We start from the raw sequence: 51,438 nt of genomic DNA, 5'->3' as shown, positions 1-51,438 counted from the left end.
TTAACACTCAATCTCATAAACCTTTCATTTCTTCGCCCATACCTAACGTTATCAGAAAAAGGAAACTACTTACCAGTGAATTTAACGGCTATCTGTCCCTGATCTGGAACAGCCTGGAAATCAAAGTACACAGAAACCGGAGAAATCAACCGAGTAGATCAGATTAAAAAAAATGCTGCAGATTCGATAGCTTCTCTCCAAAACAAACAAACAAAAGAAATTACAAGAAAGCTAAAGAGGCGAGAAGCTTACGGGCACAGATCCTGAAACATTTTGGTTATCGATAGTCGTGTAGTTACCACCGGACATCATCTTCTGCGTATTCTTGCTTCTTCCTCTCCCTTCTCAGAGAAGTATCTCCATGTTTTGTAGATTTATTTGCTTGTTAGATGATTTTCTTGGTCTGAGATCTGTACGTTTCATTACGACCCGGACCTTCCTGGAGACGATTCTTCCGGAGAATGTGTTATTGTTAGTTAGTTTGGTGGGTGAATTTGGATGTCATGTGCGGGCCTTCTCTCTTCCTATTCCCGCCTCCTAATTTATTTTTTATTTCTTTAAAATATTTTATATATTTTTGCCCATTAATTTCTTACGCTTCAAACCTCGGATCCCGGATCGGGACTAAAAATTCATTACAACGAGAAAATGGGTTCGAGAAACAATTACAACACAAAATACAATGACTCAGATTATAAAAAATGGACTAACTATCGGAACAACGCGTCTCTGATTGCACAGAATTCGAACGCTCCTCTACCTCGACCGGCAATCATTGAACACCTGAAAAGCAAACAACCTATTTGTAGGCTTGCATCACATCCTAAACCTAGTAAATATCACGGGGTTTATTCTAAGGTTTAGGAAGTTGGGGCTTATGCTCTACTTCGTCTGAGCGTCTGAGGAAGTCTAAGAGTTCTGTATGCTCTTCTTTAGTTCCTCGCGAACCCATTTTGGGTTCGAAGGTCCGGTTTCATCCTTTTCTGGAGTTGCAGATCTGTCAAGCAACAAATCCCATCTCTAGGGTGGATTATTATTCTGTTCTTTGATTTAGGTAGCTTGTTTTGCTTACGAAGTGAATGTTTAGTGTCTATGATTAAGGTGTTGTCTCATAGAAATGTTGGGGGAGAGTATAGTGTGAGCTAATATGAACACTTTCCATAGAAGGTTAGCTCGCAGACCCTCCCACGTAACCATAAAGTCAACAAAGTGTGGGCGATGCGATCCTCTATGTGTCGCCAACTATTGGGTCAACCTATCTGGTCTCACGCTCCCCTCTCAAGAATGGGTTTACAACATACTGGCCTGTTCAGGAGACCACTAGCTATTTTTCCATAAGGATGAGCCACGCACTACTAGGGGTGTACATGGTCTGGGTTGGGTTGGGTTGACGGATTTTTTTTACCCAACCCAAAATTTCGAGTTGGTTAGATTGGTAACCCAACCCAACCCAAAACTTTTCACAACCCAACCCTCTATTTTCGGGTTTGGTCCACGTTGGGTTGTAAAAAAAAATTTAACTTTTATTTATCCATAATTTATAATTATTCGGATACAATGTTAGATAAAATATATTAAAAGTTCACATACAAACACAAATCAATCCATAATTATTCCAAAAAAAAAAAATCAAGTTAAACATTGTTATTAAATACTATTAAAGGCTCACATTTCTTGAAAATTGGTTAATTTAAAAAATATATATATAAAAATATATCATGAAATTAAATAAACAATAAAAATAATTAGTTTAAAGATATGGTATATAACAAATATATATATATATTAATCTATATATATATATAAAATAGTTCAACATTATCATAAAATTTAAGACCGCTAAATGTTAACATTTTTTGAAAATTGGTTAAAGTAAGAAAAATATTGAAATAAAAATATATAAAGATATGTATATAAAATATATATATATATATATATATACGTCATACAATTAAAGACAGCTAAATGTTAACCTTTCTTGAAATATATATATATACGTAAAATTTAAGACAGTTTAAAAAAATATATAAAGATATGTATAAAATANGAAAGGGAGGTCATTTTATAGGAGGGGATTTCATTGATTCCGAGAGTTGGTTGGGATTTTTGTGGATGAAATTGAATTCACCTCCTCCTTCTCCGTAGTAACTAATGTCAAATTACTATTATTAGCTTCAACAAAAACACCATGTATAATGCCGCCTTATCCTTTGATCGCAATTCTTTTAACGCCTTGTTTTGTGCCGCCGTGTAACCCGTGGTATCCTTTGGTTCTTCGAAACCTTCTTCGACCACCTCCCATGCATCTTGAGAACCAAGAAAAGCTTTCATTTGGATGCTCCAATTCTCGTAGTTTGTCTTCGTTAGTCGCGGTAGAGGCATTTGACCCATCACATTCGCCATCGGCTTTGATACCAATTTGTTAAAATAAAACTCACTAATTTGTGAAGTAAATTTCACACATACTAACGATAGAACGCTCCGATGCCGCTTTGTGAAAATACTACTCGCGTACTTGTGAAGGAGATGTCGAGAGAGGAGAGACAAGGAGACAAAGAACATTGATTTTTATAAAAAATCCTTCTCTATTGCTCTGTATTTTTTTCTCTCTGTTTTGCTCTGACTTTACAATAGAAGAATTACGCATTTATAGGTTTTCTAACTCTAATAATAGGTATGAGAGAGACACCCATAAGCCTACCATCATTCCTACAAAGGCTCTCGGCCTTTTCTTTCACTTGACTTTTCAAATTAACTTTTCTAACAAATTTACTAGAGTTAACATTTAACATTTTTAAGTTTATTTCAACAAAATCTAGCACTCGTGACACACTTGCAAAGTTTTCATTCGACCTTCGGGTTCTCTATCTTATCCGACTAGACACACAAAGTGTAGCTCTAATACCAATTGTCACAGTCGTACTTTTTCAATCGTACGATGTTGTGATCTTGACACGCTCACGACCAGTCTTGAGGAAAACTGAAGCCCTATATATTTTTCACCTGACTTTGTGGCTTCGATCGAACCTTAGACGAGGTTTGTCTTCGCCAATCGAACATCACTTGTGTAGAATCCAAGTATTTTGGCCACACACTCCACCTACGAGTGCATGCTCAATCATCTGCGACACAACAATGTCGCATCTCATCGTTATCTCGGTTCTCAACAACATGACCCATGCATCGTGATGTCATCACATGTCTCAGAAAATCTCTACCATCTTGGCTTGCTCAGACACATATGTTGAGAACTGACCCATGTGTCAATCATCTCATCGGGACATCCTGAACATCCATCTATGTGGGTTATCTCAAGCATTGGCCTCTCCCATGTCCATGCTAAACCATTTACGACAAGCGTTTTAGATAACAAGTGCATAATCTAACCTCCGACACATGGGCTGTGGCATAATACCGGCATACCCATGCCATCGGTACTGTCCTTAAAAGATTCTTTTCAAAGGAAGACACTCGAGATGCTTGCCCACGTTGTGACACACGTATGTGCCATATGGTAGCTCGAGTAGATGTCATTTTGAGGGGTTGTGGAGAGCTGACACCACGCCCCCCCTATAGTACATTTTGAGGCATTGCCAATCCTTCTCAAGTAGACGTCATTTTGACGAGCGGACATACGACCTCGTGCATAGTCTGTTGAGTATCATATTGACACTAAATTTGGTAGCTTTCATCTTTCATACAGAGAGACTCAATTCCTTTACTGCATGCTAAAACTCATAACAAAATCCCAACTTTTGAGGTTATGGCTTGGGGCCTACCTGACCCTCTTCGAGCTTGTCTTCGACACTCGTGTCGCTTCGTTCTCTCGAACCTTGTGTATGCCTCGACTTAACTTGAATGCACACTCTTGGTGTGTTGGATGATGCACCATCCTCCTCGGTCGCATCAAGACACTTCTTAATCTTGGCCCTCACATGGTCAGATGGGCGGCACTTGTGGGTCGCCCTTTGTTTATCTTGCATGTTGGGGTCACAACCTACTTTCTCTCAGCGAGACTGGGACACTCAGCAGTCACAAAGGAATGTCAGCTTGGGTTGTCTATAGAGTCCATGAGTTTACTAGTTCACATTTCTTTATAGACAATATATCCCTACCTCGTTCCCCATTTTTTGAAATGTACATGTCATATATACTTGATTTGTTTTTCCCACTATAGTATAATAGGAGTGAAATTTTATGGCATTTTTCCACTATCTTCTCATACTTTCATCATGCACTACATAGTTGGTGAGTCACAACTAGTATTTTGACGCCTCGAAATTTAGGGTGTGACAGTTCAACGCTTTGCCATAAGTCTTACTCTGAAGATCTATATATTCTTATCTATACATAATTTTCCTTTTATAGATACATTCACTTATTCGATTTTATGACTTTCACTTATTTATCCTTTGTCATCATGCCTCGTACCTATTTGAAGGTAATAAGCCTTGAACTTTGTCATCTAGCATGACAACTTGACTTCAATTAAGTCCTTGTATAGATTGAGTCATCTCATAACTCTTCCACTACGATGAGACTTATCCAATTCATGACTAGAATCTACTTGACTCTCAAATGTCACTTAGAACTATCTAATTAATACTATTTCACCTCAGTACACAGTAACCTCAATCACGGGAGTGTTCTAAACTAACTTTACTACTCTTCCATAATCCTACAATTGTCTCATAGACAGTTTTGAAGGCAGAGACTAATTATGCAATCTCCATTGCATATCCAAACAAGATGTCATCAAATTTTCTAAATACCCGTACTCTAAATAAATATCCCATGAAAAAATTGAGGATAAAAGATTATGGCCGTTAGATGAAAGTCCCACATCCGCTAATTTAGGGAATGATCATGAGTTTATAATCAAAGAATATTATCTCCAGTGTGACAAGACTTTTTAGGGAAGCCCAAAGCATAAGCTCAAGCAAAGCCATGAGAGCTTATGCTCAAAGTGGACAATATCATACCACTGTGGAGAGTCGTGTTCATCTAACATGGATCAGACTCATGCCCTAAACTTAGCCATGTCAATAGAATTCTCAAATGTCGAACAAAGAACTCCAAAAGAAAAAGGAGTCGAACCTCCCGCCTCGAAGGCATAGTAAAAAAATGATTAAGACTCCAAAACAAAAAGAAGTCGAGCCTCAATTAAGGGGGCGCCCACATGGGCTAATTTAGGGGATGATCATGAGTTTATAATCAAAGAATACTCTCTCTATTGCATTTAGTAAACTTTTATTAAATAGAAAATTTTATTCTCTAATAAATTAATAATTATTTAAAAAATTTATTCTATGTGAATTTGTTGGATACAAAATAAAAAAATTAATGATTTATAAATATTTTTAAATTAATAAACATAAAAAAAATTCTAAATACTTTTTAAATTTTATTATACAAAAATTGATATATTGTTAGCTTTTGGAGGTCAATAAAAGCTTTGTTTCTCGTAAAAAAAAAAAAAAAAAAAAAAAAAAAAAATTAAAGAAAACATGTTAGTTTTGTAAATTTGCTAAAGAATAAGGGTATTTTAGGTAATACGCCGAATTGTCGGTCATTTACTCAAAAAACCGATTTCCTCTTCCCTTGAACGCGTCTATCCCACCTTTAATCCCGCATTCATCCTCTCCGACACCGGCGTGCCCCTCTCCCCGCCGTTGGTAGCAGTTTAGCGGCGCGGCTCTTCCGTCAAGATCCACGACACGGCAGCGCAACCTACTCCGGTGTGCAAAGTGGCGGCACGACCACCTCTTGCGCAATTTCTCTGACGCGTGCAAACTCCCCTTGGCAATCTCTCTCTCTTGCGAATCTGTCCTTCTGGTGACCTGCACTTAGAGCTAACGCAGCTTCCAACCTCGTCAGGTTTGTGCACAAACTAGCCAAGACTCACTCGGTTTTAGCGGTAAAATCTTTATTATTCACTTATTAGGGTTGACTGGGTTGGTCTACTTTAGAAATTTGTTTATTTAGTTGTTAATTCTTGGAAATCATGCTCTTGAATTGAATTAGGCTGCGGCAGAACTTTGGATCAGTAGAATCTTAGTTCGTGAAAGGATTAAGGTTAGTGGGTCATACACTGTACGATTTTGTTCTCTGCTTATTTGATGCCTTTGATTGTTTGAATGTTCTGAAATAGTTAGTTGTGTTTGCTATTGTTGATTTTAGAGATTAATGTGATGTATGCTGGATTTCTTAGCTAAATGAATGCTGAGTGTTGTTTACTCTTGTCCAGAAAGCATGCTGAAAATTTGTTTGGGAAATATGTATCTGAGTATGCGTTATTGATTATGTCAAAAACTTGATGTCTTAGCTGAGAAAGGGAAGAAGCATTATTTTACATTTTGAGGAGTTAAGTATGAGGGCCTAAGGTATAAATAGTAAGGGCCAATACTCCACATTGTGAGTTGCTTAGTATCCAGGACGTAGTTTTATACGGTGAAAAGTACCAATGCAAGGAGACAACACGAAAATTATTGATAGAGATACCACTAAAGACCAGTCCTTCTTTCATTTCAATCCATTGGTCATTGTTAAAATGGATTGCAGATGTCATCTATAACTTTCTCTGCTCCCTTCAACGAAAATTTCTTTAAAGAATTAATGTTTGATGACTAGACCTTATGGATAAAGAAGAGATCCAAGCTTGACAACAGTGGGGATCCAGCAAGCTTTTGATACCAACTGGTGATGAAAGTAAGGGCTGGAGTTCTTTTTATAGCCTAATACTCAACCACCTACTGCCGAAGCTATTCTGATATAAAGAACCCTCCCAACCACCCTGCCCATAGTCTTGAAGACCCATCTAACTCTTATAAAACTTTAGTGCGATTTCCCCACATTCATCTTCTACTCATATGAAGAGTCAAAAGACACAGCCTTGACTGTGATTGCGCCTCATTCATCTTCGGCTCAACTGAACACATTCTTCATTGCCTAGGGAAGATACTTCCATATAAGATAATGCGGAACTTGGAAGAACATATCTTTTGAAAGGAAATTTAAATAGCGATAGTTTTCACCTTGCCAAATGGGAAAATGTTCTCCTCCCTCATAAGTAAGGTGGCCTTGATACTTGCAGCATGAAGAGAAAGAGGTCCTTTTAGCCATATGGAATAACGTTATCAGAAGATAAAAGATGCTGTTGGCAGGAAGATAATTGATGCCATCTGCGAGCCTCTCTGATGGAATTTGAAACTTGGAAGGAGATCCCTAGCCAGTGTCCAGGACCCTTGGAGAAATATTTTAAACCATCAAGACCTAATATATGATCACATGAGCTGCGAGTGGGAAATGGACATTTTACATCTTTTTTGCTGATTGGTTGCTGCTAGAAGTTCCCGTCTTCCTGTTTTCCCCTTCTCTGAATAAACATGCCTCAAATTTTTGTCTACGGCAGGCAGAGGATGGCTATTGGGATTTGTTTCTGTGAAGAAACCTTAAAGAGGTTGATATTTTGGAATGGGCTGTCCTCACACACTTACTTTCAAACACTCTTCTCTCTCATTCAGATAATCGTTGGTGCTTGAAGCTAAAAGGACCAAGGTTTTTTCCTACCACATCTTTTACTCCTTGATATGGGCTCTAGATGTGATTCAACACACTCATTATATGATTCTATATGGAAAGACCAATACCCAAAATAGATTAAATTCTTTCTTTGGGAATTGAGTCCTTGGGTCAACAACACTTTAGGCAAGCCTTAACACTGTATACCCTATAAGTTCATCTCCCCTCAATCATTCTCACTATGTATGAAGTAAATGAAAACACGAAGCCATCTCTTTCTCTCTTGTAGTTATGCAGCAAGGAATTAGGTGACTGAGATCCGATGGTTTTTTCGCCACCTTTTGGTAATCAGTATTATGTAGTTTTTTCTCTTTTTTTTTTTTTTTTTTTTTTTTTTTTTTTTTTTTTTTTTTTTTTTTTTTTTTTTNATTGTGTTTGCTGCGCACTTATGGAATTTAAGTTTTTACATTTGAAAATGTTAATTGGATTGATTCTTGTATATGCATCTTTGGGACTTTTAATTTGGATAGATCTTAATATTAGCTTGTTTCTTGAATTTCGCACCTCAATCTCTCATGGTTGTTCCATTTTTTTTCTTGTTTATTTTGGAAAGCTGGTTGTTGCTTATTATTATTATTGTTATTTCATATTTGAGAGGATTCGGGAGGACTTGAGATTAAAGGCTTAATTATGAAAACTAAACTAGAAACAAATTGGTTTCCATCAATTGTACCTGGTGATTTCTATTTGAGAGGTTGTCGTGATGTCAGCTAGTTTTTTCCTTAATCCACAGGTTCGATGATTTACACGGCCATCGACACATTTTATCTAAGTGATGAGCAGTTGAAGGACTCACCTTCGAGAAAGGATGGGATTGATGAAGTCACTGAAACCACCCTGAGAATCTACGGTTGTGATCTCATCCAGGAAGCTGGCATATTGCTTAAATTGTAATGTCATGCATTAAACTATTTCATGGTTTTTCTTTATGGCATGGGAACAAGTGTGTGTATATACTACTTGAGTAGTATTACATTTTTTAAAACATTGCTTCTTTCAGGCCTCAGGCAGTCATGGCTACTGGACAAGTTCTGTTCCATCGATTCTATTGCAAGAAATCATTTGCCCGCTTCCATGTCAAGGTTATTTTGTTTCAATTATTAATTTTTATGTGTTTGTATATATATAAAAAAAATTGGGCTAGTTAAGTTCTACTTTCTTAATTGAATTCAACGCCCCAAAGAAGAAAACTTATTTAATGGAATGAAAAGAAAATACTATTTAAATTCTACTTGGACTAGTCTCTTCTAATTATTTGTTTTTCTCCATTTGTCTATTATGACCTGCTAGATGTCTTTTCTATATTCGTTTGACTCCTGCCTTCTTAGATCTCTCTTCCCCTCTCTCTAAACCGTCCATTCTTTTAAGAATTGGTTGATCATCCAAAACAAATGATTTTTTTTGTGCTTGTTTATGGTCTTCCATTTTTCAGAAGACTTCACATCTGCTTACACTTAAGTTGTTGTATTGAGCTCATTAAAGAGCTCATTAAAGAAGTCAAGGTTGTACATTTTGATTCCTTTTTCTTTTAAAGTTATTTTTAATTCTTATGATATGTTTCATATAAAAAAAAATTCTGATGTGATGCTTTATTGTTTTATGATACTTTCTTGCAGAAAGTTGCTTCTAGTTGTGTGTGGCTTGCTTCAAAGTTGGAGGAAAACCCTAGGAAAGCCAGACAAGTAATTATTGTTTTTCACAGAATGGAATGTAGGAGAGAGAACTTATCGATAGAGTTCTTGGACCCTACTCTCAAGGTCTCAATTTGATCTTTTTATCCTCAGTTTCCATTTTTGAATCTTAGGATCAGTATTTTCTTCTTTTTTAATCGAAGTGTTCGTCGTTCATTGCACAAAAAAGTAAAAAAAAAAAAAGGTTTGAAATCATTGTTTTTTTTTTGTCCTATAAAATCATCTGGAATCTAGCTTTGCTATTATATTCACATATTATTGATTCTGTCCTCTTCTTGGCTAGTACTTTTTAAAATTTTCACTTAACTAACCTCCTAGTTTTTTTATTTATTTTATAATGTTATTCAACATTTTAATTATTTTGTTTTGTTTCATACAGAAATACGCAGACTTGAAGATGGAGTTGAGCAGAACTGAGAGGCATATATTGAAAGAGATGGGTTTCATTTGTCACGTTGAACATCCGCATAAATTCATATCTAACTACCTTGCAACCCTTGGAACACCTCCAGAACTGAGGCAAGAAGCTTGGAATCTAGCCAACGACAGGTATAATAATAGTCAGAAGTTAATCAAAAGTTTCATTTCCATGTTAATTTTCATTCAATTGCTTTCGAGTTAGTTAACACAATTAATCCTATTGTAGAGTTTGTCAATATTTGAAGTCACTTCAATTCAGGTTTTCTGTTTTAAAAAATTCTCTTTATAACTAGGATCAGTAATTGACAAGGAAATAAAAGTAGCCCATGTTAAAATGGTTATTTTTAAGAACATAGAGCTAAATCATCGAAATTGATTGGAAATTTAGATTATGTCGTAATGGCTGCCTTGTTTATTTTGCATGTGTTGTGTGCATGTATGCATTGCATCTCTACATGGATACATTATATTGGGAGATTGTTATTTTGTGAATTGAAATATAAGTTACAAGTTTAGTTCTTCAACTTTTTAGTTGTTTCTATTTAGGTCCTTAACTTCAAAAATGTCTAATAAGTTTTTAAACTTTTAATTTTGTGTTTAACAATTCTAATTTTGTGTCTAATAGGTCATTGACTTATTCATCATTTCTTAAATTTCACAGACCTCCTAGTCAACAAAATAGAAAGTTTAAGCATAAAATTCATTTTTTATAAGAGACACTTCCATAGAGGTTTGAAATTTACGTAAAGGACGTGGTATCCATGACGATTCAAAGTACCTTCCCAATTTACAATGGGGGAGGTACGACTATAGGAAGCAAAAGTATCAGACACTTTATACCAAGATATAGGGTTTGAATGCTCCTTGATTTCTTTCTTTCCATATAGTTTTTTTATAAAAAGCTATAATGAGGTTTTTCCATAGCTGGGCATTTGCACTCTTGAAGGGGTGGTATGTTGAAGGCTACGTCCAATAACTCTTTGACCTCCTTAGGAAAAGTGAGATGCCATCCAAAGACATTAAGAATTCTTATCCGCAAATTATGAGCGTGTTCCCTTCATAAATAAGTAGTTTTGTGATTCATTGTCTTTCTTGCATATTGAGCACCAACTTGGAAATAGAGTTATGTGGAGCATTTTGTTTTTGTAGATTTTTACTTGTGCTAATGGCTTTATGCACTATTTCCCATTGGAAAAATTTCACCTTTTTGGGGTGATTTCCTTTTCATTTTGTCTTGGCTGGTGTGAGGTTTATTGCTTCTACCTTTTCTCCTATGTCAATCATAAAATTTTTTGTAGGGAAGACCCGGTTAATGTTAGGAAGCCATTTCAATGAGTTTGCTTCTTTAGACAATACAATTCGGGCAAGATCAAGGCTTTAATTCAGCCCATTATGCAGCTTCTTTATTCTTTAGGTTCCTAGCAAGCTTCAGGGTCTAGAATTTGTTAGCATCTTTCCACGTTTCTTTGATCGTGATCATTTTGCTATGTGAGAGTCTATACAAAAGAGGACATTGCAAGGCTAGATTGGTATTGCCAATCAAAGGGTTAGTCCTGAAAGATGCGCTTCCTCGATCACCCACCCTATGGCAAATGTGGTTGGTGATGAGGTTTTGGTGCTTTTTTATATACTTCCTTGGCACTTTGCAGAAGGTGGAGGGGTCTTTAGCCTTCATAAGATTTCTCCACAAGGCGTTGTCTTTGTGATAATATCTCCATATCCATTTGGCGAGACAAGCTTTGTTCTTCTCCTTTATTGAATGTAGACCAAGTCCTCCCTTTTCTACCAGGAGGCTTATGGTATTTCATTTGACGAGATGTTGTCCATCTTTCCACAAATAGTTTAGGAATAGAATAACCTTTCTATTTTTGTAGCTACTTTTTGTGACATTTCAAATAGAGACATGTTGTAAGTGGGTAGGTTGGACAATTTGGCTTGTATTAGGACAAGCCTTTTGCCTTTAGAAGTGTAATTTAGAAGTGTAACATGATGACCAAGTTGACAACCTTCTTTCTATTTTTCCAATAATGGTCTTCTAGAAGGACTTGTGGTTCCCATTTAAGGGCGATCTTAGGTACATATTCAACCATTCACCCTTTTTACAACTGTATCTACTAAATTAATGACCATAATCACTATTTTTTAGAAGTTAGTGCTTTATCCCGAGAAACTTTTACCCTTGAATAATGTGAGAGAGGGGGAACTGAGCCACACGCCGGAACAATGCGATTTCACTGAGCAACAACTCACAAAGGGCCCATCGTCGTCACACAAAGGTTAATGTCAGAGGTTTTTGCATGTTGGCAGAGTGTCGCAGTCGAAGGAGAGGACTTCATTTGTAAAGTTTGGTCTGCGCTTAAATCGCATCATGGAGGGATCTAGTCATGCGAGCACGAGCAATCATTCAGTGCGTCATTTGGCATGGGTGCTTCGCCGACAATGTGATGATGCCAAGGGAGAAAAATGAGACCCACAACGAACTATAATCATAAAATTCAATTTTATATCTAATACATCAATTAATTTTTTTTGAATATGTTACGGACCTATTAGAAACTTAACAAAAAAAAGTGTATTAGAAACTTAACCAAAAAAAAAAGTGTAGGGACTTTTAGATATTATTAAAGTTTAGGGATTTGTTAGGCATAAAAAAAAAGTTCAAGGACCTTGTTGCCGAAATTCTTAGGAGGTCTTGCGTGTGGTCATGGTGTTTGAATTTACTTCTAATCTACTGGCCAACTTTGCTTTTAACCTCAATAGTTAAACTTGTTTTCATTGAGTATTATTTTGTTTTTTAAATATAAAACAGAGAAACATATATTCATACCCACAAAAGGAAACCTAAGAGCAAGGCATAGTGAAACCCCTTCCCAGAAAGAAATATTACAAAAAACCCTTTCAGTTTCTAATAATCAAGGCAAGGCTATAAAAACACCACCAAGATGGAAAATAGGGCGTTTGATAGACTATGAGCTACTTGGCTGGAGTTTGGTCATTTGTGTGGGAGCCTTTTAGAATAGTAAGACTTAAGAGATTGGACTGAATTAGACTTGGCATTTGTATATTTGTGTCAACGAACCTTTGGGCTCCCTTAAAGTCTCTCTCGTGCTTGCATTTGTGTGAAAGAAGCTTGAGTTTCATCTGAGTCAACTGAGAAAAAAAGTTAAAATATTCTTATCCTAGCTGTGAAGCGAGGTGTGACACCTAATTTAGTTTTATTTGGCTTGCTTCTATCCGTTTTTTGTGTGTTTATATGGTCCATTTAAGCGTTAATGGAAATAACCTAGCTTTGGGAATATGGCATACGTGTACCTCATGTACCTGACGGTGTTAACCAGGATAAAACTGGCAATAAAATGTTTAGAATTTATGTAGATATTTTATATATCCTATGAGAAAATTTGTTAATTTAATTTTTTATTATATGGAACAGTTTGCGTACAACCTTGTGCGTTCGATTCAAGAGCGAGGTTGTGGCTTGTGGGGTTGTATATGCTGCTGCTCGTAGATTTCAAGTACCTCTTCCTGAAAATCCACCTTGGTGGAAGGCATTTGATGCAGACAAGTCGGGAATTGATGAAGTCTGTCGAGTTTTGGCACACTTGTATACCCTTCCTAAGGCACAATATATTCCAGTCTGCAAGGATGGAGACTCATTTACATTTTCTAACAAGTCATGGGATTCACAATCTCTTCCCGTGACCAAGGTGTTTTAATTTTTTTGCTATGCTTATTATATATATATTTATACTTTTTTATTGTTTCTTCACCCCAAAAAAAAAAAAAAAAAAAAAAAAAAAAAAAAAAAAAAAAAAAANAGAAAAAACTGTTCTGCCTAGTTTTGCCTGATCTTTTAGTAGCTGCATAAGTTGAATTTCACATCCTTCATTTTTTAGGAAGTTCCACAAAGCAGCCCAACAGCCAACGATGACGCTGTAAAAGCCACCTCAGGAAATAATCACGAATCAGGTGGGTCCAAAGATGAGTTGCTTAAATTAGCCTTAAACAAGCTCAAGGAATCTAAGAAGAGTGATGACGAATCCAAGAGCATTCTGCTTGAAGCGACTACTAGGGAGGAAGTTTTGCCAAAATCAAAATCCGATCGCAGGGCTGAGACTGGTGAAAGGAACAAGGAGAGAGAAAGGGACAGGGATAGGGAAAGAGCGAGGGAGAGAGACAGAACCAAGTCTCGAGATCGGGATAGAGGTCGAGATTCTGACAGGGAACGTGAGAGGGAGGATGCAGACAGAGACAAAGTCAAGGATCGAGCTCATCGCTCAAATGATAGGAGCAAGGAATTAGGTTAACTTCTGAATATGATTATTTCCTGCACTTTGAGACAATAGAATGCACGAAGTTGAATTTGAATAATAATATTTGCAATAATAATCGCAGGAGGACACTTGGAAAAATCGAGACGTCACTCATCGCGAGGTATTGGTCTGTGTTTTGTTTTTCCCTGACACATAGTTAGGGAGCTTCCTCCTACTTCTCTTCTTTCCACGTTTAAGCTAAATTTACTGCTGTGAGTAAGAGTGAAAGAAAAGAAAAGATACTTGGTTCCTCTAGTCTCTGTGGTCTTTAATATGAATATGACGGCAACCTTTTGCTCCTTTTCAGATCGGGATTACCATGGCTCATCTTATTCTTCACGTGATAAAGATCGCCATAGGCATCATTGACGACATGGAATCAGATCGATCTTCTATGGTGGGCGGCATTGACATGTACGTGCAGTTGAATAGTCGGTATCGCCTTCTCGATTTGTACCAATTTCAAGTACACTAGTAGATGCGTTGATATTATCTGTCAAGACTGTACAAACGGTGGAAGCTTGCTTGCATTGATGAAATGAGAATCCTTATTTTCGGTGACTTAATAATTATCTGTTCACCATTTTAGATGACTAATTTGCAGGTTTAGAGTAGCCACTCTATTCTTACTTCCTAACTCGCTGATGCTTTCTAAAATATTTCGCCTCTTCGAATGGTGGCGGGCTGGAGTCTATGAAGAAGCAAGGTGCTAGGCCTATAATTGATAGATACTCTTGCATCTACCTCTCCAGTTATCATTCTCGTCCTTCATTTTTTTTGTTTGCTACCACTTCTCTGGTTTTCTGGAATTGATTATGCTTAGAAATTGAAATGAAAGTGATTCATATGAATATGAAGGATGTTGAATGGATGTATTGGTGTCTGCAGCTTTTCCTCATTGAAATTGAGTAGCTGTGCCAGAATGTTAACAATGTGTTGGACCTCTGGGCCAAACAGCGCTCTTCATCTTCAAGCCGTTTGTCAATTGCTCATAAGTTGTTGAGCATTTCAAGTACTTTGACCTTTAATTCTTGAAATGGTATTATTTAGTTGCGACCTTAAATGTATATATTTGTTCCCTATCCGTGTTATTTAGTTTTGGTTGTTAAATAACTTATTTTAGTTTTGGTTGTTAAATAACTTATTTGATTCTATTTGATTGTGTGATAAGAATAATTTAAGATGAAAATTATAGAGATGTCATGCATATTATTAGGTCATATATATCGGTTACTTTCTTATTTATGATGATGAGTACAGCCGAGTATACGATGTGATGATGCAAGGCATTCGAGAGTTTGCCGACCTCTGGATGTCTAGTTAGGGATGACTAGCTTGACTATGATGGGTCGAGGGGGGTGCGAACTGTCATGCATGTGTGGGTCGTGTGGAGAGAGATTTATATGGAGCTTGAAAATGTACGACCGTGACATCCTACACGATAGAAACGCACAAAATTTATATGGAGCTTGGATTTTTTGGCTTGTCGTGAGCATGTCACGATTACGACACCCACGATTGAAAATGTACGACCGTGACATCCTACACGATATTATGATGGGCCTCATGTTTTCCTCACCCAATTGAGATGCCTTGCATCATGTATCTAGTAGGATCTCATGATCATGTTTTGCACCAATCATGTGACTATATTGGTCTTGCACGTGGAGTGATCTAAGAGCCACTTTAAGGGGTAGCTTCAAAGTCGACCACATGTCATGAACCAAGCTAAGCTATGTGTGTCAGGTCCCTAGTTACTCAAGAAGTTGTAGTACCTTAACATAAGAACACGGTTAAGAGCCTACAAGTAGGTTATTTACTGAGTTTTTATACTCATTCCATGTTTTTCATATTTTTTCAGGTAACTAGGAGCTGGTCGAGGATGAAAGCAAACTTTAGAATGAGAGCCCTAGATCAACCACGTAGCCTCCATATTTTTCTACGAGTCATGGTTTGTGCTTCAGAGGATTCAGGAATCAAGTCGTGTCACTCATGCCACAAAGTACCCATGCCTAAGGTACCCGACCATACCTTAAGGACACGATTAAGAGCCTACAAGTAGGCTATTTATCGAGTCTTTCTACTCGCTCCATATTTTTCATGTTTTTTAGGTAACTAGGAATTAGTGGAGGTAAAGGAGCGGACTCTCGAGCAGATGCCATGACAAGCCTTACCTATCATTCCAGCCCTGTTTTGTTTTAAATATTTTGTGTATGTTTCTTATTTTGTATTTGAACTAGTTATGAAAATGTCTTTTTACACCATCGAGTTAATTTTGTGCAAACTCGAAACTAAGGTCGTGACATTCTACCATCGTGACGTGTACATGGTGCGCTGAATATGAATCGATTGACTTGAATCTCTACCTTTCGACTTTTTAAATGTAATTAAAATCTTCTTTGTGAAAATAAAAAATTAATTTTGGTTCCATTTCGTTATCCACGATATATTTATCTTTTGAAATATTCACGAAGTCACAGTGATTTTACCATTATGACCTTGCGAACATTTTAAGATAGTAAGACTATTTCTCCTTATTCCACAGAGAAAAAGTAGGAACTTATTTTACGCTCTAAATTTAACAAATAATATCCCTATAAATTCCTTCTCTTTTTCAAACAATCATCCAAAAAAAATTTATAAAACGTACAAAAAGGTTGAAAATTGCTCGATAAGTCGAGAAAAAATTAAGAATATAATGGCTAAGAAGATGATCGTGGTGTTTTTAGTATGTGTTGTGGTGGTATCCGTACTACAATTCTCCACGGCTGACAATACAGCCGAAATGGAAGAAAATTTCAAGTCGTTTTTCGGTAACTTGGACGGTGTGAAAGAAAAATTCAAGTCGTGTGTTGAAACGTGCAGCAAGGGATGTAATAACCAAGCTTCGTGTCATACCGAGTGTGAGACAAATTGTGGCAAAAAAGAAGTTGCTGGTACATTTTTCGATCTCTTTCAATAGTTTAAAAAATTATTTCCAATAAGTTTGTATTAATTTTATTTTTGTACTTCTTTTGCAGATAAGCTTCACATCAATGTGCCGGCACGTTGATTATTGAGGATAGAATGAATAATTTATTTAAATAACGTTCGTGAGAGGAATTCTTAAACTCTTTTATCCTCTTTCATTTTTGTAATGTAATTTATTTATTTCATTATAAAGTATTTCTTTGATATTGTCGTGTTTTGTTGACCGACAAACCTCCAATATTCAATAGATATATGGTTTATATTCACAAAATTATTTAAGAATTGGCTAAATCTCATGAAACCATTTTATAGAAGTTCATTGATATCGGTAGGTAGGGGCTTATCTATGTGATTCGCTACGCTTGCTTGCGGCTATTGGCGGATTGACTCTATTGCCTGCCGGTTACCGAAACTTGTTCGGTAGTATGAATCGCTATGCTTCGCTTGTTTCTATTCTATATGATAATATGCACCTTGGTTGGTTGTTGTGCTCCTTGCGGGTAATAGCAACAAGAGAGTGAAGAACGAATGATCCTCCAAACAAAAAGAGTGATTTCGTTCGACTCAAGCGAGTAATTCGATACTGGGTCATTCATAGCATTACTATACCTTCTCTATTCATTGCAGGTTGGTTATTCGTCAGCACGGGTTTAGCTTACGATGTTTTTGGAAGCCCTCGTCCAAATGAGTATTTTACAGAGAGCCGACAAGGAATTCCATTAATAACTGGCCGTTTTGATTCTTTGGAACAACTCGATGAATTTAGTCGATCTTTTTAGGAGGAACAAATGACTATCGATAAAACTTATCCTATTTTTACAGTGCGATGGTTGGCTGTTCACGGACTAGCTGTACCTACCGTTTCTTTTTTAGGGTCAATATCAGCAATGCAGTTCATCCAACGATAAACCTAATCCGAATTATAGAGCTATGACACAATCAAATCCGAACGAACAAAATGTTGAATTGAATCGTACCAGTCTTTACTGGGGGTTATTACTCATTTTTGTACTTGCTGTTTTATTTTCCAATTATTTCTTCAATTAAATAAAAGAAAATACTAAATAATAGTACGAATTATCTTATCCCATTCGGAAGGATATCATCTCATAATTATCTATGACTGTTTCTGTCTCTAGCACGACCACTTGATGAAATGGGGAGGGAAGTGGGACAAATGGCCGAGACTACTGGAAGGATTCCTCTTTGGATAATAGGTACTGTAACTGGTATTCCTGTGATCGGTTTAGTCGGTATTTTCTTTTATGGTTCATATTCTGGATTAGGTTCATCTCTGTAATAATCGGATGAACTGAGTTGTAGACATGAAAGCGTAAGAACTCAACAGGATCCCCCTCGAATCAGAAAAAAAGAGGGGGTAGGTCCCGTTGAGCTCTTACTAATTAGAATAATTTATTCATATAAATGACAAAATGGATCTTTCCGATGTTTCACAAAACTTATTTCTTTCTGATTCTGAATTGCTTCAAAAAATTGATTCAGACCATCTCTTTCGCGATAGTATCGGTCGATACTTTCAAAGCGAAAAAAAAAGAAAGAGAGAATCACTCGATTCCCTCTTTCTGGATGACACAATCCCAATATAACAATAATATATTTCTATCGATCAGATATCACAAACCCTTTAATATAGTAAAATATACTAATAGAATTTTCTCTAGTTATTTTAATATAAAATAGAATTTATAAATTCATTGAATTTGTTCACTACTTATGTAATAAATCAAAAAACGGTTCTGATAAACCGGGAAAAATTGAAACCAAGAATAGGGATCTTTGACGAACGGGATCAAGAATTATTAATTATTTTATTATTTCGACACAAGAACAAGAAAAGGAATTTTTCTGGTATCAAAGACTAGGAAGATGAATAATCCCTTCTAGAATCCTTTGTTCCCTTCATTTTTTTTTCTATTCTCCATTTACTTATCTTATTTTTAATATCTAATCAAATTTCATTCTATTAGAATAAAAATGGATACATTCAATGACATTTCAATCTGGCACCAGTGACATAATAATACCGCTCCTATTTGCATTGTAAAAAACAAAGAAATAAAGAAGAGGTAAAATAGTCTTCCTCACAATATCCATACTATGACTAGTAATGCGGTACAAGTCATTCCCGAAATACGGTAGAAAAAGAATATAAACAAAAACAAGGAAAAAGTTTTTCATAATTTTGTGATCATACATAATTAAATTAGAGAATTGCCAACAAAAATTTGGTTTTTTTTACGAACTTGATGTTGATAAATACGCAGATTTAGAAATTCATTTCGGACAATTGAACCTTCTCAAACTGTTTCTTTTTAAGAACTAAAAAGATTTGTGCCAAAATAACAGATCCAAAAAAGAACAAAAGGCCTTGGACACGTAATGGATCTTGAAGGACTATTTCCGCATCTCCCTGACCAAATCCTCCCACATTAGGATTACTCGTTAATGGTTGATCCAGTTTGATAGATTCGCCCTCTGAAACAAGAAGTTCTGGTCCTGGAGGGATAATATCAACCACTTGACGCTCATTCGATGCATCCACTATGGTTATTTCATATCCTCCTTTTTCTTTTCGTATTATTTTGCTTACTATACCTGCTGCTGTAGCATTATAAACATTATTATTACTCTTACTCCCGTCGGGATAAATCTGACCCCTTCCCCTGTTCCCGCCTACGTATATGGGATATTTTAAGAAGTGAACATCTTTCTTAGTCGCAGGGTCCGGGGAAAGAATAGGAAAGGTGATTTCACTATATTTCTGACCAGGAACGGGCCCTATCACAAGAATATTTTTTTTAGTGGGACGATAGCTCTGAAAAGACAGATTGCCCATCTTTTCTTTAATCTCGGGAGAAATACGATCGGGGGGGGCTAATTCAAACCCTTCGGGTAAAATAAGAACAGCCCCCACATTCAAACCGCCCCTTTTCCCATTCGCAAGAACTTGTTTCAGTTGCATATCATAAGGAATTCGAACAACTGCTTCAAATACAGTATCAGGAAGTACCGCTTGTGGAACCTCGATATCCACGGGCTTATTAGCTAAATGGCAGTTGGCGCAGACAATACGGCCGGTTGCTTCTCGTGGATTTTCATAACCCTGCTGTGCAAAAATGGGATATGCATTTGAAACGGGTGCCCAAGTTATTATATATATCATGAGTGATACGGAAATAGATCGAGTAATCTCTTCCTTTATCGAAGAAAAGGTATTTCTAGTTTGCATGGTCCAATCATTGAGCCCCAAAATTTCTACAATAAAATTAGGTAGGTCCCTAGTATAGTTCCCTATNTCGCGAATGATCAGCAAGTGAAGGACTGATCCTTTAGCGCGAGCTATGACACAATCAAATCCGAACGAGGCAAGAGAGCGAGTTTGACTTGTGAATGATCAGCAAGTGAAGGACGGATCCTTTTGCGCCAGTACTGTTGTGAATGCTCACAAGCAACATATAGACGGATGGTTGCCCATCACTTACTCGCTTTTGTGGGTGAGATTTCTTTATCGGTTTGACCTCCATTAAGTTATATGTAACGATGCATGATAGTACATACATACATTAATGTTAAATGTAATCTCACCGCTTACCAAATATTTTTATACTCTCTCATGCAACTTTTATTTTTCCGATGATCTTAACATGTGGGGTTATATATGGTTTAAAGTACGATGCATATAGTGATACTTTTTTTTTTGGGAACGTTTTCGTTTTCGCATTTCTTTATTTGAAACTTTTTGGATGTACAAATTTCTAAATATGTTATATAGAAATCTCCTATTGACAATAAGTCTAAGTTCACACAATCATTCAATAGGAGTTTATGTATGATTAACAATGCATTCAATCATACAAGCTCAACGGGACTGTAACATTCATCAACACTCGAAGCGCAGATACACAAACTCTCCCGTCCGACAACATAGTATGAACAGATAAAAGCAGTAGTAAGATACACCAGCAAGCATACCAACATTGAGTACGAAATCTCATCAAGGCAGCAAGTCCAACAGACATATTTTTAATTGTAGAGAGGATCATTAGATCTAGCCACCCAAAGATAATTTGCTCTAGCATTCATGCAAAACCAAGCGCACCCTACAAATATTACTTCCTAAATCTGTGTGGTTACTTACAGTATGTTGCGTGCCTTTCCGAGCTTGATTACAGTCGTATGGAGTCCAAAAATTACTATTTATCTATACAGAGACCTAGTTCACAGTAAAATAGGGCACTCACGTGCTCACAGGGGACTCCCACGCGCCTGCACATTTCCCTACGTGCGGGTTCCACGCGCGGTCAACGCATGGGCAGAGGCGTGTTTCAAACCCCAGCGGACGTAGACTTACTCTCGAATTTTTTGGGCTTGACACGTGTCGTATAGGGATTGGCGGAAGGTTTTCGATGTCGAGTTGCTTCATCGAGCGCGGGTCGGGTTGGGTCAACCGTCGAACGCGTGTCAGGGTTAAATTCTATATCAACCTATTTATTTTGAATTTTTCTATCTTCCAAACCGTAACTTGAATTAAATCGATTCCTTCACAAGAATTCAAGATATCAAGTCCACCTATCCAGATATATTTTTATTGTATTTTTTTTTTATACTCACGACACTTAATAAATGGAGTCGAAGAACGAGAAAAATTCAGTTTCTTACCGAAGTAGGATAGTTTCTCAATTTTGTTTTCCGACGCAATTTTTGGCCGCGTTTCCTCTTAAAACTTGCAAGACTCCTCACCTAAAGTATTGCAACTATATTATTAAGGTCTAAATCATCTAAAACTCTCTCGCTCAAAAAGATATTAGGAGAAGTTTAGCCTATTCTACAATGTCTCAATTGGGTTATATGATGTTAGCTTTGGGTATAGGGTCTTATCGAGCTGCTTTATTTCATTTGATTACGCATGCTTATTCAAAAGCTTTGTTGTTTTTAGGATCTGGGTCCATTATTCACTCAATGGAATCGGTTGTTGGATATTCTCCAGATAAAAGTCAGAATATGGTTCTTATGGGGGGTTTAACAAAGCATGTGCCAATTACAAAAAATGCTTTTTTATTAGGTACCCTTTCTCTTTGTGGTATTCCACCCCTTGCCTGCTTTTGGTCCAAAGATGAAATTCTTAATGATAGTTGGCTGTATTCACCGATTTTTGCAATAATAGCCCGTTCCACAGCAGGATTAACAGCATTTTATATATTTCGTATCTACTTACTTACTTTTGAGGGACATTTGAACCTTTATTTTAAAAAATACAGTGGAATCTATGGTGAAATCTTGAAACAAGAGAGGTCGTAGACTTACCTCGCGTTTTTGTCCGTTTCTTGCCGGAAACGAACGATCCAACGCTCAGACCACTCCTCTTGATACTCTGATTAGGTCTAGTAGGAGACCTAAGATTGAGGGTGCTTCAATTCGGGTTTGGGCATTTCTCCCTCCTTCTTCTTCCTCTTCTTAAAAAAAACCCTAACTCTTCCTTTCTCTTTCTCTCTCTATTATTTATTATTATTTTCTTTTCTTTTCTTTCCCTTTTCTTTTCCTTTCTTCTAGGTCCGTTTAGACCCCCCTCAAGGGTGGTATGTGTAGAGCAAAATTACCTTTTTGCCCCCGATTAACTTTGACCCAAATTTCGATTACATTATCCTTTTTTATTTTATTTTTTTCCTAAGTTCCTTGATGCATTCCGAGCATTTCTTTCTTCTGGACCGATATGAAAATCACACTCTAAGTCCTCCAATAAAATCTAGAAACTCACAATGGATAAGAAGGTGCTAGTCACAAGGATAGAGCAAATTGTACCTATTGGGCTCGGGGTGTTACAAATTCTCCCCTCCTTAGGAACTTTCGTCCCCGAAAGTTGGTTGTTCCTGAAAAAGTTTAGGATAAGACTTCCTAACGTCATTCTCACGTTCCCAGGTAGCCTCGCTATCCAAGTGATTATCCTACAAGACTTTGTCGAGGGGAAACTCCATGTTTCGCAATCGCTTGACATCTCAGGCTATAATTCATATTGGGGCTTCTTCGTATGATAGGTCCTCTCGAAGCGCAAGTGCTTCGTGTTCAATGTTGTGTTTGTCTGGGGGGGGTATAATGTGTATATTCTCAACATGGATACATGAAAAATATTGTGCATAACAGCGAGAGCGGGTGGCAACACCAACCTGTACGCCACGACACCAATTCTCTCTAGGATTTGAAAGGTACCTATGAACCTGGGGCTAATCTTACCCCTTTTTTTCCGAACCTTAACACCTCTCTCATGGGCATTACCTACAGGAAAACATGTTTGCCCACCGCAAACTCGAGATCCTTTCTTCGAGTGTCAGCGTAATCTCTTTTGCCGGATCTGTGCAGTAAGTATTCATGATCCGATTTTCTGGACTGCCGCGTTGGTGACCTGAACTAATTTCGGTCCCATAAGTTGTTGGGTTCCATCCTCTTCCCAAAATACTGGTGTCCGACACCTCTTCCCATATAGAACCTCATCGGAGCCATATGAATTTTTGCTTGATAACTGTTGCTATAAGCAACCTGCATAAGGGATAGGTGGCCATCCCAACAACCAGCAAAATCCATCAGACATGCCTTGAGCATGCCCTATAATACCTGATTCAACCTTTCCATCTGTCCATCTGTATGATGATGGAAGGCTATACTGAAACGAAGTTGGGTGCCTAAGGATTTTTGAAAACCCTTCCAAAAATGAGAGGTAAACCTAGCATCGCGATCAGACACAATGGAAGTGGGCACCCATGCAAACATACTATTTCTCGAACGTATAACTGAGCCCATCGATCCCTCGAAACTTGCTTTTACCCGGGATGAAGTGAGTTGTTTTTGTGAGTCTATCAATAATGACCTAGATCACATTAATACCTCGTCGAGTCTTAGGCAGTTATGATATGAAATCCATACTCACTTCCTCCCACTTCCACTGGGTTATGTTTAAAGGTTGCAGCAACCCTGCTGGACGTTGTCTTGGGGTTTTCACCTGTTGACATGTTAGGCAACGTCCCACAAAGTCGGCAATGTCCTTTTTCATTCCTGGCCACGACTAACTTTTCCTCAGGTCCTGATACATTTTCGTACTACCAGGGTGAAATGTGTAGGATGTGTCATGTGCTTCAGACATAATCTCCTTAAGGATTTCCTTATACCTAGGTACACACCAGCGTCCCTACCACAAAAGCCTGCCTTCAGATGAAGCTGGGCAACAATAGACTTTGGATCAATGATGCATTTACGACGTGTGGACTGTACTGTCAACTGATCTAGTTGTGCAGTGATGTTCTCAACTACTATATCAATCCCAGCTCTTCGGATCTCATCTTAGCTTGCTCTGTTGAGCGACCAACACAGAGGTGTGGCCTGTCTTCCTACTCAATGTATCAGCTACCACATTTGCCTTGCTAGGATGATATAGGATCTTAACATCGTAGTCTTTCACTAGCTCGAGCCACCTCCTTTGTCTCATATTCAACTCCTTCTGGGTGAAAAGAAAATATTTAAGGTTCTTGTGGTCAGTGTACACTTAGATTCTCTCACCATACCGATAATGCCGCCATGTCTTCAGTGCAAACACCACGACAACTAGCTCCAAGTCAACGGTAGGATAATTCCACTCATATTCCTTTAACTGGCTAGAGAAACGAACGCAATTAATTTTCTCATTCTGCATAAGCACACAACTCAAACCCTTAGCTGAGGTGTCACTGAACACAACGAGGTTGCCTATTCCATAGGGCACTGTGAAGACTCATGCAGTCACCAACCTCCTATTCAAATCTTGGAAGCTCTCTTCACAAGCTAGAGTCCACACAAGGGGCTTCCCCTTTTTGGTAGACTGAGTCATCACTTTCGATATTTTTGGGAAGTCTTGGACAAATCTCTTGTAGTAGCTAGCCAAGCACAAAAGGCCTCTAACCTCTATCATAGCTGTCAGCCTTGGCCACCACATGACAGCTTCAACCTTAGCTGGATCCACAACAATTTCCCCTCTTGAGACCACATGTCATAAAAATGCTACTTCTCACAGCCAGAATTCACACTTAGAAAACTTAGATACAACAGGGGCATTCTCAACACAGTTAAAACCATTTGGAGGTGATCTTCATGCTCTGCCTTGGTCTTAGTAGGGTCCATAGTTATTCCTTGACTGGATACTACATGTCCAAGGAAGGCCACCTCTTGCAGTCATAATTCGCACTTCGTGAATCTAGCACATAACAGGTAGGTTCTTAGTAGAATTAAAACTTTCCTCAGGTGTTCCTCGTGCCCCACTTCAGACTTAGAACACTCCAGGATGTCGTTAATGAACATAATCCAAAATTACTCATTTGTTCATCAATTCCATGAATACTACGAAAGCGTTAATTAAACCCAAAGACATGACTATGAACTCATAATGTTCATAGCGGCTTCTAAAGATTGCTTTAGGTATGTATTTCTCTCTAATTCTCGTCTGGTGATATCCTTACCTTATCAAGACGGTCTTTACTACTTCTCCAAAATAGCCTCGTTGTTTCCTCTCATTTGCCCAACTTTCTTCTCAGCGAGACGTCTTGTTACGTAACTCGCTTGAGTACTAATACTCATATGGGCCAAGTACAGGCTCTTTGGGAGTAAAGGATCCGTGCATAAGTTCTCTATGTTCACCTAGGCTAGCCCCTGTAGTATCTTTTATGACTAAGCTAGTCACATTTTCCCTCATAGTGATATCTCATCATTGGCTCTTTTCGAGCACGTGAACCTTTCAAGTTCTTGTACAAGATCCTAGGGAACTTTCTGAAAACTCTTGTTTGGTAGCTAGCTTTCTTTGAACTTCGAGGGTGCTACGTCTAGTGTCTTCTCTAAGACATATCATGTCTCTGCTAGTCTTACCTGTTTACAAGTCACCATCTTACTATCCTTCAGGTAATTTCCAAAATCACGTTGTTTGGAGGTTCTACCTTTACCTGAGAATGCTTCACAAGTTTGGCATTACACTCGTGTATGAAACTGGAGTTCTTGTTGTTTGGAGGTTCTACCTCTACCTGAGAATGCTTCACAAGTTTGGCATTACACTCGTGTATGAAACTGGAGTTCTACTCTTTGTAGTCCGGATCACCTACACAAGGGTTGGTTCTTATTAACGCCCATCTGTACTTTCTTCCTTCAGATGGCGAAGGCATGACCATAGCTTGACCTCTTTTTTGCTGTTCTCAACCCTAAGGTTCGCTGGACTACCTTGACAGTTCCACGTCCTTCACCTTGTGAGCATACATGCCCTGACCAAAGGATAGGTTATAACCCAATTTTATGGTCCTGATAACCACGTGTTGCTTTTGAATTTGGTCCTCTCCACCAAGGTTCAAAGCGACTTGTCATCCATTAGGTGATCCTTTAGTAGGAATATCCTACACCCCATGACTCATTAGTGGCATAAAGCGCACATCTCACTTATGGAAGTCCATAAACCTGAACTTATATCATGAAGACTCCAACCAACCTTGAAGCCATGGCTTCCATAGCTTCACTCTCTGTGTTGGTGAATCTTATCTCTCGACTTCCAACTTAACCAAACTCACTCGTGAAAATGGTTTGCTTGAGGGGTGCTTAATTCCTACAGTGACCAGCCTTACTTGTAAGAACGATATTGTCTGGGTCAACTATATGGTTTGTACCAAGGCAACTCTATATTGTCTACGCCTACTACGTGGTCTCTACGGAGGCATGCTTGACATCTAGAATTATGGTCATGGGAGGCTGGGTCATAGGTATATCATCTCATACTGGGTCTTAAAAAGTCTCATGTACATTTCTATGGATTGGATGTCACGCACTCTGCGGAGTCACCTTTCTGTCTTTCTAAAGCCAGTAAACTGAAACATGACCCCTCTCGGCCTCCTCACAATAACTCGAATCTAGCATCATCATATAGAGGGAATGTTCACTTTTAACACCCTAAAGCGTTAACCCAAAACATACATCAAGTTCTTACTGGCGTTACATCATATCATAACCTACTAAACAAGGTTAGATTGCGTACCTGATCGCGGTGAGGCATGTCGTCGAGCTGAGTCACAGAGGTGTACGACTCTCTTTCCTAGGAAAAAGTCTACAGAATCAAAAACCCGACTGCTCTGATACCAATCTGCCACGACCTGGTTTTCGAGGCTTCGAAAATCAAACCGTGACTAAAAAGACGAAATCGAAAACAAGTAAAAAGAAAAGAAAAGAAAAGAAAAGTAAAGTAAAAGGTAAAAATACCATTTAATTAAAAAAAAATAGAGAAAAGTTTTGTTTCAAATAAATAAAAAGGAATTACACGTATAAAATGAAATACAAAAGACTCTATAAGACCTGTCACATAGTATGAACAGATAAAAGCAGTAGTAAGATAGACTAGCAAGCATACCAACATCGAGTATGAAATCTCATCAAGGCAGCAAGTCCAACAGACATATTTTTAATTCCCTAAGTATAGAGGATCATTAGATCTAGCCACCCAGGGATAATTTGCTCTAGCATGCATGCAAAACCAAGCGCACCCTACAAGTATTACTTCCTAAATCCGTGTGGTTACTTACCGTGAGGATGACGTTAGGAAGTCTTACCCTGAACTTTTTCGGGAACAACCAACTTTTGGGGACGAAAGTTCCTAAGGAGCGGAGAATTTGTAACACCCCGAGCCCAACAGGTACAATTCGTTCCATCCTTGTGACTAGCACCTTCTTAACTATTGTGAGTTTCTAATTTTATTGGAGGATTTAGAGTGTGATTTCAAATCGGTGCAGAAGAAAGAAATGTTCGGGATGCATCAAGGAACTTAGAAAAAAAATTGTGATGTAATCGAAATTTAGGTCAAAGTCAACTAGGGCAAAAAGGTAATTTTGCCCTCGCACCTACCACCTTGAGGGAGGTCTGTAGTTTTGCAAGTTTTCAGAGGAAACGCGGCAAAAAATCGCGTCGGAAAATAAAATCGAGAGACCGTCCTACTTCGGTAAGAAATTGAATTTTTCTCAGTTTTCGACTCCATTTATTAAGGGCAGTGAGTAATCCTCCTATTTACAGGGGTTTTCACCAAACCTTAAGTTCTGCTTTGAATCGCCACGCTGTATCTTTTCAATCTTCTGCAACAACCAGAAGCTCAGAGATGATGACAATGGAGAACTACTTTGGGGTCAATAACGCGTTGGACATAATGTTTTCGGGGAATTCGAACAATGTCAACAATAACAATCATCCTGTTATTAGCCAAGCTACCAATTCATCTGGTTCTCTGCTTCTTGATACTGTGCCAGGGCTCAAGAATGATGCTGGTGAACAAGAATTCATGGTCCAGTTATAGTTCTGGTAGGCTATGTTGACAGCACCTCCACCCCCAAAAGGTGCGTCTAAAGGCCTGCTTTTTTGGCATCCAAGAACCTCATTATCTACCTCAAAATCTCCTTCTCTGCTCCCAAGTCCACACTCAACCTGCAACAACCAAACCCAACCCACCACATTTTCCATCAAAAGTTCATCGTTTTTCATGTTCTTCATCATCAAATATCAAACGAAGAACTCCAAAAGAAAAGGAGTCAAGCCTCCTCGAAGGCAGTAAAAAATGATTAATATTCCAAAGGAGTCGAGCCTCGATTAAGGGGAGGTGTTGGATGATGAAAGTCCCACATCATCATATCGTGGCAAAAAAGACGGAAGAAGAAAGAAAGAAAATAAATAAAAATGTAATATGGTTAACTTTTACAAAATTTGAAACAAACAACACTACATTACAAAAAAAAAAAAAAAAAAAAAAATTGAAATCCAATACCAGCAGAAGTTGTTCAAGTTTGTTTACAAATAAGAAATGAGTTCGAAAAACAAATTCAAATAAAAATATAAAAAATCCCAAAACACATAGACTGGACCTCTCTGTGACCGCACAACTTTCGAATATGCCCCCCACGTTGATCGATATCATTGAACACCCAAACATGAATTATAGAATGGGGGAAAGTATGAAAATACTTAGTAAACAACCTACATGAAAATACTCACGATTGTGCCCATGGATGTAGTGGCAGAGGAGGTTGTCATAATACCTTATAAATATATGACAATGTCAACCCCTAAAAGGATAATAGTGTGAATAAGTTTTATGTTTGTAAAAGTACGAGTATTATGCGGTAGAGTGTCGCAACAAGAAGTGTGATAAGGAGGTAAACTCACATTCACGGATGACAAAGAGCATATATTGGTGTTGGGTGTGAAAATTGTTGATGCTCAATGAAGAGAAGGTTATGACGAATCTATGGCAGATGAAGAAGACCAAATGGAGATCAACATGTGGTACCTAGACAACATAACGACAACCACATGATAGGAGATCTAGCAAATTTCTAGCAAACTTCAATGTGAAGTTTTGTGAGAGATTTATTGTTAAGGATATTTAGTAATAAATTATAGTTTACATATATATTATATTTGATGTTTTATTATAAGTCAAATATATACCTTCTCAACAGAGGTATCTTTTCCTTCATTGTTATTTATTTGATTATAAATAAGATAACTTCCACACCATTTAGGTGTGGTGGATTAATCAAACATTCACATGGTATCAGAGCCCTTTCGATTTAGCAACCCCGATCCTTTATTTTCAATGGCTTATGAATCCCCTACTATCTTCTCCTCCACCACCCCTGCTAGCTTTGATGCTGCAGGCGCAGTCTCCATGGCTGCCGCATGCGGAGCCGATTGATTACTCTTCGGCTCCGCTCTTTTGACCTCCAAATCACCCTTCGCCATAGTCTGTATATACAACCTCATTTTTTCCAAACATAGCCTTTTTCATTTTCTTCCCAATTTTTCCTTCATCCTTCACAAAAACCCTAATCTTAGGATCTTCATCAGCGTTCTCTTCGAAAATATACAGAATCTCGATAAGCCCATCGACCTTCTGCAGAGATTTACCTTTGGAATTTGGGCGCCGCACTGGCCTCTTCGCCAACCAAGTTGCCGCCGCCCTTTTCGCCAAAATTGGCTCCTTCGCCCAATATGGCGACTCTTCCGGCTTCAACATTGTCTTTATCCCTTGCTCTAGGTTTCTCCTTCTACTTCTTAGGGTTAACATATTCCCACCAGAGCCAAGGCATCATCGTCGCTAAGCGACAATCCCTCTTCATGGGTTAGACATATTCTCGCCGAAGCGAAGGTAGCATCGCCCTCGAGCGGCGATCCCTCTGCAATTTTCGATGGCCAAGAAAGTGTTTCTCTACGCCTCCTCTAAACCAGGTTGTTGACTTCTTCACGAAAAGTGTTTCTCAACCTCTTTGAATTTTTCAGATCCAAGCCTCACGTTCGTTCAAATATATTTGTCTTATTAACATAGGTATCTTTCCCTTTATTGTTATTTCCATTTATTACTATTTCCATATCCTTGTAATTTATTTGATTATAAATAAGATAACTTCCACACCATTTAGGTGTGGTGGATTAATCAAACATTCACATGGTATCAGAGCCCTTTCGATTTAGCAACCCCGATCCTTTATTTTCAATGGCTTATGAATCCCCTACTATCTTCTCCTCCACCACCCCTGCTAGCTTTGATGCTGCAGGCGCAGTCTCCATGGCTGCCGCATGCGGAGCCGATTGATTACTCTTCGGCTCCGCTCTTTTGACCTCCAAATCACCCTTCGCCATAGTCTGTATATACAACCTCATTTTTTCCAAACATAGCCTTTTTCATTTTCTTCCCAATTTTTCCTTCATCCTTCACAAAAACCCTAATCTTAGGATCTTCATCAGCGTTCTCTTCGAAAATATACAGAATCTCGATAAGCCCATCGACCTTCTGCAGAGATTTACCTTTGGAATTTGGGCGCCGCACTGGCCTCTTCGCCAACCAAGTTGCCGCCGCCCTTTTCGCCAAAATTGGCTCCTTCGCCCAATATGGCGACTCTTCCGGCTTCAACATTGTCTTTATCCCTTGCTCTAGGTTTCTCCTTCTACTTCTTAGGGTTAACATATTCCCACCAGAGCCAAGGCATCATCGTCGCTAAGCGACAATCCCTCTTCATGGGTTAGACATATTCTCGCCGAAGCGAAGGTAGCATCGCCCTCGAGCGGCGATCCCTCTGCAATTTTCGATGGCCAAGAAAGTGTTTCTCTACGCCTCCTCTAAACCAGGTTGTTGACTTCTTCACGAAAAGTGTTTCTCAACCTCTTTGAATTTTTCAGATCCAAGCCTCACGTTCGTTCAAATATATTTGTCTTATTAACATAGGTATCTTTCCCTTTATTGTTATTTCCATTTATTACTATTTCCATATCCTTGTAATTTATTTGATTATAAATAAGATAACTTTCACACCATTTAGGTGTGATGGATTAATCAAACATTCACATTAATTGTACTGATCCAAGGCAAAGGATACATCTTGTTCCAATGTAAGAACGAAGATCAACGTTTATTGACAAAGGTGTATTACATCCTGAGTTTGAAGAGTAATATTATTTTTCATGGTCAAATGACAGAAGGTAGTAGAAAGGAGTTAGTCAACTCGACAGAGATTTGTTGTATGAGATACTAATGAAAGATCACTAACTTCTTCTCTAAGTATTCATTNAACATAGCCTTTTTCATTTTCTTCCCAATTTTTCCTTCATCCTTCACAAAAACCCTAATCTTAGGATCTTCATCAGCGTTCTCTTCGAAAATATACAGAATCTCGATAAGCCCATCGACCTTCTGCAGAGATTTACCTTTGGAATTTGGGCGCCGCACTGGCCTCTTCGCCAACCAAGTTGCCGCCGCCCTTTTCGCCAAAATTGGCTCCTTCGCCCAATATGGCGACTCTTCCGGCTTCAACATTGTCTTTATCCCTTGCTCTAGGTTTCTCCTTCTACTTCTTAGGGTTAACATATTCCCACCAGAGCCAAGGCATCATCGTCGCTAAGCGACAATCCCTCTTCATGGGTTAGACATATTCTCGCCGAAGCGAAGGTAGCATCGCCCTCGAGCGGCGATCCCTCTGCAATTTTCGATGGCCAAGAAAGTGTTTCTCTACGCCTCCTCTAAACCAGGTTGTTGACTTCTTCACGAAAAGTGTTTCTCAACCTCTTTGAATTTTTCAGATCCAAGCCTCACGTTCGTTCAAATATATTTGTCTTATTAACATAGGTATCTTTCCCTTTATTGTTATTTCCATTTATTACTATTTCCATATCCTTGTAATTTATTTGATTATAAATAAGATAACTTTCACACCATTTAGGTGTGATGGATTAATCAAACATTCACATTAATTGTACTGATCCAAGGCAAAGGATACATCTTGTTCCAATGTAAGAACGAAGATCAACGTTTATTGACAAAGGTGTATTACATCCTGAGTTTGAAGAGTAATATTATTTTTCATGGTCAAATGACAGAAGGTAGTAGAAAGGAGTTAGTCAACTCGACAGAGATTTGTTGTATGAGATACTAATGAAAGATCACTAACTTCTTCTCTAAGTATTCATTAGCATTAGTGACAAAAAAAGTGAAGGACCAACCAATGGATTTAGAGAAAAGGAACCGAAGAATAGAGCCAAGAAGAAATCATAAACTACATCAATCTGCGTAGAGTAACCTATAAGTCAATGTGTTTCATCATACTCATCATCTCAACCAAGGAGGCTTAGAGGAAGACCAACTGGGCCTAAGNCTCCTTCTACTTCTTAGGGTTAACATATTCCCACCAGAGCCAAGGCATCATCGTCGCTAAGCGACAATCCCTCTTCATGGGTTAGACATATTCTCGCCGAAGCGAAGGTAGCATCGCCCTCGAGCGGCGATCCCTCTGCAATTTTCGATGGCCAAGAAAGTGTTTCTCTACGCCTCCTCTAAACCAGGTTGTTGACTTCTTCACGAAAAGTGTTTCTCAACCTCTTTGAATTTTTCAGATCCAAGCCTCACGTTCGTTCAAATATATTTGTCTTATTAACATAGGTATCTTTCCCTTTATTGTTATTTCCATTTATTACTATTTCCATATCCTTGTAATTTATTTGATTATAAATAAGATAACTTTCACACCATTTAGGTGTGATGGATTAATCAAACATTCACATTAATTGTACTGATCCAAGGCAAAGGATACATCTTGTTCCAATGTAAGAACGAAGATCAACGTTTATTGACAAAGGTGTATTACATCCTGAGTTTGAAGAGTAATATTATTTTTCATGGTCAAATGACAGAAGGTAGTAGAAAGGAGTTAGTCAACTCGACAGAGATTTGTTGTATGAGATACTAATGAAAGATCACTAACTTCTTCTCTAAGTATTCATTAGCATTAGTGACAAAAAAAGTGAAGGACCAACCAATGGATTTAGAGAAAAGGAACCGAAGAATAGAGCCAAGAAGAAATCATAAACTACATCAATCTGCGTAGAGTAACCTATAAGTCAATGTGTTTCATCATACTCATCATCTCAACCAAGGAGGCTTAGAGGAAGACCAACTGGGCCTAAGAGAAATGGGACATCAAATTTTTCATCTCAATCAAAGAAGCCTAGAGTTTGGCCTAAAAAAATAGTTGAAAATGATTACATTACAAAAAATTTCTACAAGTCTAGTGATGAATTTTCTGCATAAAAGAGAAAGGTGGAAGAAATTGCATGTTCTAGAATTCGAATTACTTCGAAAGATGACATAGTTGATCAGACACAAAGCAAAGTTGACACTAGAGATTAACGTACAGGCATTCTATGTTTTATTTACAACAACACAGAGAATTTTAAAAGCATAGTGCTTAAGTTTCTTCTTTTTTCAAGAAACTGTCCTCTCGATTTGTTCTTTCTACTTCATTTATTTGTTCTGATATATTTCGATCACAAGTCCAAAACAACATTATTTTTTTGCTCAAATTTTACCAAGAATTCTTGAGGCAAAACTCACCGAAAGATAGCGATCCGACAACGCCTCAATAACAGTAAGTTATAAATTTCTTTGCTAACTTTAAACGCATATATTTCTCTCAATCGTTAATGAACTTAATGAAATTAATTTTTTTTAGAAATTTGGATTCAAGCTCTTAAACTTTTGTAAAGGAATCGAGTTAAACTCGAGTAACATTGAAAAGATCAAATATGGAAATTTGATCATAAATTGAAATGTAGGCAACACTAGTAAAGCTGCGATGGGAAATGTCGGCAATACTAGAAGTTGGAGGCGGTCAAGCTCTTATGAGATTATTCACGATACTAGAGACCTTCTACGTTTTCTTATATTTCCGTGGGTGTTATATGGAGGTTTACTAGATTCTTAAGGCATATAGGTAATTTAAATCTCAAATGCATTGGGGACTAGTTCATCAAGGCTAATCTATTTTGTGGGTGCACTGTGGTCTCAACCACTAATCACCGCTCACGATCTAGGGTGACCAGTCTACTGCAAATGTATTGACCTAGGTCATATTGATACCGCATTAGCTCTAACACCCTAATTTTAACTTGATGTGTTCATGCACGCTTTGTTAGGGAGAAAACAATATCAATAACCTAAAGTTTATAGTACATTAACTAAAGATTCATGTAAGTTTAATGAAGAGATAACATCCATCAATCACCTGGAGCACCGACCATAAAATCTTGTCGTCCTTTCTATCACTGCGGGAAGTACTGAAAACAACATGCATTTTAAATCTTCATCGTAGGGGCATGTCGATAATTTTTTATATCATACATCGATTGTTATCTAAATGTTCCTTTTCAAAGTCGTAATCATGCATATTCTAACCACCTAAGACAAGATATGATCGCATAATGACATGTCTTAACAATCCCTACATGTACTTTTTGAAGAAAATTGAGATGGCTGCTTACTTGGGTGATGCATGCCTTCTCGAACTTACGTTTCCACTTGCTAGGAGCTTTAAATTTTCTAAAATATTTTTGATAAGTTCGAGTGCAAGTAAAATTTAGGTTAGTATCGAAATATAGAGTAAAAAATAGTAAAAAAGAGGCTAAATGGGCAAAAAAAAAAAAAAAAAAAAAAAAACTTTCACGAGGCTTCATGCTTCACGTGTCACTCTTGGATTGGTAAAATTAACTCATGGGTGTGTGTTGAGTCTCGTAGATGTATGTTTTTTTCACCAATTTTTTCCTCCTTAGAAACTTTCGTCTTCAAAAGTTGTTTTATTCGCAAATTCTTGGGGAGAATATTCTTATGTCTTCTTTAGTTTCATAAATTTCCATGTTGTCCTTATGGTTCTCCATCGGACCGCATCTAAGATAATTTGTGGATGAAGTTCATACAAAACCTGAGTGGTGTACCCAACGTCTTTCCTAGACCTTGCAACCCTTCTCGATACACTTCAAGAACTTGGGGTACAACTGGTATGCTCATAACACCATCAGAACCTACATTAGGAGATCCTTGTGATCCACCCCATCTAAGAATGTGTATGTATGTTGTCAGTGATGATAGTGATGACCGGACCGAGAAAGTCATGTGAACACTTTGTTTGTCATTTCCTTAACTTTATAGGGCTTTATTCAAGCGGAAGGACATAAAGGTAGTTTCTTAATTCTCATAACATCTTCTAAAAGAAATCTTCAGGTCCTTTGCTTTAATCCTCTTTTAAAAGTAACCCGACCTTAACATGATCCTTGTGGTCCTTACTGTCTCCCCCAAAGATAGCCTCATAGTTCCTTCTAATGTGTCCAACTCGAGACCTCCTCATAACTTAACACCCTGGATGTTGCTCGCTAGAGCATAGATATTCATTTGAGTTCTATACGAGCTATTTAAAAGTAAATAATCCTTTATTGAGTCTCCTACTCTTCACTTAGGCTAGTTCTGCTGGTAGTGATATCTCATCATGGACTCATTTGAGCCCACCAACCTCTCGGGTTTCTGTATGAGATCCTAGGAAAGTCTCTACAAGCTCTAGTGTCGTGGCTAGTTTGTCCCTAAGGTCTTCAACACATCCTCTGTAGGTGTGTAACATTTTATGTCCATATTTTAGATTAGAATTCAAAATTCGAATTCAACACCTAATAGCCCAACAATTCCCAGTATCCCCTACGACATATTATGTCACTTGCTAATCTTAACCTATTTACGAGTCACTAAAACTACCACAGGTTATTCATAGGCTCTTCCTCAATAGGAGCATGCCTCATATGTATCTTATACGCAATTGTGTGCATGAAAATGGAGTTCAACTTGTCTTAATCTAAACAAGGGTAGGTGCATGATCTTTCCTTTCTTCAGGCGATGAAAGAGTGGGCCAATACTTGACCCGGTTACTATTACCCTCCACTCCATGGCTTACTTGCATACCATGACCGTTCCACTAGTTTCAATTTATGAGCATGTTATTCCAATCATGAAGACTGCCATAACATTTGTTTAGTTTATAGCCCATTTAGATCACTGTCTTAATATTTCATTTAAAACCTTTATTTTTGTCACAACACGAATTTTGAGGCTTCAAAACTCACATTAGGATGGAAAAGACGAAAGCAAAAAATAAATATAAACAAATTAAAATAATATAAATGATGAAAATCCAAAAAATATAAATAAATAAAAAGTCAACAATAACAAAAATAAATATAAAATAAAATCAATTTATAAGTTGGTAGTCATTATCGTATGTTAAGGTCATTGGATATGATTATATAGCTAATCCAAGTAACGGTGTAAAATGACCATAATACCCTTTTCCCTTATTTACCCCATTTTACGACCTATTTACATGATCTTATAATATTGTTATCAAGGCATTAGTAAGTTTTCGTACTCTCAAATCTCAAAATTTGGTTGTTGGATCTCCTCTAAAATTGCACACAATCTAGAAAGTTCATAGATGATCTCATCCATTGGCTAGAAATCAAAACTAAGATGGACAAGTAAAAATGTTTGATTAATCCACCCACATAAATGGTGGTGAGAGTTCTCTTATTTATAATCATTTACAGAATACAGAATATGATAAATTACAAATAATATGGAAATAATAATAAAAGGAAAGAATAATAAAGGAATACAATATATTTGCCTTTGATAAAAGGGCAAATATGGTAAGCTGTAATGTAAGGCAAATATTAATGAACGTTAACTATCCTTAACACTCCCCCCCCCTGCAAGCTGAGCGTCGGATTTGAACGAACGTGAAGCTTGGATCTGAAAAATTCAAAGAGAGGCCGAGAAATACTTTTTGTGAAGATGTCAGCAACTTGGAGATGAGAGGGTACATATAGTGTGCGAAGTTTGCCAGTGATAACAAGTTCTCGAAGGAAATGATAATCTAGTTCAACATGTTTGGCCCGCTTGTGAGAAATGGGGTTAGAGCTAAAAAAATAGCACTTTTGTTGTCACATAAGAGTAAGGGTTGCTGTGAAATAGGGACCTTGAGGTCATGCAAAAGATGCGTAACCCAAAGAAGTTCAGCAGCAGTTGTGGCAAGAGCACGATACTCAGATTCACAGCTGGAGCGTGAGACAGTAGGTTGCTTTTTGGCACTCCAAGAAACCAGATTGTTACCAAGATAAATAGAATAGCCGGATGTAGAACGACGAGTATCGGGACAACCAGCCCAGTCAGCATCCGAATAAGCGACTAGCGTACTAGGAACAGTGGATGGACGAAAGGTAAGACCAAAGTGGAGTGTTCCTTTGACATAGCGAAGAATACGTTTGACAGCAAGAAAGTGATCTGCAGTAGGGGCATGCAAGAATTGACTGACAGAATTGACAGCATAGGCAATATCTGGACGCGTAATAGTCAAGTACTGAAGGGCGCCAACAAGAGATCTGTAGAGAGTAGGATCAGAGAAAGGAGAACCATCAGCAGTCAGGTGTTGAGAAACAACCATGGGAGTGTGAACTGGTTTGCTATCGAGCAACTGAGCACGAGTAAGAATATCTCGAGCATATTTTAACTGACTAATAAAGAGACCATCAGGAGTGGGTGAAGCTTCAAGACCAAGAAAGTAACTGAGAGAACCCAAATCTTTGGTAGCAAACTCAGAATGAAGCTTGCGAGTAAAGCTGTCAATAAGAGATGAGTTGTTGCCGGTAACAATAATGTCATCAACATAAAGAAGCAAATAGATAATGTTAGATTGCTGATGAAAGACAAAAAGGGACGTGTCAGCGCGACTGCAAGAAAACCCAAGTGTGAGAAGAAATGAGCTAAAACGCTGAAACCAAGCACGAGGAGCTTGCTTTAAGCCATAGAGGGCTTTCTTTAATAGACAAACATGAGTGGGAAATCGAGGATCAATATACCCAGGAGGTTGTTCCATATGAACTCGTTCAATAAGAGTTCTATTGAGAAAAGCATTCTTGACATCAAGTTGTCGAAGAGGCCATTTATTTGTGACTGCAATGGAAAGCACAACACGGAGAGTGGTAGCTTTGACAATCGGACTAAAAGTGTCAGTGTAGTCAAGACCAGGAACCTGAGTATAACCTTTGGCAACAAGACAAGCCTTGAAACGCTCGACAGATCCATCAGACAAATATTTAATACGAAACACCAATTAAGAGCCCACGATGTTTGTGTTGGCAAGGTGAGGAACCAAAGTCCANTTCATGGCAGCCACCCAAGCAAAATTCTTAGCCGCAGATTTGAATCCTTTTGGCTCAGTGGATACAAGAAGAGCAGAAAGAAGTCCAGATGAGCCCAAAATACCAAGATTTGCTGGATGATGAGTCTTGATACTAGCTTTGGCTCATGTGATCATAGGATGAGTGNTCCAATAGAGGTCAAATTAGAAGTGGAGGGTGGCAAAGTGGAACCTGCAAGAGAAGTGTCAACCTGCACAGACTCATCCACAAGGTCAGAACAAATATCACACGGGGATGAACTGGATCGAGGAATGTGCAGTGATGAAGTGGTAGGGGGATGAATTAATATGATAAAGATGTGGTTCCAAGAAATTTGAAATAAGAAGAGAGGAAAGAGATTGGGCCTGGGAGCTAGGGATAGGAGGAAAGTGAGTTTCATCAAATTGAGCATGGCTTAATCTTTGAGACAAGCAACCCTTTCGAGTCTTCTTATGGTATCAGAACAACAAGGCTCTAATTGAAGAAGGGCTTTGTGGTGGAAGATCCAAAAAAATCAAAGAGTGAAATTATGACAATTCTAGACGTTTTAATGGCCGTGATCATCCCTCTATAAATTATGAACCAGGTGCAACTAATAGTAGCAAAAAACAAGCATAATCGAGCCCCTAATCGAGAGTTATAAGTTGTTCATTTCTGAGTATCGTGTTCAAGGGTTTATTTCAAATTCGAGTGCTGCAGTCCACCATTCGTCTCCCAGCTAGATTCTACACCTTCCAAACAAGATTGCCCATAAGTTTAGTGTAGAAAAGAGCATAAAAAAACATCCCTATCCTATTCCCCCAATCTTGTCTATCATTGAAGAAGGTTCGAAGGTGAGCTCGAATCAAATCTGAGGCTACAGACGAATTCACCAGACAAGACCTATCCCAATTAGTTTCAACACATCCAACAATCATTTTTTTAATAAGTAGTCCATGCTCGTAATTAGACAAAGGGTCAAAATTACCGATTTACCCATCGGAGTTGCCTTCAATCAATTTACCCAAACTCTCACTATTTTCTTTTTACTTTTCTTGAGTTCCTGAGATTTGTTTAATCATTTTTCTGGTCTACCTAAACTAGAAATTTGGCCTCAAAAGCCCTCAATATGATCTTAAAAGTTAGACTTTAGAAGAAAAAATAATTTTTTTTTTTTAAATTCCTAGGATTGGGTATTACAAATTCTTCTTTTGTTCAAAATTTTTGTCCCTGAAAGTTACTTATTCCCAATTAGCAAAGTAAGACATCCGCTTGTTCACTTTCCTTACTCAAGTTGCTAAATTGTCTCACCGATAACTATATTGAATTGTGACTACGAAAACTTCTCACATCACGTGTTCCTATGGATGATGAAAAAGTACAAAAGCTTACCGTCCTCTTGGAAACACTTCCACGAATTCCGTGTCCAACAAATATTTGTAACTTTTGGGGTGCTCCTACAACTACTGCACCTCTTGTTTGTGTCTTTGTGACATCTCACCCTAGCATGTGTTTAAAAGTAACTACCAAAGTATGGCCATCCATCAGGGCATGATGATAACGACATAGGTCCTATAGGTTATAATCTAAGTGAGCATATCCGTATTTCTAGCATTACGCAATGCCTCTACATAATCTAAGGAAATTTAGGCTTTCTCAATACCTAAATCTCATCCTTAGGTCCCACGATGAAGTGATATATTTTCACCTCCTATGTACTAACCAATTTTAATATACACCTGTCTATTGGGCACTAGGTCATAATTACCGACCGTCTTCTCATTCTATTTCCATTCAAGGAAGACTACCTATTACTTGAGCCTGGCTACTTCTAAGAAGTACTTCATTTGGTAGACATCTTTGAACTAGGACTACGTCACTAGTACTTTCTCAATATCGAGTATATTCAGGGCACTCTTCTACTAAAAGTGTGTCATGCCTCTTCGCATGTGCATGACACAATGTACTTGATGCCATAAAGGGCAATTTAAACATTGCAAGGTTGTCTCTATGGTCCTCAACTACATTTTTGTTGCGCCTCTTATCTCTTAACTCAATACCACGTGATTGGGAATACCACTACCAACAACCAAAACTCATTGCTTCGAGAACTTGACGTACAATTGGTGCCCTCAGGTGTTTTCTGTGAACTAACTCTATTTTGGCGTACGCTAGTATATCGTCAAAGATGCAACGATGAGAGTAGTCTTATGAACACAAAGTTAGTCTAATCTTTAAACTTTGTAGGACATTAGTCCTACCAAAGAACGTAATGAAAATCTCTTACAAAAGCAATCCTAGGTTTGTCCTTCTCCCTAATCCTCAATTGAAGGTAAATTTAACCTGGCCATTTCCGTTCTGATCCTTACTATCTCATAGTGGACTTCGTATGAATCATTTTATTCATAAGTCAACATGGTTGGGAATCATGTTGCTCTACTTCCTCCCACACAACATGGTTATTATAAGATAATGAAGATAAGGAAACGTGACTCTTTATGGTGGTGCAAAGGAAATTAGTGATTGTTACAATATTCCTTAATAAATACAGTTAAAAAATAAATAAAGGAACCATGAAAATAAAATAATGAATAAAACAATGGAAAAGCTTTTTGTTGGTCAACGCAAATAGAAAACAAACTAAGTCTATTTCTAGTTATTCCACCTATAAAAAGTAGGAACTCATTTTAAATTTTAAAATCGTCTAAATTTAACCAATAATATCCCTATAAATTTCTAACAAGGTTGAAACTTATTTGGTAAGGTAGAGGAAAGAACTTCACAACAATATGGCTAAGAAGATGATGACAGTGTTCTTAATGTGTGTTCTGTTGGTAAATGTACTACAATTCTCCACGGCCGACAATACAGCTGCAATGGAGGCAAAAATGAAGTCATTATTTAGCGACTTTGGGACTGTGAAGGAAAAATTAAAGACGTGTATTGAAACCTGCAAAAAGGGATGCAAAGGCAATAACAAATGTCATTCTGATTGTGAAACAAATTGTGGCAAAAAGGAAGTTGCTGGTACGTTTTTCGATCTCTTTCCTCATTCATTTTTTAAAGATAAAAAAGTTAATTTCATGCCGAATGAAATTTTTCTTACTTATTTTTGCAGATAAATTTAATATCAAAATGCCAAATTGAGAACGGGATGAATAATGAGCTTTGAAGATCAATTTGACGTAGGAAGATCAAATATAATTTATTTAAATAAAGTTTATGAGAGAAATTCTTAAATTCTTTTATCCTCTTTCATTTTTTGTAATGTAATTTATTTATTTTGTTATAAAGTATTCTTTGATATTAACCTACAAAAATTCAAGAGATATATGGTTTATATTCACAAAATTATTTAATTTTTTATATTCCATTCATGGTTCTAAAATATATATCTCATATCAAAACGAGTTTGGATTTTTGTATCTTTTTAATATAGTTTTCGACTATACTTATGTTGTCTATTTATAGGATATATTAATGAAAATAAGATTGTGATTATTACATTCCTTAATGAAAATAAACCACTCGATTTTTTTTGAGTTGCACCAACATAAACAATATTTAGAATATTTTTAATTTAAGATTTACGTCAAACACATACAATTTAGAAACCATGAAAATTAATAATGGCTTACGTTTTTTCTAGAACAAAATAAGTCATAGTAATAAGCTACCTAAGATCCAAAGGATCCAATGAAAGAATTAAGAGGATTAATTACAAAACTGCCATTAAAAAAAAATCTTTGACGGGATTTGTTTCCAGAACCAACTAGTAGAAGAAAATAACTGTTGTTTCCAGATCAAACGGTTGATATTTAAGTTCAATATCGTTAGCACCCTCATCATAGTGATATTCTTTAGATCCAACTGTTGATATTTAACCTAAATATCGTTAGCACCCTCATCATAGTAGATATTCTTTAGATCGAACAGTTGATATATAAGCTAAATATCGTTAGCACCCTCATTATAGTAGATATTTTTGCTTCTAGAAGAGTTTAAAATAAAAAGGAGTCTCTAGAACAAAATAAATAGGTGCAAGCTTAAAATAAATAGGTGCAAGCTTAGCAAGCTTAAAATAAATAGGATGCTCTCGACAATGTTTTAACAAACTTTGAATACTAGATATGATCTTAAAATAAAGGTTGGTAGTGAGACGATGGGGGATAAGCTTCATCGTCGAGAGGGAAATAGCCCTGATCACTAGCTAAGGCCCCTAAATGACCAGATCAATGATAAAGGAGGTAGGGGTGCAGAAACAGTCAGGAGGTTTGCCTAGAAGCAGCCACCCTTGAAAGAGTGCGTAATAACTCACTGATTGAGCACTCTTGCACCGAAGATGAACGGTGCTAAGCGATCTGCCGAAGCTGTGGGATGTAAAAATGCATTGGTAGAGGAGCATTCCACCTTAGAGGGAAGCACCCGTGCGAGCAGTGGTGGACGAAGTGGAAGTGAGAATGTCGGCTTGAGTAACTCAAACATTGGTGAGAATCCAATGCCCTGAAAACGTAAGGGTTCCTCCGCAAGGTTCATCCACGGAGGGCGAGTCAAGGCCTAAGATCGACACAAAACTCGAGTTTGTAGCTTTTTAGATTATGGGTTTTTCTTCCTCGAATTCTTTTAAATTGAGGGCTGTTGTTAATCATTTTCTATCCTACCAACTCCTACACATTCCATTTAGGATTTCTTAAATATAAAAATTGTTCCTTTATGGCGGAATCAGCCAAATCCAGCTTCAAATTTTTGGATGTTGATTTAACACTGTTATATTCATCACTCCCAGCCAGAATATTCCAATCAAATTAAATGGATTCGGAGGTTGATTTAACACATCCTTGTTATATTCCTCACTCTCATCCACCACAATATTCACTTGTTCCAATCAAATTAAATGGAACAAATTATCAATCTTAGTAAATCAGTTATGCATGCTCTTATTACCAAAAAGAAAATTGGATTCATTGATGGCACAATTGAAACGTCTCAAGATGCAAATTCTGAACACTGCTATTTGGGATTTCTAACAAGTTTCGTGAAGGAATTGAGCTCTAAAAAGCTTGTCTGGCGAGAAACATGTTTTCCGGCGAACTTTGGAAGGTTATAAAATGAAGTACATGTTGTAAATTGTCATAAGGTCCTATTCTTTAGGACTTATTAATAAAATGAAGGTAAATTGTCATAAGTGAGTATGTAATACCCGAGCCTCAATTGAAAGTTTAAAATCTAAGTTTACCTTAAAAGTCGATCTCTCTCAATTTTATTGAAGGTCTTAAAGACCAAAATCCGAGATGAGACGGAAGAGAAAAATGATGAGGAATAAAAGAACAAATATAAAAGAAAAATGATATTTGCTTTTTTAACAGTTTTTGGAGAGGAAGCTGAAATGCCTTTTGGTTCTCCCCGAAAAGACGGTTCGTTTTTTGAACCGGGTTTAATAACAAAAGTCGAAAAACAAATTAAAAAAAGGACTCGAAGAGTTTTAAAAAAAAGACTAAACGTGTTTANTTAAAAGGATGGTCAAGGTTAATCTTAATCCCTGGAGGGTAATTTGGTCATTATACCCTCCTTTTTAGTAACATAGGAATAAAAGAGAAAAAGAAAAAATAAAGGGGAAAGGGAAGAGAAGGAGAAATGGCAGAAAGAAAAGAATGTAAATAGTGAGAGAAAGAAAATTATAGAGAGAGAAGGAAAGTTCTAGAGAGAGAGGGAGGTAACCGCCGCTCCGGCCACGAGGAGTCCGGTTCCGGCCGAGCCTTCATGAAATCTTCACAGAACTTAGAGANGGCCATGAGGAGTCCGGTTCCTGCCGAGCCTTCATGAAATCTTCACAGAACTTAGAGAAGAAGATTCTTAACTTTTAGATCGTCCAAAACCATCCAGAAACGAGGAAAAATCTAAAGGTAAAGTTCTTGAATCCAGATTCTCGAAATTGCTTTAGATCTGTGAGATATAGTAAGAGTTAGAGCCTGAAATTTGAGTATGTTAATCTACAGAGGATTACGCTCAAAACCTGTGAAGGAGGTTGTAATCGATTCAGATCGGAAATGGGAGTTCGGCGTTCGTCAAAGAGGAGAAAGGAGGAGGAGGATGCGCTTCGCCGGAGAAGAAGGGCCACGTGTCAAGCGTCCATTGGAGACGAAAAAATCAAAGAAATACTTCGCGTCGGGCGGGATTCGATGGCCGGCGGCCCGCTACTCGAGTTCGCGACCCGATGACCCGCGCGCAACCCGGACCACCGACCCGGCTTCTCGTTGCCACGCGTCAGCGTAAACAAACTCGAATTTCCAGCGCGCCCTTCCGGTTTCGAACCAACGACCTCGACCTTGGCTGACCGTTTATCGGGCGCCACGTGGCAACACCTCAGCGCGCGTCTCCCCTCCCTCATGCGCGTCCGTACGCGCGCGTGGCCGTGCGCGTGTAGCACCTTCCCCAGGCGCGTGTGAGCGCGTGAGGTGCTGTTTTCAGCCCGTTCGATTTCTGTTTGCCCGATTTCCCTCCGATTCCAACTCTAACCCTATTTTTATATGGAATAGGGTTTAAATGAGAAAATTCAGCATTTGTGGACACTCTATTGGTGTAGAAATGCTCAACGAAGAACACGCGTCAATCGGGTAAGTCACCACCCGGTATTTAGGAAGAAATACTTGTAGGGTTCGCTTGGATTGTATGTATGCATGTTAGTAATTTTGCCTTAAATTAGCTCTCCATGAATGAGATTAATTAGATGGATTGTTATGATGTGTTGGGTGAATTATCTGAGTGTTGCTTGTATGCCTTAAGCTTCCGTTGTACGTATGCATGCGTTTAATTTATGTTAAAATTGTGTATGCCGGGTTTTGGGTGCTTGATGGAGGTCATCGTCCCGTTGAGCCGGTATGCCTAGTTTGCATGAATTACATACTATGATGTTAGAAGAAGATTGCATGCACCCTCTGTTAATTGCTAGGGCCCATTTCTATGATAAGATTAGGGAATTTCTTTTAGGAGCGATATGCCGCTCTAGACAGACTTAATTTTCCCCTAGAAACTTAGCGGTTTACCACGGTAAGAAAGTACCTAAGGGGGTTCATAGATTGCTAGCGTGAGAACGGTATCTATAGCTTCGTGGGAGGACCAAGGGTCCCTGATCAGTCCTTACTGTTCTTAGCCATTTCGCATGGGAAATGTGTCCCCACGTCGTACAGCCCATTAGCTGCATGGGAACGGGTTGGGTCGCGCCCCCCATAGGAGGACTATATGGGCGTAGGGGTATTCAGCACACCCCTAGGCTAGGTACCATGTAGTTCTAGATAGCCATGTAGAGGTAGCGCCTCATAGAGAGATACCGACCATATTAGCTTGGCATAAGGAACCTCTAGGTGACTAATGAAAGGACGATGAACCGGTGAAACCCAAGGGGCAAGCCCCAAGAGACTAAGGTTAGAACCCGATGTCCTAGAACCGAATTAGAAAACCGTGGGAGTTCTGTTAAATTAAGATGCGAAGAGAGCCTACAAGTAGGTGGCTTACTGAGTATAATTTTTATACTCATCCCGTTCTCATTTATTTTTCTCAGGTGTTCACTGGCTGCTGGTCGAGGTAGAGGAGCGTTTGAGAGTTGTACAGTCACAGAGGGGGTCGTTCCGGAGCGTCAGTCCCTTTTCGGTCTTTTAGAGTCTTTTGTATTTCATTTTATATTTGCAATTTCTTTTGTAATAATTAACAAACAAAATTTCTCTCTTTTGTTTTAATTCAAAGTATTTTTATATTTTTACTTTGGTTTTCTTTTCTTCTACTTTCATTTTGTTTGTTTTCGATTTCGTCTTTTGGTTCACGTCTGATTTTCGAAGCCTCGAAAATCGGGTCGTGACAGAGTACATGTTGTAAATTGTCATAAGGTCCTATTCTTTAGGACTGATTAGTCCTATTCTTTGGGACTTTAAGTTTCTTTCTAGAGGTTCAACCATGATTGCAAAGGCTATATAATGTCATGCTTAGAATTAGTTTTGATCTCATCGAATACTAGAAGTGCTTACAATCGTGCTTATTTTCAATTTTCAAGAATTGTGTTTTTTTAGTTAAATCTAGATTAATTATTGCAAATGGCAGAATCATCTGGAATTAAATCACGGTGCGGATCGAGATTGTTGAGTTTCAATCTTGAAGTAGAGAAATTTGATGGAACCAATAATTTTGGTGTTTGGCGAGGCGAAGTAAGCGATTTGCTGGTCATGCAAGATCTTGATGCTTCTTTTCGATAGGAGATGCCTGAAGACATGACAGACGCCGAATGGACAAAATTAAATCGACAAGCTTGTGGAATTATTTGATCTTGTCTTGGCAAGGATCAGAAATATCCATTTACGAAGGTTACGATAGCGAAAAAACTATGGGACAAGCTTGAGGCGAAATATATGAAGAAGAGTGTGGAAAACAAACTCTATTTGAAGAAGAAACTCTTCCGTTTTGACTACAAGAAAGGTAGCTCAATGGCTGAGCATTTGGATGATTTTAACAAAATCACCACTGATTTGCTCAATCTAGATGTTGCTGTTGAATTCTTTGCCGGAATCCTACGAGTTTTAGTAACCACCCTACTATATGGACTCACTGATCTTGTTTTTGAAGATGTTTCAAATGCCTCAATGAATAATGAGGTGCGAAAGAAGGAAAACGAGGCATATCAAGACTCTAGCACAAATGTTCTCATGGCTCGTGGAAGGACTTCTACTTGGAAAAAGAGCGAACGTGGAAAGTCCCGATCAAAGTTGAGAGGTAGATCTGATAATTGGAGAAAACTTGATAAAAATGAGTGTGCATATTGTCGACAAGAAGGCCATTGGAAGAAAGATTGCCCGATCTTAAAAGAGAAGGGGTCGAAGTCCAATGTGGTTAGAGATGACGACACTGATACAAATAATGCCTTGACGATCTCTTTATCAGTCAGTCAAACCAATGAATGAATTCTTGAATCTGGGTGCTCTTATCATATGTGTCCCAACAGAGATGTTTTTGGATTTCAAAGAGTTCAATGGTGGAGTTGTCTATATGGGCAATGATAGTACTTGCAAGATGATGGGAATCGGCTCAGTACAAATCAAGATGTTTGATGGGGTTATACGAAAACTCAATGATGTGAGGTATGTCCCTGACTTGAAGAAGAATTTGATTTCCCTTGGCGTTTTGGATGCGAGTGGTTATCCATCATTTTGGAAGGAGGGAATTTGAAAGTAGCTCGTGGAGCTTTGGTGGCAATTAAAGAAACTAGAAGAGGTAGCATATACTACCTCAACGAAACCACAATAATTGGGCATGCTGCTGTGGCAAGTTCGAAAGAACAAGACATCGAAATTATGGCACATGAGATTTGGGCATGCTGGTGAGAAGGCGCTTCAGACATTGGTGAACCAAGAAGTCCTTAAGGGTGCCACAACTGGTAAAATTGATTTATGTGAACATTGTATATTTGATAAACAAAAAAATGTGAAGTTTGATACAGCTATACACCAAACAAAGGATATTTTGGATTACGTTCACACAGATGTATGGGGTCCCATGAAGAATGTCTCATTGGGAGGAAAGAGGTAGTTTGTCACCTTTATTGATGACTACTCGAGGAGAGTTTGGATGTATCCCATGAGAAACAAAAACGAGGTTCTCCAAATCTTCCTAGAGTGGAAGAAAATGGTAGAGAATCAGACGGACAGGAAAATCAAAAGGCTGAGATCAGACAACGGTGGAGAATATACTTATGATCCATTCCTTAAAGTATGCCGAGATGAAGGGATCGTTCGACACTTCACTGTTCCTAGTAAGCCACAACAAAATAGAGTTGCTGAGAGAATGAACCAGACATTAATAGAGAAGGTTCGATGCATATTGTCTCAAGCAGGATTGAGTAAGGCATTTTGGGCTGAGGTTCTCAGTTATGCAGTTCACTTGGTGAATCGTTTACCTGTTTCTGGAAATGGTGGGAAAACTCTGCTTGAGGTATGGTCGGGTACTCCTGTTAGTGATTATCATAAATTGCATGTGTTTGGGTTTCTTGCTTATTATCCTGTAACAGACTTAAAGCTGGATCCTAGAGCAAAAAAAGCCAAGTTTATGGGCTTTAGCAAAGGTGTGAAGGGCTATAGGTTATGGTGTCCAGAAACAAGTAAGATTGTTAATAGTCGAGATGTGACATTCGATGAGTCTGGAATATTTTTGCAGAAAATTGAAAATAATGACAAGGCATTGAAGCAGGTGGAGAAGGTGGTGTTCTCTCCTGATATGGTTACTCATACTGAAGAACCTATTGATCAGGTAGATAATAACTCTGATGTCTTAGAACAGAAGGAGCAAAGCTTTGTAAATGAAAGAGTGGAGGAACCTGAGTCCATCGCCAGGAATAGACCACGAAGGGAAATTTGAAAACCTGCAAGGCTTGATGATACGATAGCATATGCTTTCCCTTCGATTGATGGAGTTCCCAACAACTACAAAGATGCTATCTAGAGCCCAGATAGATTGCACTGGCAAGAGGATGTGAATCAGGAGATAACATCATTGGAGATAAATCAAACTTAGGATTTGGTACAACTTCAAAAAGGTAAGAAGGAAATTGGTTGTAAATGGGTTTTTGCAAAAAAAAAAGAAGATTCTTCTGGTATACGTTATAAGGCTCGACTTGTGGCTAAAGGCTATGCACAAAAAGAAGGTATTAATTACAATGAAATTTTCTCACCTGTGGTAAAACATTCTCCCATTTGAATTTTGTTGGCTTTTGTTGCTCAATTTAATCTTGAGCTTGTACAACTCGATGTAAAAACTGCTTTTTTGCATGGAGATTTGGAAGAAGAAATATATATGGCGCAACCGGTTGGTTTTCGAGTAGTTGGACAACAACATTTGGTATGCAGATTGAAGAAATCTTTGTATGGGCTGAAGCAATCTCCTCGCCATTGGTATAAAAAGTTTGATCATTTCATGGTAGAGCATATGTATACTCATAGTCAATTTGATCATTGTGTGTAATATCGGTGTCTTGATGATGGATCGTTTATCTATTTGCTCTTATATGTTGATGATATGTTAATTGCTTCAAAGAGACAGGTGGAGATTGATAAGCTCAAAGATCAGTTTTCTAAAATATTTGAAATGAAAGACTTAGTCAATGCAAAGAAAATACTTGGAATGGAGATAGAGCAAGATTCAAAAAAAGGTACAGGTTGACTCAGTCTCAATATCTACGCAAGGTATTGACAAGATTTAGTTTGAATAATTCAACCAAACCCATTGGCACTCTCCTTGCTCCTCATTTCAAACTTAGTGCTTCCATGTGTCTAAGTTCTGACAATGACAAAAGGTATATGGAGAATATTCCTTATACAAATGCGGTTGGTGCTTTGATGTATGCTATGGTATGTACTCGACCTGATCTTTCACATGCAGTAAGCATGGTGAGTCGTTATATGCATAATCCTGGTAAAGAGCATTGGCAGGCTGTCAAATGGATTCTTAGGTACATTCTTGGTACTATTGATGTTGGTATTAAGTTTCAAAAACAAGAAATGTTTAATCTTGACAATCTTGTAGTTGGTTATGTGGATTCTGATTATGCTGGTGATTTGGATAAGCGACGATCTACTACGGGTTATTTATTGACTATGGCTGGTGGACCTGTTTGTTGGCGTTCAACATTGCAGTCTATTGTTGCATTGTCTACCACCGAAGCAGAGTATATGGCAGTAATGGAAGCTTTTAAAGAAGCTATTTGGATGCATGGTTTGATCAATGACTTGGGTATTTTGCAGGAACATATAGATGTGTTTTGTGATAGCCAGAGTGCTATTTGTTTGTCAAAAAATCAAGTCCATCATGCTCGTACTAAACATATTGATGTCCGTTTTCACTTTATTCGAAAAATTATTAGTGAAGGGGACATTCGTTTATTAGAAATTGGAACTGCTGATATGTTGACAAAGGTGATCGCTCGTGAAGAGTTCTGGCATTGTTTGGATTTCATCAACATCGGAAGAAAGGAGTAGTGTGTTGACGTGTTAACAACCAAATATGTTATCAACTTGAAGATCTTATGACAAGGTGGAGATTGTTGTAAATTGTCATAAGGTCCTATTTTGTAGGACTGATTAGTCCTATTCTTCGGGACTTTAAGTTTCTTTCTACCGATATATTTAGGTTCAACCATGGTGGTAAAGGCTATATAATGCCATGCTTAGAATTAATAAAAGTGCACTTGAGATTGAGTGGCATATTGGTGAGAGTCTTTGTAGTGTGATAATGAGGTATTCACTTGTAACACTTTGTTTATTAGTGATTGGTTGCTACCCGTGGATGTAGGGGAACTTCTTCTCTCCGAACCACATAAATATCTTGGTGTCTCTTTGTGTAATTCCGTTCATTGGTGTTGTGAGTACATTTGTTCCGCTTTCAGCGCACAACAGTACAGACCACGAAAAGATATGAACTTAGTCTCTACTTTTTCCTTGAAACTTCATCTAAAGATTTCACGAAGAAATTGAGCTGATTAGAGGTCTATATTAGAACTGTACTTCATCTAAAGGTTTCCTTAGCATCAGAAATACTTGTGTGCAAAAAGGATGGACAAAGCTGTGCAACATGTAGCTCGTTCATGTGGTGTCAAATCAGACACATCAGAAATACTTGGGTGAATTTTCTGAGTGTTGCTTGTATGCCTTAAGCTTCCGTTGTACGTATGCGTGCGTTTAATTTATGTTTGAGTTGTGTATGCCGGGTTTCGGGTGCTTGATGGACGAATTCGTCCCATTGAGCGCGAACTTCGTGCTCTGGGTGCTTGATGGAGGTCATCACCCCGTTGAGCCGGTATGCCTAGTTTGCATGAATTACATACTATGATGTTAGAAGAAGATTGCATGCACCCTCTGTTC

At 38.0% G+C, this 51,438-nt stretch overlaps 1 protein-coding gene and 1 long non-coding RNA gene across 8 annotated transcripts; both read left to right on the top strand.

Moving 5' to 3' along the window:
* Positions 1–5,493: 5,493 nt before the first annotated feature.
* LOC111780018 (cyclin-L1-1) lies at positions 5,494–16,264 on the top strand. Of its 7 annotated transcripts, XR_002812787.1 has the most exons (13): positions 5,596–5,877; positions 6,025–6,075; positions 8,315–8,471; positions 8,582–8,663; positions 9,198–9,338; positions 9,652–9,821; positions 13,126–13,399; positions 13,589–13,994; positions 14,088–14,126; positions 14,313–14,419; positions 14,610–14,711; positions 14,894–15,044; positions 15,867–16,264. XR_002812787.1 is itself a non-coding variant. In XM_023660267.1 (11 exons), exons 3-10 carry the CDS (start codon positions 8,320–8,322, stop codon positions 14,372–14,374), a joined length of 1,326 nt encoding a protein of 441 aa, XP_023516035.1. In that variant the 5' UTR covers positions 5,596–5,877; positions 6,025–6,075; positions 8,315–8,319; the 3' UTR covers positions 14,375–14,419; positions 14,894–15,162. The 7 variants fall into 7 exon arrangements, 4 of the variants coding, with proteins under 4 accessions (XP_023516034.1, XP_023516035.1, XP_023516033.1 ...); XR_002812786.1 differs by lacking the exon at positions 15,867–16,264 and having other exon boundaries at positions 14,894–15,162; XR_002812788.1 differs by lacking the exon at positions 15,867–16,264 and having other exon boundaries at positions 14,610–14,756; positions 14,894–15,162.
* A 25,084-nt stretch (positions 16,265–41,348) lies between these two features.
* Positions 41,349–41,872, top strand: LOC111779548. Its single transcript, XR_002812703.1, has 2 exons — positions 41,349–41,572; positions 41,664–41,872. It is a non-coding gene; the product is annotated as an uncharacterized LOC111779548 (long non-coding RNA).
* Positions 41,873–51,438: the final 9,566 nt, after the last annotated feature.

Source organism: Cucurbita pepo, chromosome LG18 (genome assembly GCF_002806865.2).
Source record: "Cucurbita pepo subsp. pepo cultivar mu-cu-16 chromosome LG18, ASM280686v2, whole genome shotgun sequence".
NCBI lineage: Eukaryota > Viridiplantae > Streptophyta > Magnoliopsida > Cucurbitales > Cucurbitaceae > Cucurbita > Cucurbita pepo.
Note: the sequence above shows the minus strand (reverse complement) of the source record. Positions and strands in the feature narration are given on the sequence as shown.

Excerpts from the sequence above, each read along its gene's own strand:
- LOC111780018 (XM_023660267.1), top strand. The coding sequence starts at position 8,320 with ATGATTTACACGGCCATCGACACATTTTATCTAAGTGATGAGCAGTTG. Across the intron at positions 9,822-13,125 it reads TGGAATCTAGCCAACGACAG|TTTGCGTACAACCTTGTGCG; the intron begins GTATAATAATAG and ends TATATGGAACAG. Across the intron at positions 13,400-13,588 it reads AATCTCTTCCCGTGACCAAG|GAAGTTCCACAAAGCAGCCC; the intron begins GTGTTTTAATTT and ends TTCATTTTTTAG.